Below are 72,089 nucleotides of genomic sequence, written 5' to 3' on the forward strand. Positions count from 1 at the left end.
AAATGATGCTTTTAGCAATTCTCTGATGGTGCTAGAATTTTAGAATATTTTCATTCCATTTACCCCTGGTTCCTTTTGCTTTATTATTATTGTTATTATTCATTTTAATTCTACATATGTTTGAAACTGTACAAGCCATTAATATTATTTTTTTCTACAGGTGATATTCATTTTAATTGAACTATATATTTATACTTTCCAGTTATTTTCATTTATTCATGTGATTCTGTATTTCCACCTAGAACATTTCCTTTCCAATTGATAATGCTTTTTAGTATGGATTGTAGTTAAGGCTTGCTAGCCATTATTTTGCTCATATTTTATTTATCCAAAGACTTTTTAAAAAGTCATCTTCAATTTTACAGGATTCACATCTTTTGCTTACAATGTTTTAAAAATAACACTCTATTATTTTTTATTTCAATCTTTTGAGAAGTCAGCTCTTATTATAGTTTATTTGAAGGTAATTTTTTAAGCCCTGGTTATTTTTAAGATCTCTCCCTCCCACTCTCTCTTTTCTCTTCTTCAGCAGTTTGACTATAATATGCCTACTGGTGTACACTTTTGGGTATTTATCCTGCTTGAGGTTTGCTGATTTCTTAAATCTGTGAGTTGTTATCTTTTATCAGTTTTCAACCGTGATTTCTTTGAAAATTGCTCCTGCCACATATCTTCACGCCTGTCATTCTGCTGCCCCTGTTATACTCATTCTAAACCTGTGGAGTGCGTCCTGCATGTCCTGATCTCTGGACGCATTCTCCATTTATTTTTCTGTGTACTTTCCTTTGATTTCTCTTAAAGTTCACTAACTTTGCATTTGGCTATATTCAATATGACTTTAAATGTACCGATTGAATAACCAATACTTAATTGATTACTACTCAAATATTGCATTTTTCACTTACTGACTGGTTCCAATTATACATGTCAAAATCTCCTTCTGTCATCTATATTGTTGCTCTTTTCTACTATTTATAACATTCTTAATCAGAGGTTTAAGTTTTTGCTGCTAACTCTAATACCAGATCCACTGGTCTGTCTGCTTTTTCTCTTAATGAGTTGGCATTTTGTTTTCTTCTTTGCCTGTCTAGTGATTTTTCATTGTGTACCACATATTATGTATAAAAGAGCTTTACAGATTCTAGGTGATGTTGTATTCCTCTACTTACAGTTCATTTGCCTCTTTTAGGTAGAAGGGGGGAAAGATTATCTCTTCAATAGTGAAATAAGCTGAATTTTGTGTGGATTGTCATTTTAATAAGACTTGGTTCACAAAGGACTAGAGCAGAGAGACCTACATTCAGAGGTGGCAGAAATCTGTGCAGGGATTTTTTTCTGAGCTCATTCCCAAAGGCTGGGACGCTGTGGGCAGGGTGAGTCCACGTGAAGTCTGCCACAGAGCAGTTGCTATGGGTTTGAGGATAGAACGAAGGTACTGGAGTTCAACAGTGCTGAGAGATGCTAGAGTTTAGCCAGAGTAGAGATAACTCATATGCCCAGGAATCTGGCAGAAACACTGGAGGGGCCACAGCTTTGGAGGCAGGACCACTCTCTAGAATCAAGGCTAACAGTAATTAAACATTTAAAAATAATTTTGGATTTGGAGTTCGAGTTCTACCAGTTAGAGGGCTTGCTTTTCTATAGATTCCTATCACAACAACACATGACACCAAGATGGTGTTTAAGGCAGTTCACCTGTAATTGAGTTAGTTATTAGAACAAAAATTTACTCTTCAGAAGAACATAACAGAATCCTGAATTTTATAATGTGTGATCACAGCACTCATGTATAATAAAATATTACTAGAGAAACAAAGAAACAGGAAAACTCTATTCACTGGCAAAAAATAAAGTCCATGAGTAAAAACTTACACTGGGATAGCTCATGTGTTGGGTTTAGTAGACAAAACGTTCAAAGCAGTTATTGTAAGTATGTTAAGGGACTTTTTAAAAATTAATTTTAATGAGTGAACAGATAGGCACTGTCAGCAAATAAGTGGAAATTACAAGCAAGATTCAGAAAGACATTCAGGACTAAAAACATGGTGACTTAAATTTAAAAAAATTCACCAAAAGGGCTAAATAACAGATTGGACATTGAAGAAAAAAGAATTAATCACTGAATTAGAAGACAGTTCAATAAAAATTATTCCATGTGAAGAACAGAGAGGAAAAATAAATGGAAAAAAAAAACAGAGTGCCATTGATTGGAGTCTCTAAAAAGGAGGTAATGATGGCATAGCAGCAAAGATCTTCTGACGAAACAATATGCCAGTTAGAGGGGCTTGCTTTTCTATAGACTCATATCACAGCAACACATAAAACCAAGACTAATATACCGTAAGTTTGAAGAAAAACATAAATGTACAGATCGAAGAAGACCAAAAATTCCTCAGGAGAAATACAAAGAAAACCACACCCTGGCAAATCCTAGTCAACTCCTAAAAAATCAAAGATTACCAAATCTTGAAAACAGTTGGAGCAAATAGACCTGCCACATACAGGGCAACATTTTATAGAATTGAAAGGAGAAACAGAAATATCAACCCAGAATTTTATATCCAAATCCCTCAAATATAGCTGCAAAGATAAAGGGAATTTCTGACGCAAATTGTGAGGATGTGTTGCTAGCAGACTAAACTGAAAGAAATACTAAAGGATACAAACGTCTTGAAGGGGAGATGGGTAGTGATTTTGAGGCAGGCCCTCTTCCTGTGGTGGGCCTTTCTTTCCTGAGTACAGCAAGTCTTCAGGGGACTTCATTCTGGCTTTAGAAGATTTAGGCCATGCTTTGAGTTGCTTCCTTAGTCTCCATCCCTGACTTCAGAAAATGTCCAGTTGTGTGTTTAAGGTATTTCACATACCCAACTTGTGCTTCAGCCTTGCACAGCTAATGAAAACTCTTGTAGTTATTCATTCCTCTAGCAGCGAGGCCAAGCCCTTGCACTGATCCAAGCCCAGAATCCAAAGCCCACTGGGGAAACAACTTGTGACTGTCAGCTCACTTGGCATGGTTCTTTTCTGTCTGGAATATTAATACCTTTAAAAATATGATATTTGTAATTTTTCCTGTTCTTTTTTCTGGTTATCCTACTTATTTCACTTACTGCAGAAGAAGTATTTTCTTGTCTTGATCAGGTGACTGAGAAGGCCAGAGTATGGGGTGCTTTTATCAAATGACCAATTTGGAGTGCACATTATTAAGGGTTGAGGGAGCTGGCTAGGCGTGGGTGAGCACATGGGCTAAGGACCTTCACTACAAGCACAGGGCAAGGTAGACATATATCAGCTCCATGCCACAGAATCCAAACTAAGGCAAGTGTAGGTAGGTAACAAAGATCCTAATTTCTAAAGTTCATGTTCTGTCCACAATGCCATGCTGCCTGCCTCTCAGGAGAGTTCCTGGAAGAGATTTAAGTTTTGGAGAGAAAGGTTTGTGGTTGGTGAGGCACACACCCATGCATGAGTAAGAAGACTCACTGTGCAGCTCTGCCATCTGCTAATGTGTAGTTTGGGAAAAGATATGCAAGTCTTAGCATCCTTGATTTTCCCAACTGTGAAATGGGGAAAACAGAATTATATATCTCTCAGGGATGTCATGAGGATTGAACAAGATAGTTTGGAGAAGGCATTTGCCAAGTGCAGCCCTGGATGAATGGATGTCCTGTTCATGTTTGAAGCACAGTCACTGCTGTTACTTAGGCTAATAACCACAGAAGACCCAGACCAGGAAAATGACAGTACCAGAGATTTCCTCTTAGATCAAAACAGCATTTGGAGGCTGGGTCTTGCAGATTTAAAAATTGTCAAGAAAACAGTTAGGGGCTGATACCCCCAGGATAGACCAGAGACAGTGCTCAGAGAACGTGGGCCATTGGGAGAATTTTGAAGTCAAGTTCATTCCAGGACAGGGTTTAACCTCCTGTGGCATCTGCCACTTGGCCATTTTCCTGCACAGCATTTTCTCAGTCCTACCTGAGGAGAAGAAGAAAAGGCCCAGGAGCCCTACCCCTGGGTGAGCCTCAGCAACCCCAGCCTAGATTGGAGTTGCTGAACTGAGTCCTTTTCCTGGTGATTCATCTGCCCAGTTATTTTGTCCCTGAAATGAAGTGTCCAATTTCTCCTGCAGTTTTTAGGAAGCTGTTTTCAGCTGAGTCTCCAGCTGGATTTATTTCTTAAGAGATTATTCTGTGGGTCATGGCTGGAATGTGCTTTAAGGCATCCTGGGCAATTTTCCCTCTAGCCAATACTTAGCCACTCTACTCTGCCTGAGGAGGCAGGGCTGCATGAGGAGGCAAAGGGGGGCCTCCTGGGGGAGGCTGGGCAGGTCTCATTCAGCCAGGCCAGTGCTGCCTGACGTTTCTGTGTCCAGGCTCAGGCTCAGAGTCTGACCTAGGAAGTTTACAGGGCTGCAGCCAAAGCACCTGCATGCCTTGCTGTCATCACCGAAGTCAGGAAGGCAGAGGCTGGGCGGCCGCACGTGCCTCTCCTGCACCATGTTCCTGTCCATCTCCTCATCTGCCCCTCAGCACGCCTGAGTGAGGCTGCACCTCCCTGCAGTGGCCCCTGCTGCTCGGGCCTCTGGAATCAGGGGTGGCAGCAGAGGATAGATGCCTCTGCTCTGAACTGAACACCAGCTGTTCAATATGTGAATATCACCCTGCCTGGGCTGCCCTTATACTAAGACACGGTGAGTGAGAAGAGGTAGTCAGGGCTGGAGACACTTGCAGTAGAGGATGGAGTACCTGGGCCTCTTTCTAGGCCAGGCTCAGCCAGGTAGGGTCAGACAGTATTTCAGACTCTGCGGGCCATGTGTTCTCTCTCACAACTACGAAATGCAGCTGTTGCGGGAATATCAGCCATCGGTAGTGTATAAGAGCACCTGAGTGCCTGCTGTACAAAAACAGGCAGTGGGCTGAACTTGGTCCAAGGCTGTAGCATCGGGTGCCCTGCCCTGGGCCCAGGCCAGCCCCTTGCTGGAGCATGGTGCAGATTCCCAGGAGATCATCTCTCCGTGCTCTGAGTGGGGACACGGCAGCCCAGGCCTAGGCCACACACCACCCTAGAGAAGGACATGCTGCTCACAGCAGCTGTGCTCACAGCAGATGAGGCCCTGCTTTCCTGCATCCTAGCTTGTGACTCCCAAATCCCTGGAATGGAAGAGTCTTGGAGACCCTGCTCTGGTCACCTCCCCAGAGCGCACGGCCCTGAGGTAGGAGGGCCCGTGGCGAGAAGTTCTCACCAGCTGGCTCTATCTGCTCTCCTCCGCTGAACATCTGCCCTGCTCACAGCCAGAGGTTGGCTTCCTTAATGTTGTTCCTTGCCTAATTGTTCGGATACAACATGCATTGATTACTCACCTGTCTTGTGCTGCACACTGGGCTGAGCCCTTGGGGGTACAGTCATGAGCCAAGAGCAGAGAAAGAGCAGGGAGGTAAGGACATCAGTGAGAGCATCACAGAAGGCAGCGGGGGCCCCACAGGCAGGCCCAGGGTGGACTCTGAAGCCACCTCCTACTGAACCCGAAGCCACCTCCTACTGAACCCCAAGCCACCCTGGCTTCTGCTCCGTCTAGGGAAGAATGAGGTGTCAGCAGGTGGATCAGTGGGCAGCCAGGGCTCCCTTGGGCATGCCACCTGCTTGGTCCTTGACCCTATGGCCATAGCGAGCCTTGTCTCATGGGGCTTTTCCACACCCAATTGTTTCCACATGTGTCCTCTTGAGGCCTGACCCAGCTGCATCACTTACCTGTGACATACGTGTCTGCTTGAGGCCTGACCCAGCTGTGTCACTTACCCGTGACATGACCTTGCAAATTACATTCAACTCTCTGTGCCTCGGCCTCCTCCTCTGTATCCAGCGGTGATAACTCCTCCTTTGTAGGTTGCTCCGAAGATTAAGTGAAATGATGCTGTGGCAGGCTTACTGCTCTTCTAGCTCAGCGCCCGCCTTGTCAGGTAGGCACAGCAGGTTCACCTTCTTGTTGCAGAAGAGTGATTTGAGCCTCAAGAATAGAATGACTTGTTCAAGTGAATGAAGAGCTGAGATCCCACCCAAAGGTGTTCCGCTAGTGGAGATAAATCAAGTATGTTACATCCATGGAAAAGCACACTTTGCAGCTATTAAAAGGAAATAGGTAAACACTCTGTAGGCACCAATACGGAAGGATCTCTGAGTGCTGTGATAGCAGAGCATCTAGGTACCCATGCCAGTGCTCCAACCAAATACCCCGTGTAGTCAGGAACTGGGGGGTCTCAGGCCAGGCCTCCCCCATGGTCTGGATGCTTCAGGAGCTGCTCCTGGCACAGAGGAAAGGAGGGTGTTAGCAGGGGGCAGCCAGCTCTGCTGCGAAGGAGGGGAACAGTCTTAGGGACAGCCAATTAAATCTAATTAAATCAATGAAAATATTTGATTACACCAGTGTAATTTATTATGCAGAGTTGCCCTTTCTGACAAATGGAAGCTGTTTTGATAAGTGGGATTGTAACAGAAGGGGTTCCACAGGCAAACGAACCCAGCTGGGAGCCTGCCCGCAGCACATCAACAGGATGAGGGGCAGTCCCAAGACTTGGGGAGAAGGCCCCGAGGAAGTCGGATCTCTGCCCTTGAGACCAGGCCGCTGACCTTGAGCACGTCCGTCCCCACCTCCGCGCTGGCCCACCCAGCGAACAGCAGCAGCGATGCTTACATTTGCTGAGTATTTGAACATCGCAGGAAAACTCCACTTCCGGAATCTTTTCAGTCCTCATTAAGCACAGTCTGGAAAACCCCTAACAGTAACAAATCTTTACGTTGGACCAGTATTTTTATATTTTTAAATATTTTTCATGTCTATGCTTCTGATGGTTCCTTACAATATACCAGTGAAGTCAGTGAAGACGGGTATTCTTGTCCTTGCTGGACAGGTGAGAGCAGGAAGCATAGAAGGGTTCAGAGTCTGCCAAGTCCCCCAGCCAGTTACCCACTAAGTCACCTGGCCAGTCACCCACTAAGTCAGCCATCCAGGCCACCCAGCCAAGTCACCCTGCCAAGTCACCTACTAAGTCACCCAGCTAAGCCACTCAGCTATGATACCCATTAAGCCACCCAGCTAAACCCCCAGCTAAGTCATCCAGTAAGTCGCCCACTAAGCAACCCAGATAATCCACCCAGCCAGTCACCCAGCTAAGCCACTCAGCTGAGTTACCCATTAAGCCACCCAGCTGAACCCCCCAACCAAGTATTTCACTGTCACCCCCTAAGCCACCCAGCGAAGGCCCCCAGCTGTCACTCAGCTGTCACCCAGCTGTGGAGCTGGCACTTGAGCCCAGCTCTTCCAGCCCAGTGCAGTGCTCCCCCTGCTCAAGTTCATATCACTGTCCTGGTATAAACAAGGACCCCCCCAAGTCCTCTATTGAGTAGTGTCTGAAGGTCAGGAGGAGGTGCTATTTCTTTCCAGAACAAACAAATCGTAGTAGGAGGAATATGGGTCTCAAATCCAGGAAACCCGGGGTCTAGTTATCGGCCTGTTCCTGTTACTATGCGGCCCAACACTTTGAATCCTTGGGTGTTACACATTTTTAAATTTTCCCCCACAAACTACTGTGAAAAGGTGGTGTGAAGCCCAGTTGCAAAGTAGTTTGCTCCAAGCCCCGACCCCGCATGTGTGAAAGCTGACACATGTCACGTCACCTCTCTGTGGCTGTCTTCATCTACACCAAGACCAGTGGTTCTAGGACTTCTGGGAGGACCTCAGGGCTCTAACTGCCAAGCCTCAGAGCATCTTGTTCCCCGGCTGGAAGCTGAGAGAAGTAACCCCCATGGGCAGGCAGCCTCCTGCTGCTGGTTGGAAGGACGCCGGTGAGGGAGTGAGGGGTGCAGGGATGATGACGTGGCGACCAGCTTGGGGGGATCCTCAGGTGACACTTATACCTCACGTGGTTTGTTCAGTCCTTTGAGGAGGAGAAGGGTGGTCTGCCTCCTGGGCACTGTCCGCTTTGGGCCTCATCCGCTGAGCAGACAAGAAACCTTCCTGAGTTGCATGACTCCTGCTGTCAGAAAGATCATCATGTAAAACCCTTGTGTTACTGAGGGGAAACTGAGGCCCAGAAAAGTTAACTAACTTGTTCAAGGCCACACAGTGGGTTAACAGGGAACCAGCAGAACCGACTCCAGATGTAGGTGTTCTGACAAAGATTATTGCCCACCTTCCAGAACCTTCTTTGGCCCTTCCCTTCTGGCAGTTAAATTGCCAGTGGAAGGAGCAAAGCTGTAACAATATTGGGACAACTCCATTCAAGTGGGGGTTTTGGACATGGGGTTTTGGAGGACTTCACGGTAACACTGTCCAAGGCTAACAACCCCAGCATAAGTCTTGGGGCTCTCAGAGCTCCCATGGTACCCCCAAGTGCTGTCTCCTCCTGGCACCCACTAACTGCGCACAGCCTGTGGCAGGCGCCAGCCCCTACTCCCTCCGGGACAAGGAATAGCCTGGGCTGAGGCAGCTGCAAGCACAGGGCAGAGAGAAGCATGAGCAGGTCCCAGATATGGAGCAGCGTTCCGCTGGCCGTAACCAGGAAGGAGGGCTCCTCCTGACAAGTTTGGGAAGCAGTTACAAGCCACTGACTTGATTGTTTTCCTTTATCTCCATGTGTTGATACTTATTACTTGGCGTGTTATCTGATGGTTAATTAATCTATGTTTTGTAATCACTTCCCTTCTATCTTTCCCTCAGATGGTCATGCTTTTTTATTTGCTTTGAAACACAGACCTGCATTTTCACAGGTGCAGGAGTCAGTTATGCTGCCAACTTTCCCGTGGTGTTCAGTGAAATGGCTGTCAGGGTCTGGATGCCTTGTCCCCCAGCCCCACCCTGGTCAGGGAGCCCTCCCAGCCCTGAGCTTTCCCCACTCCTTGTCAGCTTGGACCCCAGGCTCTTCGGACGCACGTCATAGTCGGAGGCACGTCATAGTCGGAGGCAGCCACCAATCCGCGGAGGCCAATGTGTACGTTGGCATGACGACAGGGTGCGGCCGAGCCTAGGCGGTCGAGTGGGCAGCCTTTTGACAGCAGTGCTTCAGAGAGGACTCTAAGCGCGGTGTTGTACCTTGCATGTCTCTTCCGTCTTTTCCTTCCGCGACTCCCTGCTAGACTCTCTCGTGGACAGAAAGCTCCGGGTAGCCGACTCCACATCTCCGGCTACCGACAGAGCGTCCACATCCCCGCCTACCGACAGAGAGCGTAGAAAAGGACTGCGCCCAGCTGATCCACCGGCTCCTGCTTCGTTTCTGCTGAGCTAGACCCAGCGAGCCTAGAGAGTTGGGCTGAATAACTAGGATTTTCATTTGATTGGATTTGAAGAAAGAACAAATATATACGGGGGCAACCACGATCTTATAAAGGTACCATTCATGCAAAAATATTAGTCTTCAAAGGAAAGGTTGTATTTGTATTGTTGGTTAAAAGTTGTATTTTTAAAGAAGCCTAATAGTGGGAGAGGAGGTGTTCCTGCTTCCACTTTTGTCCTAAAGTCAATATAGCAGTGAGACTGATCTTTAAAGGTTATGAATCAGGTGATGTTGCTTCTCTGCATAAAAATCTACTGATTTTAGAATAAAAAAACAAATTCCTTAATGTGACCAGAGGCCCCATGGGCTCTTGTTCCTGACTATCTCTGACTTCACTTCCAATCAATCACTCTCACCTACTAAGCCACAGCTACAGCCAGCTGGGCATTTCTGCTTCACAAACAGGGAAAGATTCCACCGTGCTGTCTTACTCCGCTGCCTGTGTCCCACGATAACAGATCACCATCCTTCAGGTCTCAGCTCAGATGTCACCTCCATGAGATTTTCTCTCGTATCTACATCTTCACCTCCAACACAAAAGTACCGTCGCATCACCCTTTATTATTTTTTCATAGTACTAAACTATCCTGAACTTACTCTGTTCATTGTTTACTGCCATTTTTCTTGTCTGAGAGGAAACATAGCAAAGTCATTAAGAGAAAGAGCTCTACAGCCTGACTCTCATGGTTTGAAATTCCAGCTCTGCCCTCTGCTAGCTCTGTGACCTTAGGCAGGTTATCTTCCTTTTCTGTGCCTCAGTTTCCTCAGGTACAGAATGAACATAATTCTAGTCTCTACCATACAATGCTGTAAGATTTAAATGAATACTTGTAAAGTGCTTAAAACTCAGCAAACAATACTTGCTAAATGTTAGCTGTTATTATTATTAATATTATTTTTTTTATTGTCTATATTCCTGTATTAGAACATAAGTTCCAGGAAAACAGGAACCTTGTGTCTTGTTCACGTGTGTACCCTCCACAGATAGAACAGTGCGTGGCACATAATAGGTGCTGAGTAAGTATTTGTTGAATGAATGACTGATGCACTACAAAGTGGAGAAATGAAGTAATAATGACAAGGTTCTGACACCATTCCAGAAAATACCCTTGGTTTTTGTTCCAGTGGCCTTCATCAGGTCTGAATTAATGACCCTGATTCATTTAACATCTAGCCCACCACCTAATCTTTTGATAACCAACCATGATTAAATAACCACTCCTGTAATTTCATTAATAGCAACATCTAATCAGTCTGTGAAATTTAAAGCTTTGACTTAATGGTCTGAAAGTATTAATAAGAAATAAGAAAATTAAAGTGTTAATAAGTATTAGGTAAAATGTTTATGTAACTGATTTCAAAGTACAAATAAGAAAACTACAAAGCTTTTGGCTTAAATATTTTGAAAGTATTAGAAAAAGAAACTAAAATAAAGTTTACTAAAATCTTAAAATTCATCCTATCAGCTGCCTTTGCTCACAAAAATCTTATATAGCCTCCCAAGAATTCTCATTTTAAACCCATTAATACAAAGATCTATTTGAGCACTTAATTCTCCTGCTAATCCTCTTACACTCTTAATTTTTTATTCCCACTCTGCAATAAATAATATGATTTTCCACATTCCCCGTTGCTCAAATCCACGCACCTCTTCCACCCACTTTTCCCTCCTGACCCTCTTTCCCAGGAGTCAATGATGCTCTGACTTCCCTGGGAAAAGAAGCTCTTAAACAAGGCCTGCTTATCTCCCCCCAGGCAAATCTACCAAGCGGCCTTTGACTTTGCCCATACCCCCAGTTTCTCACGTGTGGTGACCCCAAACCCTCTCCTTTGTTCTCTGGATTCCAAGTTCTCTAGCTTCCTTAGTAACTGGCGCCCTGCTGTATTTCCTATCTTTATCTGTGAATCCATCCCTATCACATCATTCTTACCAGTTTTTGGATATGGTGTAGTATATCTTAGCCTAAAAAAAAGCTCCTTCAAAAAGAAAAAGAAGAAAAAAATATTTAGCCTAAACATACTTACAATGTAAGCTTCACAAAAGAGAATGAATAAATCATTAGGCAACTGTCAAAAAAAAATGCTCTTCATTTTAATATGACAATGTTACTCTTTTAATCAATGTAAAAAGGATGTTTTATATAATAGCTGTGATTACAAAACTAATTATTCTTATGGCAGGATGTAAGAATTCCTGCTTCAGTGCTTATATAAACACTATATGCAGTTGAATTAAACATCCAAAAGAAAAAAAACTATAAACATTTAAAAAGGAAATTTAAGAGACTTTTTGTACAACCTAGGGTTTGTAAAGACCTTTCGATCAAGGCAGGACACCTAAGAGCTATGAGAGAAATAACTTAAAATTTTTATCTATGTAAAAATTTAATTTTATGGCAGAAGATGCCCCAAATTAAGTCAAAAGATAAATACTCAAATAGCAGGTAAATTCTGTTATGCCTATAACATGTAAAACTTTATTACTACTAATAGTAATTACTATTTTACTAATAGTAATACACATACCAAATACAACCCAGTGAAAAAATAGGCAAAGAATATAAAGAAGCCATCCAGAAACAGCAATTCCAAATAGACAACAAATACAAAAGACGCTCAACTTTCCTATTATGAAAATGAAAGTAAACTAACAATGAAATACCACATTACAGCATCAAACGGGCAATAATTCTTTTAATTAATAATATTATTGAATGGGATTGGGAGAAAAGGGGATAGAGTCAGACAGTGGGGAGGCATTGGCTCCCAATCCCCCCTTACAGTAAAAGTCAAAGGACTCATACTAACCTACAAGACTCTCCCCTACCTAGTTGACCTCCTGTGTTGCTTGTGCCTCTCTTGGTGTTGTCTGAACATAGCCCCTGTCTTAGGGCCTTTGCACTAGCCATTTCCTCAGCCAAGAATACTCTTACCTGCCTTACTCAAGTCTTTATTCAAATCAGGTCAATCAACTATGACAGGCCTATTTAAAGTTTCAGCCATCCTCTACCTTGGTCCCCACCCTCCTGCATTCCTTATCTCCCTTAACCTGTTCTACTTTTCTTTTCTGTGTAGCACATATCATCCATGATCCTGTATAGCACGATCCTTATTCAACCCTATATAAATTTGCTTTATTATTTCTTTCTCTGTCCCATACAGAATATAAATTCTACAAATGCAAGAATCTTTGTATTGCCCAGTGATGTAAGCCAAGCATCTGAAACAGAGCCTGGCACCAATAGGTGCCCATAATGATTTTCAAATGAGTGAATGAATGAATGAATGAATGAGTTTTAACAGGAAAAAGTCACATTTTTATGTAAAAAGTTACTGTCTTAATCTCTTTTATATTTTAAAGGGAAAGAATAATTAACATTCTGCTAGTCCGAAATTCAGATTTGCAGTGAAGATATGCTAAGACACAGAAAGATGATTTCTTTTCAGGAAAGAATCTCTAAATGAAAATCATGTGATTATTAGGCTCTATACATACCATCAAAATTCTAATTCAGTCAGCCCCACCCTGAATCCAGCCACAACTCTCATTTAATCCACTTCTCTCTTCTTCTAATTGAATAACTTTCTCCAATTCTAGTAAACCCTTTCATTACAAAGTAACCAGCCCACAGAATGTGACAATTTTGCTTGAGGCTTTTAGTAAGAAAATGGAGGAAAAAAACTCAATGCTCACAAGTTAGAAATTACATTTAAAGTAGTATAAATGATAGCATCTGTTCTATTTTTAACCTAAAAATGATTAATTTTCTAATATAAAAAGCTGGTGCTTTAATCTGTTTTGATAAGTGAAAAGGATAGAAAAATAAAGTAGCTTGCCTTCTACCAACAAATCCTGATTTTAATTGAACATACTTTGGGACCCAGAGAGGTGATTTCCTGGGAACACCCTCAAAATGAAATTTGCTGCTGGTCCAGGCTACATTACTAGATAATATTATAATTTAACTACCTCTTACCCAATCCAAGCACATAGCTACCTATCACTTGCTGGCCACTCCATTATTACTAAGACAATTAAAAGCAAGCATATTAAAAAAAACAGTTAAAATGAAAGAACTAAAATATAGAAAATAAAGGGATAGAAAAAGACGTACCAGGCAAATATTAAAAAACAATAAAAAACTTTGTGTAGCAAATTAATTATCAAAAGTATTCTTTGAGTAGCATTAACAAGGACATTTGTGGAGCATCTTTTGCATTCCAAAGAAAAATCTAGGAAAACATTAAGTCATGAACATGTATGTAACTAATTGCGTGGTCTGGAAATTTTGAGACAATAATAAAGAATTAAAAGGTAAAACTGACAAATCTGTAATGGTGGGAATTTTTTTTAATGGCAATCTCTGCCAGATTAAACAAATTAGCAACATTGATGCATTGTGTGCACAGATACATATGCTTACTGTATTTATATTTGCATATATGTTTATATGTCACATTTATATATGTATATAAAATCCTTCAACTAAAACAAAAGAAATATATATTTTCAAAAAATGTTGGACATTCATAAAATTAACTGTGAAGCCCCCAAATAAATTTCAATTAATGTCTATGTACTCATTTCTAAATGATATGTAGTCTTCCTAATTTTTGAACTTTATATAAATGTTAAAAATGTTTATGTAAATGAATCATGTAAAATGTTCAAAATGTCTATGTAAATGAATCGTATGCTTTTATGTTTTTTGCTTTTATATAGCTGTTGTATACTTTATAGAATTTAATTGGGTAAAAATACACAGTGTACTGGGCTGTTTATACTCTGCACCCTGATTCCCAACCCCAAGCTACCCCCATGAGGACATCTGGGCCCAACAGCTTGGGAGGAAGAATGATTATTTATTAATTTAAAAAATTATTTCCAGTTTATTCCATAGTTACTTTTTTCAATGATGTCAATTAAAATATTTTAAAATTATTTAGCTTCCTTTTAATATCATGTATTTACCTAAAATATTATGTTACTGTACCTTTTTTCTTACTCCTACTTTTTCACTTATTCTTACCACATATGCTCTTTTTCCCTCTTGACTAGCTTTGCTTTTGCAGGGGTCTACCTTTTTGGATCTACTTACCATTAAGCTTTTACAAATACTAACCAATTCATTAGTTTCTAATGTTAATGTCACTTATTCCTTCCACCAGGTTTTCTTAGATTTAAAATATTTGTTCTTTCTAATTCTATAGTAAAGTGCTCAATTAAAAAAATGCACAGGATAATTTATTCTAATAATTATGTTTCCAGTATGGTGATATTACAAATAATGCCACTATATACATTTTTGTAAATGTGTAGAGGTGCATGGGTATACATTTCATTTATATATCCTATCAGCAAGTTGAGTTCTCCTTGTCCTGTAATCTCACCACACTTGATATTGTCCAACTTTTGTATTCTAGGTAATCTGGTGGGTTTATAGTGATATCTTATGGAGGTCTTAATTTGCTTTTCCTTCATTGCTAATCACTTTATTTATGTTTATTGTTCACTTGAGTTTCTTCTTTTGTGGGATATCTGTTTAAGTCTTTCTACTGAATTATCTTCTTTTTAGATTGATTTCTATGAGTTCTTAATACATTGGGCACCAGTTCTCTGTCACTTATTTGTGCTACATATATGTTTTCCACTTCTTGGCTTTTCTTTTTGGTATATTTTGATCTACAAAACCATTGATATTAGGGTAATTCAGTTTATCAGTCTTTTCCTTTTTGCTTAGTGTGCATGGTATTTCTTAAGAAATTATTCCCTACTTTGAGGTTACATTGGTATCGTCATATACTATCTTCTGAAGGGTTTAGAGTCATGCCTTTCACAGACGCATCAGAAATTCGTTCTGTGTGTTGTGTGATAGAGGCTCTTGGAATAATCCTGTGAAACAAGCCTGGCCTTGTCCCTCTCTTCTGAGTGCTGGGCTCTTCTTGGCCCTTTGCGCTTAAATATAAAATCTTAAATGTCATGTTTTACAAAATTACTTTTGGGATAACTGAATCTCAAGATGAGATTGACAGTTCTACAATATTGAGTCTAAATCTATTAACAGGTTATGTCTTTCCATTTATTTAGGTCTTCTTTAATTGCTTCCAAGTAAATTTATATTATTGTTTCCATAGAAATCTTGTAAATTTTTGTTAGCTTTAGCCTTAGGTGCTGCTCAATTTTTAGTACTTTAATAAGTTGTCTCTTTCTTAATTTGTCCAATTGTTTGTTGCTGGTATATGTAAGTAGTATTGTTTTTTATATATTGTACTTTAAATGCAGAGACCTTGCTAAACCCTCTTATTAATTAAAACAGTGAACTCATAACTCTTTGGGATTTTTTATGTAGACAGTCATATCTATGAATAAGGATAGCTTTCTCTCTCCTTCCCAGTCTTTTTCCCACTTCTTTTTTCCCCTTGCTGCCTTATGTCAGGTCGGACATCCAGTGAGATCATAGGCTTCCTTGTCTTCTTCCTGATCTTAATGGGAAAGCTTTCAAATTTTCATTGTTAAGTACAATTTTTACTGAAGGTTTTGGGTCAGTGCATTTTATTCAATTTAAATTTCCCCCCACAATTTTTAGTTTGCTAAATGGATAAGGAATTTTATCAAACACTTGTCGGCATCTAATGAGATTCTCTTTTAGTCTGTGTGTATTATTATATTAATTTATTTAACTGTCAACTAACCTTTCATTCCTGAAATAAACCCATCTTGATCATGTTGAATATATTGCAGCATATATTCTGTTTACTCAGATCCTATTTAGGACTTTTGCACCTATGTTCCTAACTGAGATTGGCCCATTATTTTCCTTTCTCATAGGGTCTTTATTTAAGACTTCTTTAATAAAGTTTATATTACAGAACATGTTGGAAAATACTTTGTATGCTATGGGAAAATTTGTCTAAGCTTGGAAGTACTTCTTCCTTGAATGTTTGGTAAAATTTTCTGGGCTTAGATTTTCTTTGTTTAAAGTTTTGACTAGCACTTCAGTTTCCTTGATGATTATAGTCAGTGTTCTATTTTTCTTTTGTCAATTTTGCTGTTTTTTTCCTAAGAATTTACTTATATCACCTGACTTTTAAAATATATTGGCTTGAACTTGTCACACTATACTTACTAAATATTTGTTCCCATGTGCAGCATCTGTGGTGATGATGCTTTATCTTTTCTGGTATTACTGTGACTTTGGTCTCTGGTCTTTCCCATTTTCACCAGAAGTTTGTCAATTTTGACTTTTCAAAAAGCCAACTTTTAGTTTTGTTCCTCTCTATTTCATCAATCCTGGTATTCTTTTTATTATTTTCTTTCTTCTACTTCTTTGCTGTATTCTTTTTCTAACATCCAGAGAAGTTAGATGCTAAACTCATTTAATTTTCCAGCCTCCTATCTTTTCTTAGATATTTACTTAAGCCTATAAATCTCCCTTTTACTATTGCTTACCAACATCTCACAGGTTTCAGAACATAGAATATTTGCTCTCATTTAAAATATTTCTTAGTTCCCATTTTTACTTCTTTCTAGTTAAAGTTTTAATTAGAATGCATTTTTAATTTTATAAAATTGGGAATTTTTCTAGTTATCTTTTTTAAAGTAATTTATAACTTTATTTTATGGTCAGAGAACCTGCTGTCTCTCATCTTACATTTGTTAAACCTTGTTTTATGGCCACAACTTTATAGTCAATTTTGTGAAATTTAAGAAGTACTTGAAAAAATTTTGATACTACAGTTTAGGACTACAGAAGTTCAATATATGCCCATTAGGTCAATTTTTAGATTGCCTTGCTCAAGTATTCTTTGTTGTTTTTCAACTACTTGATGAGTTAGTAGAGTCCTGACTGATGTCTGATTTCCCTTGGTCCCTGGTAGTCTTAAAAGTGTGTCTTAAGGTGATAAATGATAGGATGTAACTTAATGTTAAAGTTGAGAGCCACACTTGTTAAAGTCTGAAATGAGGGAATAATTTCTACTAAGTCAACATTCAGCATTTTACTGGAGATTGTATCTAATTATGTAAGACTGCTATTCCCACCCAGCTACAAAAAGAAAGAAAGAAAGAAAAAGAACAAGAGCTATGACTATTGGAAAAGAAGAGGTAATAATTTTTGCCTTTTTTCCAGAAAATATCATCTATATGAAAAACTTTAGAATCATGGCCAAGCTTGCAAACTAATAGGAAATAAGTATAAGGTTTGAAAAGAGATATAAGATCAATAAATAATAAAAATTAATAGAAAAAGTGTTCATTTACAAAGCACTCAAAAATTATAAAATTCCAAAGGATATATCTAAAGAAATATACATTATCATTATGGGTAAAATTCTGAAACTTTATAAACACATATAAGTTCTGAATAAATGGAGGAATATACCAATTAATTGATGGGAATGCCCAATATGGGAGCTATGTCCACCACCAAATTTATTTTAACTTCATGCAATTTCAGTTCAGATCAGTAGGATTTTTATGGAACTTGACAAATTTATTCTAAGATAAATACTGATGTTTAGCTCTACTAATTTTAAAGATGAATAAAGACATGGAGACTTGCCTTACCAAGTATCAATACCAAGTGTAAAGCTACTTAATTAAATTAAAACTATAGTTTTGGCACAGAAATGGGCAAATAATGGATTTAAATGAAGAGTCTAGAAAGAGATCCATGCTCATATTTGAACTTGGCATACAAGAGTGGAGTATTCCAACTCGGTGGGGAAAATGGTGGTAGACAATTAGATTTCTACCAAAAATCCTAACAATAACCACACAGATCCCTACCTCCCAACAACAACACAATTCTAAATGGGTGAAACAAAGATGAAAAACAAAGAAAACATTGAAAATGAATATTTGTGACTTCATGGAAGAATGGATTACTTAAACAGGAAGGGAACAAATCACAATGGAAAAGAAGAATAAATGATTATGCTTAATTTTTCAAAATAATTAAGACCCATAAATGCAAGTGAAGATGGTGGCGTGGGATGACATATTTGCCACAATACAATAGATAGAGAATTAGTATCCCAAATACTTAGAAAATTTTATTAATCAGAACAAAACAATTTAACTGAAAAAATGAGGTATATAACCAGTAATTTACAAAACTAAAACCCAGAAAAGGCCATTAAATCTATGAAAATGCACATCACCAGGAAACAGGCAACATATTCATATAAAAGGAGATAAATTATTTTGCCAATCAAATCACCAACAAACAGAAATTTGACATCAAGTACATCTGGTGGTGTGGAGAAACTCCTCCTCTGCTAGTGAGTGTGTTAATTAGGAAATTCAGTAGGTAAAGCAACTTGACATTGCATAACAATATACGAAATGTAATTTGTATTATTTCTACACTACCTAAAAATATGGCGATATAATTTCTATACAACATAAAAATAACACTTAGGAAGATCTACCTTAGGTAAATTATCACATATAATTACAAAGACACATATAAAATGTTTTGAATGCAGAATTGTTTATAGTAAAACACTGGAACTAATCCAAATACTCCCCAATAGAGAAATACATCAATAAAATATATTCTTATGACAGACTACATATGTAGGTATATATAGGTATATATAAATATATCTTGAATCTGTTAGTGTTGAATTTAAAAATTGCAGAAGTGTTAGGATATTTACTATGAAATCATTTATATAAAATAAAAATAGATGCACAAAACAATACTCTGTCTTAGTACATAATGCACATGCACACACAAAAACATCCACAGAAAATGCACTACATCCACGATGCTAGGGAGGAGAAAGAAATTAGGATTTGGGGTTTGAATCTGAAAGGGACTTTCTTCACTTGAAGTATTTATTTCTTCTATTTAAAAGTACTTGCTGCAGGGACAAGACCCTTCAGGATGTCTGTTCTCACTAGTTCAATTAAACATTACGCTGGAGCTTCTAGTCAGGGCTGTTAGGGAACAAAAAGAAATAAAAGGCATCCAAATTAGGAAGGATAAAAATATATTGATACATGAAATGATTTTATGTAGAGAAAATCTTAAGGAACCATGAACAAACTACTAGACCTATTAAACAAGTTCAGTAAGATTGCAGGATACAAGATCATTATTCAAAAATCAATTGCTTTCTATACACAATGAAAATTCTGAAAAGTTAATTCCATGCACAATAGCAACAAAAAAATAAATGTTTAGGAATAAACAAAAAAGTACATCACTTCTACTGCAGAAATTATGAAACACTCTTAAAGAAGAGCTAAATAAATGGAAAAGCATTCCATATTCATGGATCAGAAGATTTAATATTGTTAAGATGGCAATACTCACCAAATTGATCTATGGATTCAGTGTAATCTCTATTTTTCCTCTGACTCCCCACCCCTAACCTCCAGAAATTAAAATCTGATCTTAAATTGATATGTAAACATAAAGGACCCAGAATAACCATAACAGTCTTGAGAAAGAATTTTAAAATGTGGATGACTCACACTTCTCCACTTCAAAACTATAATATACAAAACTATACAAAGCTATAATAAGACACTCGTATAAGTGTAGCTATGTAGTTGAATGGAATAGAATTGAGAGTCTGAAATGAACCCTTATATTTGTGGTCAATTGATTTTAACAAAGGTTTCAAGACAACAGCGAAATAATAGTCTTTTCAATGAATGTTGCTGAATCAATGAATATCTACCTACAGAAGAATGAACATGGATCTCTACCTCATGCCATTCACAAAAATGAAGCCAAAATTGGTTATAGACAAAATGTAAGCTAAAATCAGAAAACTCTTAGAAGAAAACACAGGCATATATCTCCATGACCTTGAGCTAGGCAATAATTTATTACAAAAAACACCAAGAGCACAAGCAATAAAGAAAATTGATAAATTGGACTTCATCAAAATTTAAAACTTGTGCACTTCAAAAGACATAAGAAAGTGAAAAGATTACCCACAGACTGAGAGAAAATATTTGCAAATCATACATTCAACAAAGGACTTGTAACCAGGACATATAAACACTTCCTGCAACTCAAAAAGACAAATAACTCAAAAAGATGAGCAAAGTATTGGAATAGAAATTTCTTCAAAACATATATATGGTCAATAAACATAGGGAAAAATGCTCAGCATCATTAGTCATTAAGGAAATGCAAATCAAAACCATGAGATAAGACTTCATGCTGACTAGAAGTGGAATAAAAAAAAGACAAAAAGACAAGTGTTCGTGAGGACATTGAGAAACTAGAACCCTCATATGTATTTGCTGGTGGAAATTTAAAATGTTGAAGGCACTTTGGGAAAATGCATAACAGTTTCTCAAAACATTAAACATAGGGCTGCTATATAACACAATTCCATTCCTAGGTATCTACACAGGAAAAATTAATGTCCACTTAGAGATTTGTACATGAATTTCATAACAGCACAGTCATAATAACCAAAAGAGTAAAACAACCCAAATGTTATCAGCTGATGAGTGCAGAAATAAAATGTGATCTATTGATAAAAGTGAAAAATTATTCAACCACAAAAAGAAACAAAACGCTGATATATGCTACAATATGGATGAACTCCAAAACATGCTGAGTGAAATAAACAGACACAAGAGACTGTATATCATATGACCCTTTTTATATGAACTGTCCAGAATAGGCAAATCAAGTCAAAGTAGATTAATGGTTGTCCGGAGCTGAGGATGGAAATGGACTGTGACTGCAAATGGCAACAGGCTTCTTTTTGGAATGATGAAAATGTTCTAAAATCAGGTAATGGTGATGGTTGCACAGCTCTGTAAATATACCAAAAATTACTGAATTGTACACTTAGAGTGTGTGATATTTTTGTTATGTAAGTTACATTTCAATAAAGGAAATACAATTTTTTAAAAATTGGAAATGCTATTTTTTAAAAAAAGGAAATGCTATTTTTAAAAACCATTCGAAGCAAACATGGCAATATAAAGATGTTAATTCTGGGCTGGTTGGAATGCAGGTTTTTGCTATATATTCTATTTTTGCTATTTTTAATGTGTCTGAAGAACAAAATATTAAGACAGCATAAATTCCTGGGCCCTAATTTCAAATGAGACAGATGCATACATTTAAAGTCTTTTTATAATACTCTTACCTCTAGATACTGACAGTTGCCCCCAGCCACAAAAGAAATGACTGGCTCCTTGTTAGAGCACTCTCCGTGAAGCCGACCAGGTTTACATAGGAAACCAACTCTATAATGCTTGACTCCTGGCATACACCAAGAATAACTAGACATATGAGGAAAATATTTCACATAAAAGAAACCAAAATATCCTGGAAGGGTGGATTCAGAGGAAATAGACAGATACAACATAGAGCACAAATGAATCTTTAAAAAAAAATCCCTAAAATATACACTTCTAGAGAGAGAAAAGAAAAGCTGCAGCCATGGAAAAATATCAGAAATCTATAATAAAAGGAATATCCAGAGAACAAAACAATTTCTGGAAATGAACTGCTAGAAAGCTTGGAAAATAAAATATAATGAACAAAAAGATGGAAAATAGAGCAAAGACAACAAAATTAGATGATCAGTCCAAGAGGTTTAATATCCAAATGTATTTCCACAGAGCAAGAACTGAAAATAGCGGAAGGGAATATATAAAGAAATTATTTAAGAAAATTTCTCAGCCATGAAGAACACGAGTTTGTACATCAGAAGTTCTAGAACAGTTGTTGACAAATAAGAACAATCATCTTGATTGAATCTGAGAAAATAAAGAGCAAAAGAACATCTTAAAGTTATGCAGAGTAAAAGTGGGTTGCACAAACAGGAGCAGAAAACAAATTGGTTTTGGATTTCTAGATGCTAGAATTCAGTGAAACAATGTCATCAGAATCCTAAAAGAAAAGTATAAAATTAGAACAAAGACACTTCAGACATGCAAACTTTGCTAGACAGTGGTTATATTTGTGACCAGCCAATAATTCTGAATTCCCTTTTTATATTGGGAAATCCCCACATTATGACCCTTGCCTTGACAAGGTTGAAGCCAGAACTCAATTGTCCAGCATCTATTGCAGAAAATATGTAGGCATATGACCTGGGCTCCTCCAGTCAGACACTTCCATGGAGACCTCAATTTGAGGAACTGTGAGGAAATCGAGTTTGTACAGGATCTGTTCCTGGAGAGGGTGGTGAGGGATTGGGCTTTCAGAGGCAATAGTGGCATAAGTTCTGGTTCATAGTGTCCCTTGCTCAAGGTCTTTGGTGCCTTTGAACACAGGAGATATAGGAATACCTTAATATAGATTGTTGGATAATTTGGATATTGTTTCTGGATGCAGACTCCAAACCCTATTCCCCCGTCCTGTCGGAGATTCTGTGAGCTACTTCATAATCTCTAATGAAGCTCCCGAAGATGCTTCTGGTGGATGTGCTCACTGACACAAGGGCATAAACTAGGGAAGAAGAGAGATGGGTGGAATCAAGGGGTTTAACATAATATTGAGGGAAAGGGAATCCCCAGGATTATGGTTAACAAACCCCAGGATGCAGGCTCTGCAACAGTCTAAAGACTAGCCAATCGAGGTTTAAGAAAGTATACGGAAAGCCCCAGGCAGAACATTTCTAAAAGAGAAATCTGATTTAGTACCTGGTGTGGTTTATGTAGTTAGAAGAGGTGTACACTAGTGGAAATGAATTTGGGGATGAATTAATGTGTATTAAGCCAAGCAAATGACATAATAAGAAAATTATTAAATATAGGATAGATACAATTTTGTACATGCAAGGCAGTGTAATCATAGCACACTACATGACTCAGCTGAGACTAATTTTACATGGTAAAAATTCAGACTTGATTTAACCATAAAGTTTTTGTATCTACATGACAGGCTGGGGCAGGGGAAGTCTCTGTGTTAGGATGAAACAGAACTTAACCCATGCCATTTGTGGTATGAGTGCCCACAATCTCTAAAACTGAAAAGTCTGCAAATACTAGGAAAACAAAGAAACAGCTAAAATATGTAGGAGTGATTTAGGAATGGGAATGAGGGAGACAGTGTATTAGTCAGGATTCTTTAGTTGCATACTATAGAATTCACTACTTTAAGGTAAAGAAGTGTTTTTTTTTTAAGCATTAAGGTAATTTACAGAATCTCTTGGAGAATCCAAGAATGAGGCTTATGTGCTACTCAAGCAATGTCTTCAAAATGTATTGACAATTCAGAGAAGCATATATTAGATGTTGCCTCCAAACTCAACAACGTGGCTGTGTCTTGGCGATAAGGAGGTCAAGAAGGCTTCTGGCACCTGCTGCTCTTGGCTCCAGGTACCACTGTGACTGCTAAGTGCCCCTGTAACAGAGGAAAGCAAATAGAGAAGACTACTGAGGTTCATATTACCATGCTCAACTTACTTTATGTCACAATGAAGTCATAATGTGATATTTAAGTCGCTAATGTGAAGGACAAGTCCTCCCGGCAAGTAAAAGTAAAGGTCAAGTTCCAATATTTGTCATGATTTCATCTGTGCTCTTCCAACTATGTCACAATTTACTCTATGGTGTTCATGCCTGACACTTCCTGCCAGGAGTCTTTATATCTACATTCCTGGATGTTCCTAAATAGGAAATCTACACCAAATATTGGACTTTGGAGCACAAAGTATACAGAAAAAGTCACCTTTTTATCTTAACTTTTCCATGTAGCTTATCAAGAAGGGAATGTTGAAGCTTGTGAGGCAGAAACATGAAAATATCTTGGAGAGAGAGAAGCAGGCACATCTCATGGAAGGAATTTATTACTTTAGATAAGTGCCCATTAGAGGTGAAAGGAATATTCTGGAGAGCTCCCACCTCAGCAATTTGTATTAAGCACCAAAAAAATGGCCCAAGAAAATAGTACTCATGGAATGTGGAAGACAGAGTCCTCACTAATATCTAGGATTGGTAGGGAAGGGTCCCTCAAGTAGGACCCAGATCAGGAAGGCAGGGGTTATAACTTAGAACAGAGAAGTGAGGGAGAGAGAACATAAGTCAGAGACAAAGACTAAGAGTACTTGCAGCCAAGGATTTGTGGAAGCAGCTATTGAAAGATACATTTGGGAAAACAAAGAGAAAAAGATGGTGACACAATCTTTTACTTTGCTCCATCCAAACTCCACTGAATTGACAGTACTAGGATTTTTGTTTTAAGAAATGTTACAAAGAGAGCATACGGTAAAGGAAAGAAGATAGTAAAATTTGAAAACAGATGGACACATAGAAACCAATTTATCAAACCCTAGAAAGTTGAATCTTAAACTGGCAGTGAGAAAAGCTAAGAAGGAACACAACTGTCCACAGAATCCAAAAGGCTTAGGATTTCATGGCACTGGCTTCCTCTGGATGTGGAAGGAGGCTAAGGAAGATTTGTTGAAAGTCTATGAAGCAGTTGGAGCCTCGGACTCCCTCGCATTCTCTGGTAGCAGGATAAACTCCTCTCTCTTCTTGATGGAAAACCAACTTTCATTTTCTCGAGCAAGTCAAAAAGGTAGTCTCCGAACTGAGAACTTCCAGGAACCATCGGCAGTGTAGTTGTCATCGGGAAAACAAATTGATTTGGTGACCTTCACAAGTTGGATATTGGAAATTTCAGGATCTTCTTCCATGTAGTGGGGAAGCCAGGCCTGTCCCTTCCAGGAGGAAGATTGGAAGATCCTTCACTGTTGCATATGACCAGCTCTTAGAGATGCCAGTGTCGGAGTTTCACCCAGCCCCGCCAGATCACCATTCAGGGAAGCATAATCACCAAGCCTATCCTTACACCCAGTTTTGAATCAGCTTTTTTTTGCACTATACTAAAATATGAACCAACTACTAAGGATTATCAGACATTTGAGGAAAGCCTTACACCTGAAAGATAGAAAACAAAATGAAAAAAAAGATGTAAAAAGTAATTTCAAAGAAACAGACCATGCAGGGGGAAAAAAACACTTCAAAGCCATTGACATTTTAGTATTTTCAGAGAGATTGAAGAAGTGCTCCTGTGAAACAAGAACAGGACAGTAAGACTGGGAGGGGGACGGGTGGGGAAGGTACATATACACAAAAACACTAAGGGATCAGAATGACCTGTTGGAAATTAAAATTTTGAAAGGGGAAATGAAAAAAACAGAACTGAAGGAGTTTGGAGAGGTAAAGATGAGGGGATTTTTCAAAAGAGAGAGTGTAGTGGTAAAGGGATAGAAAAGTGGGAGAAGAAAAGATACAAAAATTAAGGTCCAATCCATGAGGTCCAATATCCAAATAACAGGAATTAGAGTTAATGTGCATAGGAAAAATGTAGAGGAAGTCATCAAAGAAGTAACTTAAAAAAATGTCTCAAAACCAAAGCACCTGAATTTTGAGACTGAAAAAATTTAAGAACACTGGGACAGCAAAAAGCTTCTATAAAGAGAGAAAACACACAGCGAACAGGTCACACATAGAGGCCTGAGGACCAGTTCCATCTTCCTTATTCCTCACGCCATACACACAAGACAATAAAACAAATTGATAAAATAAACCAGTTAGAATGAAAGGTATAATTAAAATCAGAATTAAAGATAAAATTAATGTACAAAAAGGGAAAAACCATGAAGGAATACTTACCTGCCTCTGGACAGGGAAGCAACTTACCGAATATAAAGGACATGAAAGACATTACAAAGGAAAAGGTGAACAGCACCATAAGGCATTGGAATGTATGTCAAACACACTGTAAGTGAAATAGAATTCAAGTTATAAACTAAATGGCAAACTGGGAAAATCCTATGAGCCCATATTCATATGAGCAATATTTAAATTGTGAGGTCAGAGACCTTTTAGGAGCAAGAAGGTGTCTGTGAGCCAAGGATGAACAGAGATAAAGTGTAACCCCTGGAGCGGCATTTGGGAGGAAACAGCTTGGTTTGTAGCCGTCAGTTTCAGCAGAGAAGTGGGGGCAGAACCAGAAGGTGAGAGGGGGAGGAAATGCGTTTGTGGACGCAAACTATTTTCATGTATGTTTTCAACATGTTTGGAATTGAAATGAAGGTGAGAGGGAAGACGGTAGCTTAGGTCAGGAAAGAGAGTGATAACTGATGATTTAAGAGAGACAAAGATGACTGTGATATTTAATTGACTGTGTCCTGGAATAAGGGGGAGGTGCTGATTTAAGGAATTTAACAGAAGAGATAGCCATGGAGAGAACAGAGAAAGTTCTAGAGATGGAGACACAAGCTGTTGAATTAAATATACATTTTTCTACATTTCATTTTCTACTCCACTGATTAGGGGTAATAATAGTGCCGACTTCATAAACTAGCTGTGAGCTCTCAATGAGATATTATATAGAAAGTGCTTAATAAAGGGCCTGGCAAATTGAAGTGCTAAGTATAGGTGTCTCTTGCAGTTCGTATTATATAAGGTATAAATTATAAGTGCTAAACAAGAACTACAAGAGGAGGAGGAAGAGATGGTGCTTTTTGGGTCAGTAAGGGAAGATATGGGACCAAGTTGATGTACTTGAGAAAGGGTGGAATTTAAGGACAAAGATGGAAGGGAAATATGGGAGAAATAATGGTGGAAGAGGAGGGCAGTTTAAAGTTGAATAGCATGAAGTGAAAGGGAAAATTTGAAGACATCAATAAGATAGTTAAATAATGTCCTGAGTTCAAAAATCTGTTTCAAGCATCCCATTCTCTTTCTACCTTACACTTCCCAGGGTCCTAACAGAATTATTTGACCTAATGGAGAAATTCAGCCCACAAATCAAATACTCTTTCATTCTCCATCTCTACCCTCATGTTCTCATCTCCTTTTTACGCAGGACAAATTTAATTATGCATGCTTATAATCACCATTTTGTCCCTCCTTCCAGTCATCAGTACCCTTGTTTCTCTCTCCCTGAAATATACCTGCCTGGAAAAGCCCTAACCTTGCTGGAAGCTTATTCTTTAAATGTTCCTCCTCTATGGGGAATAATTCTGTCATTGGCCTGTGTGGAGTTGCCAATAGTAGTGCAAAGTATGGGGGAAAATACCACAAAGTTATATAGTATGAGTTAAGGGCTGATACCCTTGTAAGAGTGTTTCAAAACAAGGCACACAGCCTTCCCATTTCTTCAGAATTCCACAGAGAGAAATCCCTTTTTTGGGAGGAATCCTGGGCATGTCTTGGGTTTTGTTCTAAGGGAGGGGCCCCTTCCCCCAATGCTCTTCCTTCGTATAGAGCTTGGTGAAAGCAACTTTATCAGGAAAGGGACACACAGACTTGGGGAATCAAGTGTCCTAGAAGTCATGCCAACCATATACAGGAGCTGTCTGGGAAGGCCAGCAGCCCTCTGCTTTAGGAGGCAGCTGGGGACCTCACGTTCCTTTGGACGTCCCCCAGCCATGGGAAGGATGCCACTGTTCCCACAGGAATCTGAACTTGAGCATTTTCCATCCAACTGGGGGAATATCTAGGGTCATTTTTGGACAAGCTGCTCCTTTATAACAACCTATCCCCAAACTCTGAGTGTTCATTAGGTATATCTGGAATAGGAAGAGGGAGATGTTGTTCTTTAGAGTTTAAATAAATTGCATTTTCATACTCCCTAAGAATGAGCCAGATTGTCATCAACTCCCCCCACCCCCATTTATTACAATATGTCCTACAAAGACCTGGAGAAAGTTTCACCAGCTGTGACCCTCCATCTGTCCTCTGATGTTCAAGTTGAAAAAGGAGAAGAGTGTATTGATCCTCCTTATCCCACTTTTTGCAGATTCTTTGGTGCATGAGGGTCCAGCTAAGGCAGAGGTCACTTACTGCTCACTTCACGGGTCCCTGCCATTGGTATTCATGTCTGCAGCAAACACTGGTTTGACGCACTCTTACAAAAGCCACCAGCAGGGGTCACAGAGAGCAAGTCCTTCCTTTGCTATTTTTGCCCCAAACCCTAGACCCAAAGGAAGAAGGGATTATATTTAGTCAAAGAAGCCAAACTGGCAACCCCCCTGGGGGCAGTAGTAGCAGCGGAATGGGCCCCAGCCCCAGCTGCCCTTTATCTGAATGGACCTCCAATAAGGAAAGACAGGTGCTTGGGGACCACAGGAGGCATAGGGCAGGCAAGCTGATCTTTTGAAGTCTTATTGGGGAGACAACAGGGGGAGGAAAATTAAATGCCTGGACCTCTAAAGGGAATGGGATTACCTCGTCCTGGGAGCTCCCCCTCACCCCATTTCCTTGGCTTGACTTTCACCTCCACATGGCTCTGTGCAGACCCCAGCACCAATGGTGTTTTGTGCCCAGACCACCGTGCTCTTTCCTCTGACACTTTCCTCCCATGCCGGCAGCTTTCCCAGGGAAATCTTTCCATTCCTAAGAAGGCCCTGACATTTGTATTATCTTCAAACCCCACAAAACCTGGATCTGCTCTAGGTTTCTCACAAATTTCCAGAGAATTTGTCCAGAACCAGTAATTCACAAATTCCCAATTATTCTGTAAGGTGACTCCAAGTGGATTCAGAATCTCTAGGAAGTCTCTGATTTCATACACCAGCTTATGATAGGAGTAGGCATGTTTCGCCTCTTAACAAGTGAGTCTTTTATTCCTAGGTCTCTCATTCCTTTGGGGCTGCTTTCTGGGGCAAAGGACAGGCTTGCTTTCTCTGGCCCTTGCTAGTGGCTTTTGTAAGACTGTATCAAACCAATGCTTGCTGCAGACCTGAGCTCTAGTCTCTGTAACTCTGGCTGTGGAAGGAAGCCTTTTGTTTGAGCTTACAAGTTTTTTTATTTTTAAAATATGATTTCAGATATGTTGAGGGTTGGCGGTCCTCTTTTCCTTTTCTATTTTCTTATAAGAAATCTCAGAGAAAAAAATTCAGGCAAAACACCAATGTTTTGTGAGCGGATAACACTGAAAAGGATGCCACTTACTAGAACAAGGAAGGGTAGTTCAATTGAAAGAGCTGGTTGGATAGCTGATTGGATTCAGTTGTGATTAGACTGGGGATGATGGAATTGGGGTACAGCTGATTTGATTAGAATTTTGAAGAGACATAAATCCTGATCAGCAGTTTGTTTCATTTGGCGAGGTTCTCTTGAGAAGAGAGAGTATATGTTTTCTTGAGAGAAAATAATCGCTAATTTTATCCTAAACAACCACCAGAGGAGATCTCACTGAAAAGATCATATTTAAGCTCAGCCTTGAAGGGGTAGGGGAGCTGCCTATGTGTAAAGAGCGTCAGGTAGGAGGAGGAGTGCAGGCTTTTCTGAGACCCAGCCAGGAATAGGAGAAAGCCCGGGCGGCCCAGATCATGCAGGGACGTTCAGAACATTTGGAGGATTCTAAGTAGGACAGAGTCAGTATGTCCAAAGTTTAAGGTGAAAGCACATTATTTGTAGAGGGGAAAAACTAGGAAATTATAAGAAAGGACCACTTGATATGCTAATGAGAGAGTTTGCTGATGTATCTGTTTTTCTACCTTAAACAAGAGAATGTTTCTCTTGTTTCACTGCTAAGGACACTTGCTATTTGTTTTTACATTGAAACACTTTATCTTACTGTAGAAATTTTTCTGAATGGTTTTCAAGTAAAGAGTTTTCAAATCATGAATGAATGTTCAATTTTATGAAATCATTTTTTGGTACCTATGAGATGATGTTATTTTTCATTTCCTTCATTAATATTCTGATTATATCATTAGATCTTGTGATGCTGAATCATCCTTGCATTCCTGAGATACAGTCTATTAGATCATGATGTATTATTCTTTTAGCATTTTGCTTTATTGGTTAGGTAATATTCTATTTAGCTCTAGAAAATTGTCGTCTTATCTGTTTAAAATGTTGATGTCAGATGCTCATAAGATTCTCTTGAGATTTAGAAAAATTCTCTACTATATTACTAGATCTGTGCGCTGTTTAATTCCTAGTATTGTTTATTTCTACTTTCTAGCCTTTCTTATCAGTTATGTCATGATTTGTTGCATTTCTTAGTCTCTTCAAATGACATTTTTGGCCATCGTCCTTCTATTTTGTATGTATTATTTTTCATTAATTTCATCTTTATTCTTTCTTATTTCTTTACTCCTCCTCCTTCCATTTCCTAGCTTCTTCAATCAAATGTTTAGTTCATTTGTTTTCATTCTTCCATTTTCTTTTAATACAGTGAAATATGTCTCTTAGTCTTCAGTGCTTCTCACTCGAAACTATGCTTTTAAATAAACATATGGAAATTTTTGAAAATCATAACCGCCAGATGAATGATCACAATTAGCTATTCTGATGGCTGTGTAACCAGCACCCAGATTCCAAACAAAATATTAACGTTTCTTCAGAGAACCCCTGATGTTCCCACTCACAACCTCCCTTTCTCAAAGGTAATCACTGCTCTGACTTCTAACTTAGATTACTTTACCTCCTTCTTTATATATACTTATATAAAAAGATGAAATTTCATGTAAAATTGGAATAACGGATTTGATATTCTTTTAGGTCTGGATAATATTGCCCAGTATTATGTTTGCAAAATTATCCCTATACGTTCATGCAATTTGCAGTGCTCTATTGTATTCCATTGTAGGGACTGTACCACAATGTATGTCCATTCTACTGTTGATGGACATTTGGGTTGTCTCCAGTATTTGCTACTAGAAATAATATTGTTGTGAGCATTAATGGAGGTGACTTTCCATGCACAGCTATACAGATTACCTAGACATGTGGTAACAGTTGAATCATAGCACACGTGTATGTCCAGTCTTACACATGCAATAGTTCAATTTTAGTAGATACTGTCCAAATAGTTCCCCAAAGAATGATTTCCATTCTCTTTATGAGGGTATGAGAATTCCCATTGTCCTACATCAACACTACATCCTATATTGTCAATCTTATAAAATTTTAGCCTTTCTTTGAGTGTGAGATAATATCCCATGGTGGGATCCCATGGTATTTTACTTGTACCCCTGAGTAACATTCTCCAAACATTAATGTTCAAGCTTTTGTATTCTTTCTTCTAGGACTTGTTTTAAACACTGTCCTGGAGACACTGCATTTGGAAGACCGAACACCCAGGACTGGGTGAGTCAGGAGGCCTCAGAGAACAAACCCCAGTGCCAGCTGAGGAACACCACAGAGTTGCACGTTCAGCCTCCTGTATCAGCTTCTGCCCAGAGGGCAGTCTCCTGGGGAAGCAGCAGGCCCAAAAACATCATCTCATTTACACCACAGTCCACGGGTGGTTCCTGCTGACTCAAAGACACTCACACCAATTTTGGAACAATAGCATTTTCCACCATGCTCAACCATCCAGACCATACCTGAAGACTTGAGAGTTTGTTTGTTCTTCATAATGGAAGCCATGATGTCTCAGGCTAACTGTACCCAGAACCCAAGTTGTAGAATCATGACCTTCTACCCAACTGAAGAAGAGTTTAATGATTTTGAGAAATACATTATTTATATGGAATCTCAAGGTGCACACCGAGCAGGTGTGGCCAAGATAATCCCCCCCAAGGGCTGGGAAGCCAGGAAGACATACAATGACATCGGTGACATCCTAATCCCCAGTCCCCTCCAGCAGGACGTCTTGGGCAGGGCTGGTGTGTTCACTCAGTACTCCAAGAAGAAGAAGGCCATGACGGTTGGGGAGTATCGTGACCTGGCGAACAGTGCTAAATATCAGGCACCCCCACACTCAGATGTTGACGATTTGGAGCGAAAATTCTGGAAAACCCGGCTCTACAGTTCACCGATCTATGGCGCTGATGTCAACGGCTCCTTATTTGATGCAAACACCAAGCAGTGGAACCTCAGACACCTGGGAACCATTCAGGATCTGCTGGAGCAGGAGTGTGGGGTGGTCATCGAAGGCGTCAACACACCCTACCTGTACTTTGGTATGTGGAAGACCACGTTTGCGTGGCACACTGAGGACATGGACTTGTACAGTATCAACTATGTGCACTTCGGGGAGCCCAAAACGTGGTATGCAGTGCCCCCGGAGCATGGCTGGCGCCTGGAACACCTGGCCAAGGAGCTCTTCCCGGCCAGTGCCCACAGCTGCGGGGCCTTCATGCGGCACAAGGTGGCCCTCATGTCTCCCACTGTCCTCAGGGACAACAGGATCCCCTTCAGTCGCGTCACACAGCAGGCTGGTGAGTTCATAGTGACATTTCCGTACGGGTACCATGCTGGCTTCAACCACGGCTTCAACTGCGCGGAGGCCATCAACTTCGCCATGCCGCGCTGGATCGACTATGGCAAAGCGGCCTCTCAGTGCAGCTGCGGGGAGGCCAGGGTCAGCTTTCCCATTGATGTCTTCGTGCGCACCCTGCAGCCTGAGCGCTATGAGCTCTGGAAGCGCGGGCAGGACCGGGAGGCAGTGAACCATGTGGCTCCTGCGGCCGCGGGCAGCCAAGAGCTGGGCACCTGGAAGGAGTTGTGGGCGACCAGGAGAGCCGCACTGGGCCTCCGGGACCTGCCACCCCGCCGCTCACTGAGCCCTGCCAGGCAGGTGGCCGTGGGGCGAAGGGGCCACCGCCGTGCCCCTAGGCTGCCCGCATCTCGGCGCTGCGTGCGGGCGTCTGATCCTACCTCTGTGGCTCAGGGCGGGGATGCCGCTTGTCGGTCTCTGGAGCACGGCTCAGCCCTGCTGACAACCCAGGGCCCATCTGACCTGGGTCTCCACCCAACTGGCAGGCGTGGTCCTGGCCGTCGTCCTCGGGAGCAGGGGACTCATGACCTGACTGACCAGGCCCCGGCCAAGAGGCGCCTCTTGCTCAGCACAGCATTAGCAGCTCAGGATCCCGACGCTCAGGCCCTTTCTCCAGATGGACCCTCACTGGACAACCCTGCACCACCGAGCCCTGCGTCCCCGCATTCTGCTCAGGCTTCCGGGTGCTGCAGTGTCCCTGCACCCTAAGCCCGGGGGGATGTTTTGGTAGCCCGCTTCTCTTACACGTGGAGGCTCCCTAAGTGTGGGCACGTGTACACCTCAGAGCCTTCACAACGTGCGGTGCTGCCATGGGACCTGCTGAGTCCATATTACTGATGAAAACAGCTTATTCTTCCTCCCAGACACCACTATCTCTTTGGACACTGGATGCTTGTCTCTGCAAGTGGTGGTAGAGCAGCTTCTTCAAGCAACTCTATTCAAGCTCTATTTTACTTCATGTCAACACCCTCAATTTGGACCACTCTTCTCAATAAAAAATCCCCATATCCAGCTGTTACTTCATGTCTGATGAGTTTTTGCCATACTCAATCTTGGAAAAGCAAAGGACATTCATAATGAAAATTATATAAAGATAGAATGACCTTTGTTCTTGCTGCCATGATCTTCCAGGCCTCATTTGTTCTTCTTTTCCCAATTTCAATAATTGTGACATTAGACTATTCATTTGGGATTGTTCTTCCTTCTTTAATTATGCCTGGGTTGCTATATACTTTCCTCTTAAGACTGCTTTTGCTGCATCTCACAGAAGTTGGGGCTTTGTGTTGTTGTTGTCATTTGTTTCCATATATTGCTTGATCTCTATTTTAATTTGGTCATTGATCCATTGATTATTTAGGAGCATGTTGTTAAGCCTCCATGTGTTTGCGAGCCTTTTTCCTTTCTTTGTACAATTTATTTCTAGTTTTATACCTTTGTGTTCTGAAAAGTTGGTTGGTAGGATTTCAGTCTTTTGAATTTACTGAGGCTCTTTTTGTGGCCTGGCATGTGGTCTATTCTGGAGAATGTTCCATGTGCACTTGAGAAGAATGAGTATCCTGTTGCTTTTGGATGTAGAGTTCTGTAGATATCTATTAGGTCCAGCTGTTCTAATGTGCTGTTCAGTGCCTCTGTGTCCTTACATATTTTCTGTTTTGTGGATCTGTTTTGTGGATCCTTTGGAGTGAGTGGTATGTTGAAGTCTCCTAAAATTGCCTCCTTTAATTCTGTTAGTATGTGTTTCATATATGCTGGTGCTCCTGTGTTGGGTGCATATATATTTATAATGGTTATATCCTCTTGTTGGACTGATTCCTTTATCGTTATGTAATGTCCTTCTTTATCTCTTGTAACTTTCTTTGTTTTGAAGTCTATTTTGTCTGATACTAGTACTGTAACACCTGTTTTTTTCTCCCCATTGTTTGCATGAAATATCTTTTTCCATCTCTTGAGTTTTAGTCTGTGCATGTCTTTGGGTTTGAGGTGAGTCTCTTGTAAGGAGCATATAGATGGGTCTTGCTTTTTTTATCCATTCTCTTACTCTGTGTCTTTTGATTGTGCATTCAGTCCATTTACATTTAGGGTGATCATTGAAAGATATGTAGTTATTGCCATTGTAGGCTTTAGTTTCGTGGTTAGCAAAGGTTCAAGGTTAGCTTCTTTAGTATCTTACTGTCTAACTTGACTTGCTTATTGAGCTATTATAAACACTGTCTGCTGATTCTTTATTTCTCCCTTCTTATTTCTCCTCCTCCATTCTTCATATGTTGGGTGTTTTGTTCTGTGCTCTTTTGTGTTTCCTTTGACTGCTTTTGTGGGTAGTTGATTTTATTTTTCGTGTTTAGTTAGTATTTGGTTGGTCTGCTTTCTTTTCTGTGATTTTATATTCTCTGGTGACATTTCTCTGGGAGCCTTAGGAGTGCTCCCATCTAGAGCAGTCCCTCTAAAATACCATGTAGAGGTGGTTTGTGGGAGGCAAACTCCCTCAATTTTGCTTGTCTGGGAATTGTTTAATCCCTCCTTCATATTTAAATGATAATCCTGCTGGATACAGTATTCTTGGTTCAAGACCCTTCGGTTTCATTGCATTAAATATATCATGCCATTCTCTTCTGGCCTGTAAGGTTTCTGTTGAGAAGTCTGATGATAGCCTGATGGGTTTCCTTTGTAGGTGACCTTTTCCCTCTGTCTAGCTGCCTTTAATACTCTGTCCTTGTCCATGATCTTTGCCATTTTAATTATTATGTGTTTTGGTGTTGTCCTCTTTGGGTCCCTTCTTTTGGGACTTCTGTGTGCTTCTGAGGTCTGAGCACCTATTTCCTCCCCCAGTTTGGGGAAGTTTTCAGCAATTATTTCTTCAAAGTCACTTTCTAGCCCTTTTTCTCTCTCTTCTTCTTCTTCTTGTACCCCTATAATGTGAATATTGTTCCATTTGTATTGGTCACACAGTTCTCTTAATATTCTTTCATTCCTGGAGATCCTTTTATCTCTCTCTGCATCAGTTTCTCTGTGTTCCTGTTCTCTGGTTTCTATTCCATTGATGGCCTCTTGCACCTCGCCCATTCTGCTTTTAAGTTCTTCCAGATATTGTTTTATTTCTGTGTTCTCCCTCCCAACTTTATCCATCCGCTCTTGCATTTTTCTCTGCAGCTCCATAAACATGGTTATGACCTTTATTTTGAATTCTTTTTCAGGAAGATTGGTTAAATCTATCTCCCCATGTTCCCTCTCAGGTGATGTCTGTGTGATCCTGGTCTGGATCAAATTCTTCTGCCTTTTCATGGGGATATAAGTAGTCATGAGCAGTTGACGCACATATTAGCTGGGAGAAGAAAGTCCTTTCCCGCTTGCTCTTCGCCTTCCTCTACTGCGAGAACAGCAACCCCTAGCGGCTTGTGCTGGGCAGCTGCGTGTCAATGGGTCTCTGAGTCGGCCTGGGCAGCTGTTGGGGGGAGGCTGTGCACAGCTGCTGTGGGCCTGGCTGGTCTCAGGCTGCTGTCCCGCTATGGCGGGGCTGCACCAGAGGGGGAACAGGCGGGAGGCTGTTTGTCACTATGAGGGGCCTCAGAGCTGCCCTTCGGCCCAGGGTGTTAGGGCACCTGGAGTTCCTTGGGATTCCCAGCTGCTGGGCTGAGTGTGCTGGGATGCTTCCATCCATCTTTGAGGCTCCTGTCCCTTTAAGACTTTCAAAAAGCACCCACTTTTCTTTTGTCCCAAGAGTGCCAGCTGTGGGAACCCGCTCCCAGGTTTTACGGTTCCATTTCCCTAGTATCCAGCACACCACACACTGTGCGCCTGCACATCCCAGTGCAGATGACCAGGATCAATAAGGGTATTTAGCAGTCCTGGGCTCCCACGCCTCCCCTGCTCCAACTCCTCTCCTCCTGCCGGGGAGCTGGTGTGGGGGGTGCGCTCAAGTCCCACCAGGCCGCGGCTGTCTTACCCTCTTCATGAGGCACTCGGTTTTCGCAGGTGTAGATGTAGCCTGGCTGTTGTATTATAGCTTCTGGTCTCTCTTTAAGAATAGTTGTATTTGTTGTATTTTCAAAAATGTATATAGTTTTGGGAGGAGATTTCTGCTGCCCTATTCATGCTGCCATCTTGGCTCGTCCCTCTTCTCAGCTAGTACTTTTATATTTTTAAATATTTTTCATGTCTATGCTCCTGATGGTTCCTTACAACATACCAGTGAAGTCAATGAAGATGTGTATTCTTGTCCTTGCTGGACAGGTGAGAGCAGGAAGCATAGAAGGGTTGAGTGTCTGCCAAGTCCTCCAGCCAGTTACCCACTAAGTCACCTGGTCAGTCACCCACTAAGTCAGCCATCCAGGCCACCCAGCCAAGTCACCCTGCCAAGTCACCTACTAAGTCACCCACTTAAGCCAATCAGCTAAGATACCCATTAAGCCACCCAGCTAAACCCTCAGCTAAGTCATCCACTAAGTCGCCCACTAAGCAACCCAGATAATCCACCCAGCCAGTCACCCAGCTAAGCCACTCAGCTGAGTTACCCATTAAGCCACCCAGCTGAACCCCCCAACCAAGTATTTCACTGTCACCCCCTAAGCCACCCAGCGAAGGCCCCCAGCTGTCACTCAGCTGTCACCCAGCTGTGGAGCTGGCACTTGAGCCCAGCTCTTCCAGCCCAGTGCAGTGCTCCCCATGCTCAAGTTCATATCACTGTCCTGGTATAAACAAGGACCCCCCCCAAGTCCTCTATTGAGTAGTGTCTGAAGGTCAGGAGGAGGTGCTATTTCTTTCCAGAACAAACAAATCGTAGTAGGAGGAATATGGGTCTCAAATCCAGGAAACCCGGGGTCTAGTTACCGGCCTGTTCCTGTTACTATGCGGCCCAACCCTTTGAATCCTTGGGTGTTACACATTTTTAAATTTTCCCCCACAAACTACTGTGAAAAGGTGGTGTGAAGCCCAGTTGCAAAGTAGTTTGCTCCAAGCCCCGACCCCGCATGTGTGAAAGCTGACACATGTCACGTCACCTCTCTGTGGCTGTCTTCATCTACACCAAGACCAGTGGTTCTAGGACTTCTGGGAGGACCTCAGGGCTCTAACTGCCAAGCCTCAGAGCATCTTGTTCCCCGGCTGGAAGCTGAGAGAAGTAACCCCCATGGGCAGGCAGCCTCCTGCTGCTGGTTGGAAGGACGCCGGTGAGGGAGTGAGGGGTGCAGGGATGATGACGTGGCGACCAGCTTGGGGGGATCCTCAGGTGACACTTATACCTCACGTGGTTTGTTCAGTCCTTTGAGGAGGAGAAGGGTGGTCTGCCTCCTGGGCACTGTCCGCTTTGGGCCTCATCCGCTGAGCAGACAAGAAACCTTCCTGAGTTGCATGACTCCTGCTGTCAGAAAGATCATCATGTAAAACCCTTGTGTTACTGAGGGGAAACTGAGGCCCAGAAAAGTTAACTAACTTGTTCAAGGCCACACAGTGGGTTAACAGGGAACCAGCAGAACCGACTCCAGATGTAGGTGTTCTGACAAAGATTATTGCCCACCTTCCAGAACCTTCTCTGGCCCTTCCCTTCTGGCAGTTAAATTGCCAGTGGAAGGAGCAAAGCTGTAACAATATTGGGACAACTCCATTCAAGTGGGGGTTTTGGACATGGGGTTTTGGAGGACTTCACGGTAACACTGTCCAAGGCTAACAACCCCAGCATAAGTCTTGGGGCTCTCAGAGCTCCCACGGCACCCCCAAGTGCTGTCTCCTCCTGGCACCCACAAACTGTGCCTAAGCCTGCACAGCCTGTGGCAGGGGCCAGCCCCTACTCCCTCCGGGACAAGGAATAGCCTGGGCTGAGGCAGCTGCAAGCACAGGGCAGAGAGAAGCGTGAGCAGGTCCCAGAGATGGAGCAGTGTTCCGCTGGTCATAACCAGGAAGGAGGGGGACCTCCTGACAAGTTTGGGAAGCAGTTACAAGCCACTGACTTGATTGTTTTCCTTTATCTCCATGTGTTGATACTTATTACTTGGCTTGTTATCTAAGGGTTATTTAATCTATGTTTTGTAATTACTTCCCTTCTATCTTTCCCTCAGATGGTCATGCTTTTTTATTTGCTTTGAAACACGGACCTACATTTTCACATGTGCAGGAGTCAATTATGCTGCCAGCTTTCCCATGGTGTACAGTGAAATGGCTCAGTCAGGGTCTGGATGCCTTGTCCCCCATCCTCACCCTGGTCTGGGAGCCCTCCCAGCCCTGAGCTTTCCCCACTCCTGCTCAGCTTGGACCCCAGAAGGCTGGGAGGCCAGGGAAAGAGGAAAGGCTTCCCCAGGAGGCCCCTGGTTCCCTAGGGGAAAAGGGTCTGTTGTGGGCATGGGTGGTAGGGATAAGACAGGCAGCATGGCGGCAAGTGTGGATGGTAGTGGTTTCAGGAATGAGACTTCATGGAGCTCAGTGTCTGAAGTACTTGATACACCACACGCATGTCTGCCTGGGCTGGGCCTTGGACAGGTGGAAACCACGTTCTCCAAGGGGGAACTGCATCAGGGCCTGATGAGTTCGAGGGCACTTGCAAGTTTAATAGGGAAACTATTTAAAATCAGGCTTTACCAGAAAATCCAGGCCCTTCTGCTGCTATTCTTAGACAATCTCTCAGGTTTCTGTAGAGGGCACAGAGGGAGCAAGCATCCTGGCTGAGATCCAGATCTGGTTTTACCATTCATATGCTGGGCGAGGTTCGGCAGAGCACTCAACATTTCTGAACCCAGAGTGCCATTTAACACAGGGATGTTAATACCTCACAGGAATACTGCAGAGGTGAAATGCACTGAAGTGCAGATGACACTTGCTCTCTGATTTAGTAACTAGAAGATTAACAAAAGAGATCATTGATCTAGTTTAACACCTGCATTCTCAGTACTTGGTATCAACACAAGAAGCAGCAGACTCAGGTCATGCTGCCCTTGTTACCACTGTTCTCACTGTCTGAACCTAGGAATTAAAGAGATCTGGATGGCGGGGGACATTTGTCTGTGAAAGTGATTTTCAGGCTAATGTGCTAATAAATTTTGGTTTCTCCATTTGGTCATGTAGCACATGTTTATTAAGCTTCTGCTGTTGGAGGAGCCCCACAGCAGAGTTGGGAGCCCAGCCATGCCATGGGAGGCTCTGCGACTTGCAGGGCATGAGATGCAATGCCAAGACTCCCTGACCTGAGAGACAGGTCCACCTTTGTACATGGCCAGGAAGAGGCACCCAATCCAGACTGGGTCAGGGAGAGCCTCCCAGAGAGGGTGACGTCTGTGCTGGAGAAGCAGGGGAGGCAGAGGGAGGGCATGTGAAAGTCCCAAGGGCACAGTCCTTCATTCACTCAGTCATTCATTCACTCACTGATTCATTCTGCAAGTACTTATGAGAGCCTGCTGTGTGTTGGGTGCTGGGGATGTAGGGTGGTATAGAGCAAACCCTTGCCTCTGCCCCCACGCAGCTGGCTTCCTGGTTGGAAGAATGTACTGAGCATTTGGAATTCAGACACTGTTAGGTGCTCTGCAAATAAACTCCAATATATCAGTGACTTAATGACTGAAAAATTCTTTTCTAATTTCTAATTTGTAATGAAAATTTCCAAATGTGTCCATTGAGTTCATTGGCAGAAGGCTGGCAGAAAGGGTGCCGGATCATGGAGGATGGCATTTTTGGGGCACGACATCCATCACAAGGCACATGGGTTGAGCACATCGACTTACCAGGGGGCTGGGAGGTCAGTCTAACCAGGTCCAGGAGGAGGACAAAAGAGGTTTGGTAAACATCTCTGCCTTAGGAAGAGGGACAAAAATCAAGACAACTAACATAATTTCAGTTTAGTGACAATTGCTGGGAAGAAAAGACTGACGTAACAGTAAATGAATAGCTGTGTGCATCATGTGACTCTCCGTGTGAGTGTATGCAGATGACCGTGTGGCCGCGAGCCTATGTTCTTGCTCCTGAGTGTGTTTCTGTGTGTGACAGCACGACTGTGCATTAGGATGACTGTCACCTGCTTCTGTGTGAGTCAGGAGGCAAACCTCTGCTCTGGCAGGCCTGTCACACAGCTGGAGGGGACTGGATCCTGAAGGGTGACTGCCCAGAGTTGCAGGATGGGGCTGAGGGTTTGGGAATGTGTAGACTCTTTATTGAGTCCAATTGGTATTTGTCTCAAACAGGAATCTGGTCTCCACAACCCATGTCCCAAACTTGTGCCGTGGGGAAGCTGTCTACTTCCTTCTCCTGGGAAATCCCTATTGCAGCCAGAGGGCACTGTGAGGTTCAGGGAGCTGGTCTGGGTGTGCCTGGTGAGGGCCCAGGGGCCAGTGGGGTTGGCTCCCCTGACCTTCCCCACAAGCAGGCATAATCTGGGTGCCAAAACCCCAAAGTGCGCTTGTTAGTACTGTGATTTAATTGTGAGGGCCTCACTAAAACCACTCTGAACATAAGTGAGAAGTAACCCTTGACAGAGTAGGGGTGGCAGTCACCCCACATTGAATCCAGTCTGTTTGAACATTCAGAGAGCTGGAGGTGATTTCAGCTGAAGCTAAATGAAATGAGAGAAGCATATTCCTGAGGCTGACTCACACAGCACTGTATATGAAGCCTTAATGATGACAAACCAGTGATGGAGAAAATACAGTCCTTTCCTGTTAACCAGACAAGGATATACACATTCTCCCCGGACTGTGGAAGGTAATCTCCAAAGCTGTAGTTCACATCCCACCACTTTATGAATACTTGGACTGGAGCACAGTGCACAGACACACACACGAGCCCCTGCCCCAGAGCCGACCTTGCAGAGGCCCAGCCTGGGCCGCCTCCCAGCAGGTGGAATCTCTCCTGAGGCAGAGACCATGGGTGGCTGGTGAGCTCTGTGGGGTGCAGCCAAGCTGAAAGCCAGCGCCAAATGGAAAGCTCGCCTTTGTGCAGGGCCCAGAGTGGCAGATGCCCAACACTCCCCAGTCATTGCTTGGGCCTGTGGGGACCCTGTGGGAGGTGGTTTGAGTCACATCAGAGATAAGCCCCCAGGGAAGGCTGTGTCTCTCCTCCTGAGATGCCATTTGCTATCCAGCCTCTGGGGGAGGGATGCACAGTCACTGTCATTTTCTGTGGTGACACCTGCTGGCAGGAAGGGTGTCAGGAGCACCTGACTTGGTGCCTGAAGACCTGAGCACCAGCCCTCGCTCCACGATGCCAGGCACGATGCCCTCCTCTCAGCCAAAGCTCCAGGCTCCCAAATGCACACGGGTGTCTGTAACGCCAGGGGCAAAACACCTTTGAAACTGAAATCAGTCAAAGGGAGAAATTAAGTGGGAGAAACCCATTTATATAATTATAAGCAGTTGTCCATCTCTGCTTGCCCATGTCTCTGGTGACCCAGCTGCCAAAAGGGACCCCACCCAACCTCTCAGGTCCAGATATGCCCCCCTCCCCAGTGTAATCACCTATTGATACGGAGATGGACTACTTCTTCCCACCGGAAACACCTATTTTAATGGAGAGGCACTAAGGCCAGGCAAGAGATTCTGGAAATATTGCAATTTTACCCACAGTACACCCCTCCAGAAATCTCTCCTCACAATCTACTCACTCCCCTTCTTCTGCAATGGTCCTTGGGTGAGAAAACTGAAGCCCTGTAACCAGACTAATAATATACATTAACAACAGCAGTAACATCATAATAATCCTCAAGCTGAAGGATTCAGCTAGGTCCAAAGTCCTATGCTGGTTAAGTCCACAGCTCATCCATTCCACAGGTGGTCGGTGGGAACAGGTAGGGAGTTCAGAGCAATCACCAGGCAGCAGCTGTATCCGGGAGCCACGTCCAGGCCACAGGGCCTGTGGAAGAAAAAATAATCTTAAGGGCAATAAGATACAAGTTTTAATGACACCAGCATAGGCAAATCTTGTCTATCAGGTAGGATGCATGCAAGAGAGTGTTCCTGTGATAGGACAGTGGGAGGAATGGGTTCTCATCCTAGTCTAGTATATTAGACTTTCACTCCCCGACCTGTGGGCATTACAAGTGGGTAGATATATAGGGCTACGGGAGGTACATGCGCTGGCCATAAAGATAAAGCAAAACTTTCCCATAAATGCTCTTATCTCCCAGATGTTTTTGGTACACTACTGTGATCTTTGGGGGCCACTCTGCTGTTACTACACGAATACACAGGAGGCCAGCTTCCAGGCCTTTTCCCCAAGATGCCAGAAGGCCCAGCCATCGCTGGTCCATGTGTCGAAATGTCCTGGGCCACATCCACTCAACAGAGTCTCCAAGGTTTAATGCAGTAGGGGCTGGCAGCAGGATGTTGCTCTGCTGGCCATATCCTGGCTTAAATAACTCCTCTTTGGTTTGTATGTATGTTTAGGAGAGGCAGCAAGGTGCGTGAGCATATCCACAGGGCTCAAAGCTCCTTTATGTGGCTTCTCATTCAAATGCCACAGCACTGTCCATAGGCGAGCTGACCAGCCCTGTAGATTATTGTTGTCTGACTTCAGGCCAGATTTCAACAAACCATTGCACCTCTCTATCATGCCTGCCCCAGTAGGGTTATATGGTACGTGAAACTTCCACTTTATCCTTAATTGCTGCACCCATTCTTGTAATGCATATCCAGTAAAATGGGTGCCTTGATCACTGTGAATCACCTGTGGCCTGTCATGGGCTGCAAAGAGATGCTCTATATCTCTTCTGGTGGTTTGCTGAGTGACATGACATACAGGAAAAGCAACCAACAGGCCAGTATCTGTGTCCACACGAGTCATGGCATACCGATATCCTTCTGATATGGGCAGAGGCCTAATATGGTCTATCTGCCACCTGAGAAGGGGTATCAGCTCCTTCACTATTGTCCCGTGTTGCTGTGGGACTCAGTGTAAATCCCTCTTAGAGCACACAAGGCACTCCTTCCAGGCTCTGCTGCCTTCTTCAAAAGTCAACGACAAGCCCCACTGAAGGGCTACAGCCGACATTGTCTTTTGCCCCGCATGCAATAAACACTGATGTAACCATTGGGCTACATCAGAGGCAGGCTTTCCTTCTAGCCAGCGCACCTGGGACAATGTGTCTGCATCATCACTTGCTGGGGATGCCAAAAGCAACTGGCCAGTCACATGATAGACAGTAACAGTCTTAGTCTGACCAGAGGCCCATAGGTCTTGCCACAGCTCTTGCCCCCAAAGGGGCCAGTGACCCTGGTCCAGGTGACTCTGGTCAGTAGCCACAGAGTCAAGCCCCGATAGACTGTCAGTGCAGACAGCTATAGGGGAGAGCTCCTGGGTGATCACAAGCCATACTGCCCACAACTCAGCCCATTAGCTGCTATTTCCTTCTCCATCCTCCATCCATATTGTCTCAGTTTTAGGATGGAAAGCCACAGCCCTCCACTTCGGGGGTGGCCCATGACTGGAGCCATCTATACAGTCATGGGCATCTTCAGGTATATGGCTTTCTCCTCCTGATAAGAACTCTTGGCTACCAGTGGTTCAAAAGTAAATTCTTTCCTGCTTTCCACTGGTATAAGTCACTGGCCCCAATAAGCGTTGGAGTTCTCCACTTAGAGGACTATTGGAGAGGGCTCTATGCTGCTGTAAGTATGTACCCCATATGACCAGTGTAGATGTCCCTCTGTGGCATTTGGGTCCAGTCTCTCACGCACCCCATGATGGGATAGGTGGTTATTATCTTGATTGGAGCTGTTCTGGTGAAGGGCTCCATAGCCAGTAAGGCATGGTACACAGCAGCCAGTTGCTTCTCTATCAAGGTGTACCAGACCTCTGTGCCTTTCTATAGTTGTGACCAGAATCCAATAGGTTGGCATGTCCATTCAAACTGCTGCCAAAGGTCCCACCCATGATCATCTTTGGTTACATGAACATCTCGCTCACAGGGCCTTGGTGACTCCCACAGCCTCCCGTCTCCAGAGGGAGCGGGTGTGAAGGCCTCCGGGGTGTGCTGACTCTCCCCAGGCATCAGTCACCATAGCTGTTTGCCTTTTCCTCACCTGGAGAGCCCAGAACTTAGAACAAGGAGCACATGTGCCTTGGCCCCTTTGGGTGACTCAGCAAGTACCGCAGCCCGGGTGCCCAATAAGCAACAGAAATCTTTTCCTCCTACCGCTGGAGTCTGGAAGTCCGGGATTAGGGTGCCAGCCTGGCTGGGCCCTGGCACGGGCTGCCTTCCAGGTGGCAGTCTGCAAACTTCGGGCTGTGTCCTCATGTGGAAGGAAGGTCAGGGGAACCATGGGGGAGCCTCTTAAACAGCACTAATCCCATCCACGAGGGCTCCACCGTCATGACCTGATCGCCTCCCAAAGCCCCACCTGCTAATGTCATCAAATTGGGACCTATGATTTCATAGATGGACTTTGGGGGACACAATGTCAGATCCCAGCTACATGCTTCAGACAACTCCGTAGTGGGGTGTTTTTCACACTCAGCTCATCAGAGCTGTAGTGATTCTAGAGTGGCCCCAAACTAGTCAGAGAGCGTGAGGTGCCTGGGTGCGTGTGTGGGTGTGTGCGTGTGTATGTGTGGGCTTCTAACTGAGCAGCTCTGTGTCCTCAGCCTTACCCGAGGGGGCAGAGGCCTTGTTTGAGTGACATCAAAAGCTCCTATTGCCCCTGGAGAGTCAGATACCAAGGAAAGGGTTGTGAATATTAACCACAGTCCTTGTCCTTCAGAAAGTCTGGACCTGATGGGGAAACAGTTCCACGTGGCTGAAAGAGGATGAGGCTGGCATGCTGACATTCTAAGTGGGGGGACAGGTGAGAACTGGGAAGCAGCTGAATGGGGCAATTGTAGGCTGTGGATGGGCTGCAAGGAAAATACAAAGCATGACTCACAGAGTGGCTGGGCAAGGGGGTGTCCAGAGACTCCTGTGAAGGGGCATTTGAGCTGAGACTTGAAGGAGGAGGGGCAGTGCAAAGGCCCAAAGGCAGAAACAGGTTTGGTCTATTTGAGGCCCAGGATGGAGACTGATGTGAATGGGCCCTGAGTAGAGGACAGAGGGTGGAAAGCAAGGGGGAGGTCCTATAGGGCCAGAGGATTTGGGACAGAGCAGGCTAGTGGGAGAAGGTGGCCTTGACCCCAGCAGAATCATCTCAACGCAGCATAAGCCGTGCCACGGCACCGGGCCAGGCAGGGCACAGAGAAGGAAACTGCATTCTGGGGTCTCTTCAGATAAGCTTTGATGTTTGAGTTGGATTTTGAGGACCCCGGAGGAGCTTGCTGGGGGGGAAAAGGTGTAAAGAAGGCCCTTGCAGCCTGTGACGGCAGGAGGTGCTTCTGGAGGCAGTTCACAGTGGAGGCTGTGGGGGCTGCGGCCCAAGCTCAGGGCCGCTCATGTCTGACCCTGCACACAGTTCAAAGGGGTTTAGACTTTATACTGGCAGGATGGAGAACACTGGAAGGCTTTTCCTGGGCCAGGGCTCCCCTGAAACCAGAGGTGCACTGTGCAGGCCCTTATCCCGCCAGGCTGCTGGGGAGGGCAGGCTGCCAAGACTCAGGGCAGAATACTTTGCAGTGTGGAGGCATGCTGCCCTCTGGGTGGTAGGGGCACAGCCCATGACGGGGTGGGTGCAGGCCTTGTGGAGTCCTGCCCACATGCACCTCAGAGGGTCTAAGGACAGGCAAGGGGAAGTCAAGCATTCAAATAGGTCTGTGAGGTTGTGGGGGGCCATCGTGCTGACCCTGGCCTGGAAGTGACACACCTGTGTGTGGCTGTGTGCATCTGAGTTCACACACTTGGGCCAGGAAGGTCCATATACCTCTGTATGTCCAGATGGGTCAAAGACTCTTCCCACACTGTGCACGTGTGTGAGCACACACGCGGTGATGTTGAGAACCCGGTGTGCCTTTGCATGGCCTGTGTATTCTTGTGCGCTTGTGTATATGCAGTCATAATGCAGGTTAGCAATTATTTAGCATGTGCCAGGCTGTATTCTATTTCAAGTGACATAAGCCGCCAGAGCTTGTCCCAGTGCCTTGTCTTTGACGAGCATGCTGTGTGTGTGCATCTTCATGCACACACATCAGTGGACACAGTTGGGTATGTGCTCATTCAATAAGGGAAGAGAGATGAAGGAAGAGCTATATTTAATTTTGTAAAGCACTTCTCAAACAGCTTTGTCTGAATTGAACCCAGAACCCTTGAATTTGCAGCAGACTGTAGTCTGCATGGAAACAAAACTGGCCTTGACGGTGCCTCATTTCAACTCCAGACAGAGAATCCTCATTAAACGAATACCCCCTTTGCCTGGAGTGGTGCAGAGCCCTATAAACATGCCCTCCTTTGAAAATGGAGCAACCTGTCCTAGGTGCCTCTGACCCTCCAGAGCTGGTTACTTCATCAAGAGGAGTTATTCCCTGGTTGAGAGACTTTTTAAAACAACTTATCTCAGCACTTGTGATAATTCTGCCTGACCCGACCAGAGGAAAATCTGGCTTGGGAATTGAATTGTGGGTCTGTTAATGGAGAGCTGAAGCTGGAGGCTTTAAAATGTACCCTTGAGGTGAGGAAGCACTTTCCACTTCTCTTTACACCTTTTAAATGTGTCCTCATCCCTTCATTTCATATTTCTCTCGATAAATAACAGGATTTCTTGTCATCCAGTGATGGTCCTCCGTATGTTTTTTTTTTTATTTTTATTTTTATTTATTTATTTATTTATTTTTTCCTCCGTATGTTTTAATGGTAGGGAAGGTCCTCACTGGCTGTAATGAGCCAGAAAGTGGTGTTTACGAGGAAGATAACATACACTTTGCAAAAGAAGCGAGAATAAATGGGTTGTTTCATTTTCTCCAGAAAACAAAAACAAAACAAGTCCAACATAATACTCAGATGTGTACACATGTTGCCAGAATTTGGGTTTCAAAATCTATAATGATAAGTTGGTGTCTTTGAAGTCAAGCAGGTAGATCTGAGAACAGTGAAGACAGCACTTGGAAGCCAGAGGGGGACTTAAGGCTTTTACCTGGCATGTGGATTAATGTAATTAAACAAAAATTCAGTATCTCCTAAATCCGTACTGAGTTACCTCATGTCTGGAAAGAGAATCCTGATTTTAAATAAATGAGAGTCTAATGTCTACATCTGGTGGTCAGACTCACCTGACACCCGCCTCAGGGACGTGACTGCCAGCCCCAGCCCCACCCTGCTTGCCTGTGCTCTCCGCCTGGCACCCAGCACACTCTCCCTTGGGGTGCTGCCTCCAGACACCCCCACCCACTGGCCAAGGCTGGTGCTCTAACGCAAAGGGCTTTACACCGAGCTCTACCCGTATTTGCCCAGGCAGGAGGAAGTCTGTTTCAGGGAGCCCTGCTCAGGAAAGACCGCTCTACATCGCCCCCTTCGGCTTCAAAAAGGATGGCTGTGTGTTCTGTGACTACACCCGCTTTTCCTCACTGGGATCTCTGTGAATAAAGGGCTGGCTATTTTGCTCTGCTCCAGTACATGGCAGGCTTCCCTCAGAACAACCTGCTTGCACTTTACTTCTGTATTCAATTGCTGTCATTGCTGTTTAATCAGTTTTATTAACATATAATTTACATTCAATAAGAGTTATCAACTTTAAGTATACAATTTGATGCATTTTGACAAGTTTGCATTGTAGAATATCTATCACCACAATGAGTTATAGAAGATTTTCCTTATGTCCATTTTAGTCTAGCCCCCATGACCCCTGGGAATTGGCACCCATATTTCCTTTTCTGTCGCTGTGTCTTTTTGTTTCCAGAATTCATGAAGTCTTTCGCATCCATTTTCTTTCACTTAGCATATGGCTTTTGGTATTCATTCACGATGTTGCATGCATTGGCAGGTCATTCATTTTCATTGTTGAGCAGTGTACTGATATGTTGAGCGTTGTACTGATATGTGACAGTTAATTCTGTTTTTCACAGTTTGAGACTATTATAAATAAAGCTGCACGCACCCTCCCCCGGGTCCCGCAGGCCTGGGGGCTTCCCTTGTGGGCCCTGCCTTGTGCTCCCTCTGCTGGACTGGCCCCACCAGTAGGCAGAACACCACTGGCATGGCGGAGAGGGAGAGAGGCTGGGGTCGGTGTCCCTCTGTCATGTGGGGTCACCGAGGGCTGGCTGCTTAGGGGGCTCGCTCCCCACGGCTTCTCCTTCCAGACTCCAGTCCTGTCTGCCCAACACCCTTTCAAGAATCTGGCAGGAGGTGGGGGTGCTGCTGTTGCTGCTCTTGGGAACTTGATCATTTTTAGTGTTTTCTCTGCATTCTGTCCTTCCCTGAATCAGTAGTTGCTCAATGACCAATCTGAGTGTGCCTCGATGTACTTCTGCCTGATGCGATCTGTACCCCACAGAAGCCTGGCCTTTCTTGAGAGCTGGTGGGTGGATGGTGCAGCAGAAGGCCACTGTGACTGGGGGCTTCAGGGGTACAGCTGGGATAGGGAAAGGAGGGGACGTGCAGTATGTGGCCCCAAATAGGGGAAGCTTGGGTGTAGCCCCTTTCCTTTCCCTCCTCCCAGCTACCCCAATGAAATCTGGAGGAATTATAATTAGGGGTGGCCTTAATTATAATTAGAAAGAAAAGTGGCCCTCCAAGTCCTGCCTGGAGCATGGGGGCTGGAGGGAGGGGCGCCATGCTTCTCAGGTCCAGGTGGAGGCGTGCGGCCCTGGGGCGGTCCTTCCTGAGTCGAGGCTCATCTGGAGGAGCTGTGGCCTTGAGAGTGCGGCTCTAGAGTCAGGCCCCAGGCTCACAGGCCAGCCCCACCACCTGTGCCCTGAGGCCCTGGCTCTAGAGTCAGGCCCCAGGCTCACAGGCCAGCCCCACCACCTGTGCCCAGAGGCCCTGGCTCTAGAGTCAGGCCCCAGGCTCACAGGCCAGCGCCTCCACTTGTGCTCTGAGGCCTTGGCACAGACTGGCTGACTCCTCTGTGTCTCAGTCCCGTCATCTTTAAGAAAGCTGTGATTCTGGTACCAACCTCTAGGACTGAGGGTTAAATGAGTCAACGACGGAGGGTGCCTAGAACAATCCTAGCACAGTCAGGGCTCAATAAGTGCTCGGACCCCTGCTCCTGCTCCCTCTCCTACCCGCCTACCCCTCCCCTCCATCTTCCTCCCCCTCCCCCCTCTCCTCTTCTTCCTCCCTCCTTCATTTACCCTACCAGGGGTCCCCAGGACTCCCCGGTGCAGCTGAGGCCCCAGGCTATGGTGGGGTTCCCTGATGAGCAGATCCCAATCCAGAATTCCTCCTGGGATTTTACGTCCCCTCCAGGACAGGAGCTGCATTTTCCCTGCTACCACTTCACAGCTCGCCGTCTCCTTGAAAGGACAAAGTGTGAGGCAGCGAGGAAAGCAGGTAGGACTCCCCTAAATATCTGGACACGTAGGAAGGTGTCTCGGCATCTGAGAACACTTCTGCTTTGCCCTGTGTTCCTCGCTGCTCTTACAGGTTCAGAGGAAACCCTGCTTCCAGGTGGTGATATTTACTGGTAAGTCCTTGTACTTTATTCAGTAGCTAAACAGAAAAACAAGTCCCCTTTGATCCCGACGTACCTTAAGCATCACAAGCACGCGCCCGCCCCTGGGCACTTGCTCTCTCTGCCCCAGAATTGGCCTCCCAGTCAAGCCTATGCTCCCAAGGCGTTTCTCAGAGCCTCTACTAGATGACCTCTTGGGGGCATCAGCACCCCACTTCCACCTCTTCCCCTCCCCTCCCCTGGATTTTCCTCCTACTGAACTTTAAACTGTATGCTTGCTTTTTGTCTCCCTTCTCCACTAGAAAATCAACTCCTTGGGGTCGTGGACCACTGCTGTGTGCTCCCCTGTGTCAGGGCAGATGGAGATCACCCACTGTGCCCTGCATCCTCCCGCCGCTCTGCAGCAGCCATGGCACCTGACCCTGGCCTGCAGTCCACTCCAGGGGCTCTGGAAGGGTGGGGCGTCCTAGTTCCCTGGGCCCTGGAAGAGCCACCTGGCCTCACGGCTTTATGCCCGCCCCACACTGCTAGATGGCACTCTCCCTGGGAGATTTCCCTACCCCCGCCCTCACCTCGGTGAAGGTCGCCTTCAGTAACGTCTCCTCATATCACTGCTCAGACTGCCCATTGCTCCAGGCCTCAAGCCTGACTGACCATGACTACTGCTCTGGCATCTATCAAGGGCTCAAGAACACTGGTGACATGTTTTCAAACAGCAGATATACTTGTTCCAAAAGGAATAATTTCTTAAAGGGAGAGAGATTACCATAGTGTCTGCTCCCCAGTGGGTGGAACCTGTGTCCCCAAAGTATTTCAGAATTTAGAAAAAAGTGGTTTTTAACTAATTTAACTAATTATATTTCTAATTAGTCAGAACAGAGAACATATTTATAGATGAGGCTTATTCAAATCTCTGAGTTCTGAGTTCTTTTGGGGTTTTGCTGCTACTTTTTCTCATTCTTATTTCACCTTCTCTAACCCTAGAAGCCCCAAACATAGGACCTTATCGAAGTCCTCAGGGACCTGAATCCACACCTGTTTTTCAGCACTAACTTGGCCCTCTGGCGCCTGGGAGCCCACATCCTCGTCCTAAGTCTCTCTGCCGTCGACTTGCTCCTGACCGACAGCTCACCGTGGTGGGCAGCATGTCAGTTCTCGCTCTGGAACGAGTCCTGGTTGACAAGGCATAATCCCCAGGCTCTCCCGCAGCGCCTCTCCAAGCCGGCTTCCCCAGGCCCGGTGCCATTTGAATGGAGAAGGGAGACAGCAGCCATAAAGCCAAGCTCTTCCTCTCCACCCCACTTGGGATGTGCCAAATCCTAAAACGCTGGGGACATGAAAACAGACCCTACTGAAAGATTGCTGTGAAAATTCTTCAGCAGCTACAGCTTAGATATTTAATCCTTCTGAAACCATTCATAATATCAAGGAGGATAGGAAAACCAGAAAAATAACACAGTAGATACAACAAAGTCTCCCCTTAGAACCCCAAGTGTGAACAAGTAGGGAATGCCTCAGCTGTTCTATGTGCTGTATGTTGTCAGAGGGAAACAAGAGGCTGTGTGATGATCCAAGAGCAGAATCCATCAGCATCCCGGTGAGGACGCTGGTAAGCACAGCTGGGGGCCAGTCTGAGAGGAGCAGCTGAAACTGGCACGGGCTCTTCCTGCTCTAGTTCCCCAGGGAATGCAAGGTCATCTGTCATGTTTTAAGGGCTGAGCAAGCTGAGCCTTGTGAGCTGTGAAAAACAGCCAACTGAAGATCCCTTACAAGACAGAGCTGTATGCAGGGAGGAAATCTGCTGGGAAGAGAAGCCGAGCCAAACAGGACAGGGCCAGTGGGCCAGTGGAATGGGAGGCCCAGATAAAGTGGGGAGGGGACAGAGCCGGGTGGTCATGAAAGCATCCAGCCATGCTGTTGCCCATCTTACTAATGAGGCAGAAAGAGCGACAGAGGTGAGCTAGCAAAGCTCTCCTGATCTCTCCTTTCTAAAGTCTAGGAAAACCAATTTCATATAAAAATGAGCAACTGGAAAGGATTCTAGCTGAATCCCACATGATGCTTGCAGACCAATGAGTGTAAGGAACAGAATAGAATCCTTACAGCAAAGAAAGAATGTCAGAAAGACATGCTCACAAAACAGATGAAACTACAACCTAACCAGCTCCAGAGACTTAAGAAAATAATGTAAGACATGAATAATCAGCATAAGAAGAGAATTAAGAGAGCTCAGAAAGGAGGCAATGTAACTGAAGAAAGAAGCGGATTTAAAAATGAAGCAGAAGCTGGAAGGACCCAAGAGCACACAAGCCACAGATCACGCCTTCAGAGCAACAAAGGGCAAACAGAAGGGGAGGTGACCCTAACCTTCAATTCACCCAATAAACAAAAAATGATTTCCATGATTATAGACTGAAATGTGAGAAGTAAAGCTTCGGGTGTGTAACATGGGGGAATATCTTCCTGAGCTCAGGAGGGAAGGCATGAAACATGGAGAAAAGGGCTGATAACTTGTGCTACATTTGAATGAAGACTTTCTTTCCATTGATAGAGACCATTATGGGAGAGAACAGGCTGGCCCAGGGATAGGAGGTGCCTACGTTACTTATACTGAACAAAGAAAGGGCCTCTATCCAGAATGTAAAGAACTTCCAAAGCAATAGGATTTTCAAAAATGGCAAAGTAGTTGAAAGGGCATCTCACAAAACAGGATGTCCAAACTGAAAAGTCACTCAAACTAGTTGGTCATCAGGGAAATGCAAATTCAAATCACAAGTAAGTAACACTACATACCCTCCAGGGTGGTTGAAATAGGAAATGCAAACAGAAATGCTGGGGTGGAGAGCAAAGGAACTACTGGAATTTTCATTCTGAGGGCTGGAATATTGACTGGTAAAGCCATTCGAAAAGCTGGCTATTAATATTGACTAAAGTGTAACATGCATGCACAAAGGTGAGCCAGAAATTTCACCTCTGGATATATGCCCATCAGAAACACAGTGCATCAAAACTCAGCCATTTACCGGATTGAATGTGGCAGCTGTCATTAATAGTGCCAAGTGAGAAATGACACGGATATGTGTCAACAGTGGGGAAAAACTGTAGTATATTCATATAATGCAATAGTATAGAACAATGAGGAGAAACTGTTGCTAGACCCTACAACAGGTTGCACATTATGAATAAAATGCTGAGCAAAAGAATTGAAACAGAAGTATATATACTTCTCTTCTTCCAGATCAAAAGCAGCAAAAGTGAATTTATGGTATTAGCAGTTAGGACCGAATTCCCTTTGGAGAGGATGTGAATAGTGGTTGAATCAGGATGGGGGTTCTATTTATTCCCTTGGTGGTGGTGGTTACATGGCTGTGTTCACTTTGCAATACTCAGATACTCAGAGTATACACGTATTTGTGTACTTTTATGTAGACATATTGTTTATCAACTTAAAAGTTCATGTAAAAATCATGAGTATTAAAATATACCTGTATCTCTGTGAAAATTCTATAATCATATACTATATTATGGGTAAAGTACATAGCAGAATATACTAACCAGAACGATATCATGAAAAATGTTTTTACTGATGATTTGTTTTTTTTCCCATGCACAGTTACACTTATTTATTTAAAATTAGTTTCTTCCTCATACTCTGATTATCTACGGCCCAGTGTAGACTAGCAAATCGGCTAAAAAAAAAAGAAAACCCAAAGAACCCTGCTAGGATTCTATTATCAGCCTAGAATTTAAGCATGTGTTAGTCAGGTATCCATTAAGAAAGATTTTAGAAGAAAATTTCAAGGTGTTAATTGATCCCTCATGGGCACTTGAAGTTTCTTTTCTTCTGTAGTTTCTTTGAAGCTTTGATTGGCTTCAATAAAGATGCACCCACTGATGTGAGTCCCTGATCTAATTGTCTGAATGCATAAAAGATCTTAGTCCATAGGCTCAAGATGAGATTGACCTGCATTTCATGCACTTTACAAAGTTTGCTTCTTTATAAGATTTATAAATCCCCCTTACTCTAAGGAATATTTCATCAAGTCTGTGCAGTACATTCTGTTTCAGAGATGACCACTGGATCATACACTGTTAGAGGCCTTAAGTGCCCTTGGAAGCTGGCACACCACCATAGACTTAGTAAATGCCGATAATGTACAGTATGTAACGTCAGGCTGGAGGTAGGAGAATTCACTGCTGTGCTGAGACCACAGCGCTGGCTAAGTGTCATAGGTAGTTTCCCAAGGCCTGTCAGTATAATGCGTAAAAGGAAGCTAACTCTATATTCCCACCTCAGAAGTAAGATAAGTAAGCTACACAAATTTGAGAGTGGCAAACACTTCCAATGCCCTTTTATAAGCCACTTCTTTGCCAGGTGCTGGGGATACCAAAGTGATCAGATCATATCCACAAAATTTATTCCTAATCCTGCAGGCAGGACAGACAAGCAAACTTTCAATTAGAGTTCACAGGGTGCGGTTAGGGCTGGTACAGGGTAATTGCTGGCCGCTCAACATCCTTCAACAGATCAGCAACACATTTCCCACCTTTTTCTGGGTAGGGATGGGGGAATGGTGGGCTGCACGACTGGAAGCCCTCTCATCTGTCCCTGGCCACTTGGAAATTTGCCAGCCTGAATCCTGGACCAGATACTGAGCTCTCAGAACTGACCCAGTGGCCCTTTATGGAAAATAATCCAACAAACCTGTATTGAGTGTTAATGATGCCAGATCTAAGTTAGATAAGGGCACGGGCAATGTGTGTGTACATGTGAATTTTTACAACAAAACTTATTGATTCCAAAAATTGTTACATGAATTCTTCTGGTTCTATGTTCACAATTATGCTGTCTATAGGTAAAGTTTATTTCCTTCTCTCCATTATTCATGTGTATCATTTCTTTTTTTCAGGCACTGACTAGGACCTCCAGTACAATACTGAATAGCAGCAATTACAGTAGGCATTCTCTTCTTCCTCTTTCAGTAATTCACTGTAAATATGGTATTTGTTTTGGGGGTCTGATCTACAAGAATGGCAATTTCATATGATTTAACTTAATAGATACCATTTGTAAGGTTAATAGTGTTAAGATATTTTTCATCATGAATAAAATACATCAAATGCTATTTAAAAAATTATCAAAAAATCATTGAATTTTTCTCCCTTTTTAGTTAATGCCCTGAATTATATTGACACTATCCTACCTAGAAATGATGTCTGGCTACAGAGGTCTTAAAATTTTGTTTTATCATGTTTTTTCAGTAATAGACTTGAATTTTTAGAGCAGTTTTAGGTTTACAGAAAACCTGAGCAGAAAGTACAGAGTTCCCATACAACCTAAGCATCCCTCAGCATCCCTCATTATTAACATCTTGCATCGTGATTAGCATCCTATGGTACATAGGTTACAATTAATACATCAACATTGATACATTATTAACCAAAGTCCATAGTTTACATTACGGTTCACTCTTCTGTTGTCCATTCTATGGGTTTTCACAAACACATAATGTCGTGGGTTCTCCATTCTATTATTATCATACAGAGTAGTTCCCCTGCCCTATAATTTCTATATGCTCTGCTGTTTCTCCCCTCTTCCAGCCTCCTGAACCCCAGCAATCGTTCAAGCAACCACCAATCATTTCACTGTCTCTATAGTTTTGCCTTTTCCAAAATGTCATATAATTGAAATCATACAGTAGGTGGCATTTCAAGTTGGTATCTTTCACTTAGCAATACACATTTAAATCTCCTCCATTATTGCATGGCTTGATAGTTCATCTCACTGAATGTAGTATCCCCTTCTATTGATGTGCAATTGTTTCCTTATGCATTCGTTTATTGAATGACATAGCGTTTGTTCCCAAGTTTTGGCAATTTTGACTAAAACTGCTCTACACACCCATGTGCAGGCTTTTGGGTGGGCCTAAGTTTTCAACTCATGTGGGTAAATACAAAGGAGCACTGTTGCTCGTATGATAAGAGTATGTTTAACTTTGTAATAAAGTGCCGAGCTGTCTTCCAGAGTAGCTGCACCATTCTGCATCCGTACAGCAACGAATGAGTTCCTGTCACCGTATCCTCATCGGCATTTGGTGTTGCTAGTGTTTTGGATTCTGGCCATTCTCATAGGTCTGTGGTGGTACCGCATTGTTTCAATTTGCAATTCTCTGATGACATATGATGTGAAGCATCACTTCATATGTTTATTTGCCACCTGAATTTTTTCTTTAGTGAAATGTCTGTTGAGATCTTTTGTTCATTTTTTAGTTGGGATGTTTGTTTTCTTACTGTTCAATTTTAAGAGTTCTTTGCATATTTTGGGTACCACTGCTTTATCAGATGTGTGTTTTGCAAATATTTTCTCACAGTCTGTGGCTTGTCTTCTTTCTTTTACAGAGCAGTGTTTCATTTTAATAGTATTCAACTTACCAATTTTTCTTTTCATGGAATGTGCCTTTGATATTTTATCTAATAGGTAATCACCAAAACCAAGGTCACCAAGATGTTTTACAGTTTACGTTTGCATTTTACATTTAAGTCGTTGATCTGTTTTGAGTTAGTTTTTGTGAGTTGTTAAGTTCTTTGCCTAAATTCCTTTTCTCTTGCATGTGGATATCCAATCGTTCCATCACCATTTGTTGAAAAGACCCCCCTGTCTTCATTAAACTGCCTCTGCTACTGGTGAAAGATCAGCTGGCTGTGTCTCAGGCTAGTCCACATCAAGCCTCCAGCAATCCATCAACTGCACTTAAGTGTCCCTACTGGGCTCCAGCACCAGATTCTGCTCCTGCAAAGCAGTGATTCTCTGCATCTATCTCCTCTCCAGTTATTAGATCAGCCTTTTGCCTATGACCCCAATACTCTGATATATGTAAGAAGAATTTTTTGGTTTATTTAACTTTTTTTCTTGTTAGAAGTCCATGAGTGATAGCTTCCAAGTTCTTCACATGTTGGCCTGGCAATGGAAATTTGCATCTGTCTTCTCTTTTTTTCAATATATTCCTGTTCCAAATTTCTCTTAGCTTGGAGAAAGTGATGATTTTTTCACTTAGAGGAGAGAGAAATTGTCATTAAGCAGGAGCACAGCTATGATTCAACTTCATCTTTTGTTGCTCAGCAATGGCCCTTCCCACATTGTGCGTGCAGGTGGTTCTAAGGAGGGTGTGTGGGGCTGCAGGCAGGTTTTGTTCTTCTCTGAGGGCTTCCTCACATTTGTGTGGAGTATTTCTTTCTCACTTTCTAAGCAAACCCACCTTGTTGTCTTGCAATTAGCAAGAATGAAAGATTTTTCTGCTGAATCTCTCCTTGTTCTGTCCTCTCACCCACATGCACTCTCAATTCTTCTATTTAAGGAAATCTCAGAAGCCTGCCCCTCACCCCTCAGCTGCTCTGGCAGTTTGGGGATTTGGGTTCCCATGCTGAGAATGCTAGGCTCAGCTCAAACTAAAAGCAGGCCCTGCAAACCTTGGCTACCAGCAAAGCAACATTCAGCACGCCTGGAGGGAAGAACTGAAGGAGCAAAAGGCACACCTGTTTGCCATGACCTTGAAGGTGTCCTTCCCTCAGCCCCTGTGATCCAGTGCCGCCTCCTCATGACTCGGCCTCCGCCCTGGCCCTGGTCACTATTCCTGGCTGATCCTCCTGGGGCTGACCCTTCCTGCTGGCCAGCTGGTATCAGTCAGACTGTCTGTTGTGTGGTCATCACTGAGACCCTGGTTGTCACTGGCTTATCCATCTCTCAGATATGAAAACTGATGCATCTCCTGCTTAAGCGAAGAGGATTGTTACTCACAGGCTGGTTATTCAGTTTGATGCTCCCAAATCTCAGCTGGTTGTGCATCACCAATAATAACATAGCTGAATTTCTTAACTCTCGCTGTGTCCCAGGCTGTTCTGAGCAACTGATACCTCATCTACTTAAATCATCACAATGACCTTATGGAGGAGGGACTACCTGTATGTTATGTACTAAAACAATAACACAATAGCAAAACCAACAATAAACTGAAGTGGAACCCAAGAATGGACTAACAGTTACCAAAGGGAAAGGGACTGGGAGGATGGGTGGGAAGGGAAGGATAAGGTCAGGGAAAAAGAAAGGGGGCCTTACAATTAGCATGTATAATGTGGTGGGGGGGCACGGGGAGGGCTGTGCAACACAGAGAAGACAAGTAGTGACTCTACAGCATTTTACTACACTGATGGACAGTGACTGTAAAGGGGTTTGTGTGGGGGGACTTGGTGAAGGGGGGAGCCTAGTAAACATACTGTTCTTCATGTAATTGTAGATTAACGATATCAAAAAAAAAAACCTGAGGCGTAGAGACATTGACTGGAGTCTGGCTTTTCATCAACTACCCTGACTCTGAGGAGTGCTGGGCCACTCCCGTCTCAGGCGCGTCTCCTTCCCTCCAGGGTCCCAAGCAGGGTGACAGCTACTCAGGACCTCACCTCTCCACCAGCAACGCCTCCTTGGCGCACCTACTAGTCCTGCTTCATCCTGGCTTAACTCCTTTGATGGCTTCCTGGTGCACTTAAAATAAATCCCAAATGCAACGCCACAATCCCCAGCTCTGTGGCCTGGGCACCCCTTATCCACTGGCCATCCCCACATCCCCCGTCCCCCTGGCCCAGCTGCACAGGCGTTCCCTCCGGACTGTGATTGCCCAACAGTCTCTTTCGTTGCAATGCCTGTTCTCCCGTGCAGAATTTCTCTCCTGACAGCCACGTGCCGACTGATCATCCTCAGGCTCAGGCCCCTCTTCAGAAGGAGAGCGGCGACCCCCAGGCTCCTCTCACTCTGTACCTTGGCTGGATTTTGTTCTTCCTTGTAGCAATCATCACTATCTGAAATGATCCTAGCCCATATTGCAGTTTGCTTGCTTATTTTCCTCTCTCTGTATGGAAGGTGACTCCCACAGGGTAGGGACCTCGACTGCCCAGCTGGCTGGTGTTTGACCCACGATCAGGACAGGGCCCAGCGTGGCGTGCAGCACAGAGGGCCGCAGGACACCCCGACATGATGATGCATGACTAGAAGCCCGTGGATTCTCCTTCAGAGCAACGGAAATAACCATCTACACTGTGGCCTCTGACTGGGATGGCAGGGCCCCGTTGTGGTCCAGAGATTCAAACTGGGGCCAGTGGAGCAGTGAGCCAAGTGCAGGGCCCTTTAAGCTCAGGGCCCCATGGCTGCACACGACGCACACCGAGGGGCCAGCCGCTGGGTCATTTCTTCCCTGGCGGTGTTCCTGGGACCCTCCTCTCACACAGAGTGGCCCTCACATGTGGTTTCCGACTTTCTGTGACCCTGCACACTGCTCATGGACGGGATCCATCTGCCAGCCCCTCCTGCCATCGGGTGCTCAGAACGAGAGGCTCCACTCCAGCGTGTTTGTCCTCGAACTGAGTTGGGTGGTAACCTGCCCACCAGCCTTGGATGTAACAACCGAGCTTCCCATCAACACAGACTCAGGTGCGTTTCTAGAAATCACACCACAGCTTAGCTGTTGTCAACCTGCCCCTAAGCACAACCCCTCATTCACACTTGAAGTCAGGTTAATCAGGACATCCTATAGTTGCAAGGTGCTAGAGCTTAGTGCAGAACATTGCCACAAGGAAAGCAAGTCATTTCTATTAATTTTTATACGTCAAGGCCTTTCTGAATTCCATGGCTTTGCTGGCAGGCCATCTGGATGACTCCATCAAGTTAGTAAAATTTACTTTGATACTTCACCCAAATCATAAATATAAACATGGAATATCAAAAGACAGATTCCTTGGAGTATAAAAGTTTTGCTTTTTAACCTTTAAGAGATCTTTGGGAAGCAGAAGCCAGTGTCTATCCTTAAACGCCTACTAAGTTCCGGGAAGCAGGAAGGTGAGACCCCTGCTCATGAGAGACCTGTGAGTCAACCAGAGACACACCTGGGGGAGGGCACAGCAGGCCTCCGGTAGGCGTGGTGGGCGTGTGCTGTCAGGGGGTCAGACCTCTCTGGTCTGCTGGTGGGGAAGCCTGGCCGGAGCGGGTGAGTGCTGAGGGGAGCTCTGAAGGGCTCAGAGGAGGGGAGCAGAGGGCTTTCAAGGAAAAAGCGGTGAGTGAGAAGACAGGGAGGTACCGTGTGTGTCTGGGAGAGACTGAGGCCGACGTGGCAGAGACTGGAGCGACACAGATGGCTGCTGAATTTAACACTGGGCAGCCCTGGGGGTCACCAGGAGGCTGTGTACATGGGAATGACTTTCTGTCGGTGCCACAGAATCTCTGTGATACCTCAGGGATGTGGAGGGGCAGGAGGGTAGACTCAGGGGCCAGAGGGGTCCTCCTGTGTGTCAAAGACAGACGTCCCCCTTCTACACACTGCCAACAGCCCACTTATGACAAGACTTTTGTCCCTGGGGCATGCTGCTCTGTCCTTCCTGCCCCATTTTCTGTGCCTCTGCAGCCTTCTCCAGATTCAGCAGCTCTCTAAGAAGCAAGTGGAAGGAGTGTGTCCCCGAGAGGTGGTGGCAGGACCCGTGGCCCCAGCACCACCTGTGGCCCACCCATGGGTGGTGCTGGTGAAGAACACCAGGCTGGCTTGGGGAACACAGTGTGAAGTCGCACTGCACCTTTTCTTGCATGTATGCATCCCGACTGCACTCCCACAGCTGCTCCCAGCCGCTCCCAGCATGCAGCCTGGGTGCCACAGAGGCCAACTGCAGTTCCGAAGAATGCAACTCAGCTCCCGGGGACTGTGGCTTCACCCATGGCCGGACGGGCTGGTTGGCAGGTTCCCGGGATCTCCTTTCAGAGCATTTTCTCTTACTGCAGACTTACCTCAGCCTGCCTGTGCCTGACCAGGGAGCTTGCACTGGCCCTCTCCTCCTTCCTGGGAAGCCTGTGTCCCTCAGGGATGCATGGCTTCCTCACACGGCCATGCGCACTCCCGTGTCCTTGTGTCTCACAGCTGTGAGATAAAAGCAGAGGGCTAGGGCCACTCTGGGTCCTGGGGGCCTGGAGCAGCAGCTCTGATGTGCTTCCTGCAAATGCAAATTTGTGAGCTAAGTAGCCCCAGAGTGCTGCAGTCTCATGCGTGTCTTTCGGAGATTTGGTGTTGGAGGGAGGAAGACCTGTAACCCTTGTGTTCTCACTAGCTGCCTGGAGGTGTGTTCCACATAGAGCCGCATTTAAACCCCCAGACATGTTCCTACAGGCACGTCAGTCCAGCATTTATTTGAGTCATGTGACCCAGGGTTTCCATTTATGGAGAAGCTGATGGTCCCAGATCCTTGCAGGTATTTTTCTCAGCATTCCTTTGTAAACACTTCCACAGGCCTGTCCCTGTGCCTTCCCATCACCTACCTCTATCCCCCCACTGTACTGAAACCACCCCCAGGCTGTGCCTGACCCAGAATAGGTCATTAATAAACCATTGCATATACTGAGTCTTTACAACACTGAGTCATAAGTGATGCCGAAGTTCTTGTTCTCAAACACTCAAGGTAGGAGAGCAAGGCAGAGGCTTTTATTTAGAGATAAAGCAAGAGGACAGAGCTCCTGCTCATGCCAAGAGGGCACAAGAGCCCTGGGGTGGTGCCCTGTCTAGGGGTTTTATAGGCAGTTAAGAAACAAAGGGCTAGGGATGTACACCTGCTAAGTGGCCCCAAAATATTTATCTTTGAAGGGACACTAAGTTTCTTATTAGTCTTCCTGGTTATTTACAAGAAATGTACTGCTCTGATTTCCTCCCAGGATAGCAGCTTTCTGGTCTGGGAGCCTATCACTCAAGGCTGCCTGTTTTGCTCCCAAGGTGGGCTGAGTTATTGTCTGTTGTTAAAGAGGATGTTAAGAAAGTTACTTTTTAACAAATTGGGTTTTAAAATGCAATCTTATTTTTAAGATGGAATCCTTCCTGTTTGTTTTGGGCTTGCTTATTAAATCGCCCAGGTGGCAAATCACTTGACTAGGGCTGGAGGAAGAGAAGCAGCACCTGGGTAAAGTCAGAAAACCAAGCCGGGGGGGCCCCCCAGCAGGCCAAGGCAAATCCCAGAATATCTTGCTTTGTTGTTTCCTGAGGCCCTCACCCTACTCTGTCTAAACACATGGTCCCTGCCTCATAAATATGATTAGCCCTTTTCTGAGGGTTTTTTTTCTTTGTTTTGGAAGATTCAGGGTGGAGACTTATGTGTGTTTGACTCGGAAGTGCAGGCATTTTCATTGGCTCCGTGGTGCCCTGTCATGAGAAGAGGGCAGAGAGCATCTGGTCATTGTACTTCCAGGAGGGGATGCCATGCTGTGCTGCCTGGTTCCTGACTGACACACTCAAACCCCTGCTTTCAGAAGCACTGCCTGTTGACATTTTGAAACAACCCTCCCTGAAGGGTGGCGGCCCTCCCAACGCCATCCCTCTTCCTACTGGCAGCAGCATTCAATGACTGGTGAGTTCAGCATTACAAATGCCAATGTTGTGGCTCCAGTGGGAATGACTCTGAAGGGCCATCCAGCTCCTGAGCAGCTGGTAGGATGGGCTGGCATCTCTCCTGCAGTTACATCGCAGTTTAACTTCCGCTTCTGCCCAACACAGCTCCCCTCAGCCCTGGGGTGCCGTTCCAAGAGCACTTCTCAAGAAACGCCCTGCGTGCAAATCTCAGAATCTTGTGGACTCTGATTCCCTGGGAACGCAGCCTACATCAGTTGGTACGGGATGTGGTCTTCGGATGCAGACTCTAAAATGGGATTTTGGAAATGTGTCGTCCATTGGAAGCCGGCCATGAGAGCCCAGCACTGGTGGTAAATGAAGCATGTGGCTTCGGTGAAATTAAGACATTTTCCCAGGGGATGAGCTGGGCTGGAACACTGGTGAAGGAGAATGCCTTAGTGGGGGTACCTGTACCTCCTAGAAATAGCCATTTCAGCAGCTGGAGGAATTTGCAGGACATGTTAATTATTTTTGATTATAGAATTGGATGGCACTTGTTGGAAGTATTCAGTGCATAATGTAAAGACACTAAAAGACCATGGTGATGAATCAGCAGTAGGGTGCAAACATTTCCTCCAGGACCAGGTGAGCAGGGCCAGAGAGTCAAAGGAAGTACCCAGGCAGGGGAACCTCCCCATCACCGTCCATGGTACACCAGGTCTCACTTCAGATTGCAGCTGTGGCTCTGTGGGCAGCCCCTGCTAGCAGCTGGTAGAGTCTCAGAAAGACAGTCTCGGTTCACAGAAGCTTGACGGGTGCAAGACAATACCAAAGGGCTGTGACCCGCTGTAAGCCCATGGGGTGACCTTGAACACAGCGGCGGTAGGAGGGCCTCCCGCTGGGAAGAACTGTACGTGGTGCACCTGGTCATCCACCTGTGCAGAAAGGAGAGTGGCTGGAGAATTTGTACATGCTCAGCCTTGAGTAGCATGGCTGGTTGCTCAGGGCCAGAAAGAGGAAGATGCCCTAGTACCTGCTGAGGCCTCTGCTGGCTCTGAGTTACTGCTCAATATTCCCTGCTCCCCTTGCCCCCACAGACGCCACTACATCTTGCAAATCAGGGAGTCTTATTTTAGAGTTCTGCAGACCCCAACCTCTGCCCCTTTGGGCAGAGGAAGATGGCAGGTAGCTCTATGTGCCAGGCATGGGTTGGGCAGAGTGGACAGTATCTTGAGGGTCTCATGGGGAAGTGTCTTCACCTCATATGAAGGAAGGGGGAGTTTATGTTCAGTCTAATAAGGTCAATAATGGTCACCAGCTAAGCAGGTTCTGGGAGGAAATGCCTCATTCTCTGTCGTGGCTACTAGCAGAGGTAGGGAGACAGGAGGCATGGAAGACGAATCTTAGAACCCTAGAGCAGCCGCCACCCCACCCCCCACGCCACCGCAACCAGAGTAACTTATGAAGCTGTGTGCCTCCCAGACCCACATAAAAACATACGACTTCACAGTGCTATGCACCCAGGACATCCCCACCCAATCCTTTTCAACAGTGTGGGCCCTACAACCCAAGCTCAGGGTCCCAAGGACTCTCCACCCAGGCTGGTACCTATGTAGGTAGAGCTGCGCCACCAAAACAGGGCTAGCAATTATCAGCAAGGGCTGCTTTCAGAGTCCTGTAAACTAGACATCTCCGAGTCCCTCAGCTCCAGCTTCTGCAAGAATCCATCCAAGTAGTGCACGACTGAGAGTAGGCCTGGAAGGGTGGAGGAAGGATAAGGGGGCGCTAATCAAGGCCTTGTTCATTTATCTGTTAGTGTGTGTTGGGGAGGGGGGTGTCTCTTGACCTTAGCAGCTTGGTGTCAGGCTGTCACCTCCTTTCACTGGCACCGTGAGACCCTGTGGCCTCCTCCTTCCTTCTTTCTTCTGGCTCCTCTCAGCTGCTTTTGGGAAGGTACATGTTCTGACTTTGGAGGGATCAGGACGTCAGGCCTATGCCCAGGGGCAGAAGGGTGGGTTGGCCATGACTCCTTGCTCTTGGCTACAATGAAGGTCCCAAGTTCCCTTTGCCACCTTTGCTACCTCTCAGCACCTCAGCCTCCCCCGCAGAGGTGCAGAGCTGGGGTCCCCTGAAGAGCATTAACTTGTCAGTGCCTGGAGGCTCCGAGTGGGTGGGGATGACTGCTGGGATGCTGGGTGCGGCCAGGGTACTGGCCCCCTGAGCCCTCTGGGCCACCAGGAACCACCTGCTGAGGTGGAAAGGGACTCTGGAGCCCAGAGCCTGGGCCAGTTGTTAGAGGCTGCTGAGAACCAGCTCTCCCCTTTACTGCCAGCGGAGGAGAGCAGGCCTCCCCCAGGTTTTGTCTCACAGCCCCTCAGAGGCAGCGCCTCCCAGCCCGGCCCTGTTCCCGATCCCCTTTCCAGCTGCCCCCACTGCACGCATAACCAAGACCGTGCGCGCGCGCACACACACACACACACACACAAGCTCTCACCAGGAGGACATGGCGTGGGCACTGATGGGGACGCCTAAAGGGGCTCTGTGCGCGGCGGCAGCGCCTGCGGGGGGCGCGGGGCTCGGAGCTCGGGGGCACTGACCTGCGGCGGCGAGTCCGGATCGTTCCTGGCATCCATCGCGGGCGGCGGCCCCTACGCCCCGGCCCCGGTGCCCCCAGGTTGCTGTCCCGGGCCGCGTGTGCTCCCTCCCTCGGGGCAATCGGGCTCCGGGCCCCTGGGGGCCACTTCATGGCCGCGGGTCCGCGCGCCCGTCTCGCCCGGCCCGGCTCCTCCCGGCTCAGCGGAACTGCGGCCGCAGGTGGAGGGCGAGAGGGAGGCGGCAGGGAGGGGCGGGCGCGCGGCCGGAGCTGAGCAGACCCGGCCGGCACGGAGTCCCCTCGGCGGCGGCGGTGCGCCGGTGCCGCCGCGGCTGACAGCGCCTCCGCCCCGCCCCCGCCCCCACGCGGCCCCGCCCCGGAGCGGAGCTGCCGGCGGGAACGTGCAGCTACTGGTCGGTACCAACCTCGGCAGCTGCGGCGGGGGCGCGAGGAGGAGGCCGCCAACCCCCGGGATTGGAATCACCCCCTCGCACACTTGCGCACCGTCTCTTTCCGGGGGGGCGGCCCGGATCCGGGCGCCGCGGAGGGGGCTGCTGGCCGGGCTCGCACCCCCGGTCTCGGCTCTCGACGGTTAAAGCTCTGCCGGCCAGCAGCCTGCACCCCCATCCTACCCCGCCTCCGTCCTGGCTGTTCCTGACGCCCAGCTTGGCAGCCTTTCTCAAAGGGTGATTGTTTCCGGGCGGGCTGTTGGGGGGCGGTTCTCCCGGACCGCTAGGCAGAGCTGGGGAGCGGGAAGGGTGCGGCTCCCTCCTTGGCTTCAGGCACCCAGAGTGGGGGACGGCTGTTGGGGGCAGATGGTACCTGCCTCGGTGGGATGGAGATGGGGGTCCTCAGGCACGGGCCAATAGAGCAGTCTCACCTGCGGGCCTACTGCCTCCTGGAAGTGTACATCGAGCTGCTGAGTGTCAGCACCGCTCACAGTGCCCCTGACGGTCTAAAGGAAAGGCCAGAGGCGATTCTTGGGGTGGTGTGGGAGTTAGAATAGGACAAGGGTTGGAGCACAGGAGCCGCCAGCAGGCTATCCAGGAGTTTCCCAGGGCTGCCTGGGCGAAGAAGCCACTTCTCCGTCCTGGGCTGGGTGTGTGGGGTGGGCTGGGGGATGTGTGACCAGTGAGTCCGTGCATATGCACGTGTGTGTGCACGCATGTATGGGGTGCAGACCTAGCCATGACAGGTAGCCATCTATAGAGATACTTCCAAATGTTTTTGCGTCAACTTCCCAGACTTAGAAGCTGTCCTTTTATACGCTTTAAAGGTTTGTATCCCAGGCTATTCCTCTTCCTGGACACCTGTAGTCAGGGCCATCTGTGCCTTGTCCGTAGCGCCAGATGAAGACCAGCGCCTGTAGCTGGGGTTCTTGCCAGAGTATGTCAGAGATTTTAAGTAGCAGAATCTTCCACAAGGTCTGACACCTTCTTCCCTTTCCTGGTAACCAGCTCTAGACCCACTGTCGGCACTGCTGACTCAGAATTGTACCTGCCTGGTACGCTTCCACACACTGTGGACTGATGCTGAGCAGCACAGCCTGCCACCTTCTCTGTCCTGGTCAGTACTGAGCCAGGACCTGCTTCTCCCCTGAGTATGTACAGGGGCTGGAGGGTGGGGTAGCAGTAGGGCAGGGGCTTCAGAATCAGCCACACTGGTCAAGACCTTAAGGTGAGGAAGGGACTCTACCGTCCACATCATCTCACAGACATTTGAAAAAATAAATAATTGCTGCCTCTAGGGGCAGCTGTCCCTCCCTCTCACTCCCTCTTCTGTTCCTGTGTTTAACAGCCCTCATTGCCAGCAAGGAAATTCTTTCAGATCTAACCTGAGTACCTCCTGCTGCTCTGCAGGATCATTTCCTTAGTCTCTTAATAAGGCATTAATTATAGTGAACTCTAGTCTGCATTTTCCTTCCCTATTGGAATAACCTTTCTCCTTCAGACTATCAGCTAAGAGAACCTGTTCTGAGACCATGTTCTCCTTGCCTGCACATGACCATGTTCTTCTTCCCCCTTTGCACCATCTAGAGGGAGGGAAGGGCAGGTGCAGGAGCAGGAAAGGGCAGCACACGAGAGTACAAGAAGGGGCCTGGCCATCAGTTTGCATGGCGTATAAACTGCCTCTTTCCCCAGCTGAGCCAGCCAGTCCCAGTCAGAAGATCACCAAATGGCAAGGCAGAAATGACCTTAGAGAGTTTCAAGCTCTAACCCCTCATTTTACAAACAGGGAAACTGAGACCACAGAGGGATCAGCAGCAGCATGTAGGGAATGTGCGTGAGACCTTGGTGGGATCACGACTATTTCTCCCTTAATTCCTCTGGGACAGGCACAGCCTCTGTGGTGGGACTCAGACGGTAAGGAGGCCTGGGTTCAGACTAATTTGGGAGATTGCCTTCCCTCATAGCCAGTCTCCGCAGTAATGAAACCAGGGGTTGGACTAACTGGTCTGAGTCCAGCTGGTCTCGACAGGCTGTGGTCAGTTGGACCCCCTCTGCAGGTGTCCTGGGGGCTCTCCCTTTTGCTAATGGGAGCTAATCAGTGGGAACAGGGAGGTGACAAGCTTTACCTTCACCATTCTTATAAGAACAATAGTGATATTAAAACCCTTCCTAGGGACCTGTCTTGCAATTTGGCTCCAGGCTCTGTTTACAGAATTTTTTAATATTAATTTTTAGAGCAAACTTAAAACAATAATGTGGGATTAAAATTAGCACGACAAGGCTCAGTGAAGAGAGAACAACCTGCCATTAGTTTCTCTGGGAAGTTTGGCAACACCCCAAATTCATGAACACACACAAATATACAAACAGTTATGTAGACACACAGCAGGCACACAGAGACAGACACACACGCAGCACACTAAACTCTCTTATACCTCAAGTGCACCCATGTGTGCATACACATGTGCATACCTGCATCCACCACTACATAAAGACATGCATGTGCATACACACACAAGCGCATTCATTTACACTAGTCCCACAGGGTGTTGGGGTCATAACTACCACCATCCTACCCTTTTTCATTCTTCCTGTTTGGCCTCTACAGGTAAGTGGAGATCCTTCCTTCCACATCTAGCTTTAGTGCATCTCCATCACTTAGCCCTTGCTGGAAACAACTGCGCGGTCCCTGGATCTCCCTGAATGACTTCATCTTCTCCTCCTCCTCCTTACCCTACCAGGAGGAAGCCCCTCTTCTCAGAGGCCCCCCAAACCTAGCACCAAAATATTTAGTATGCAAAGCCTGAGTGTGTCCTGTGGGACAAGCTGTTATCTGTTTATTGTGTAGTTAAGCAGGACAGGAGCCCTGCCTCCGCTGCGGTCCTGGCCCAGCTCCTGCAGTCTGACTCCCAGAAGTGTCCCATAAAACCATCATCTGCAATGCAAAACCGGCAGAACATCTGGGAGGGTCCGTAGGTCTTCTCCAAATCACCTGTGCCCTAATTTAATATGAATAACAATTAGCTTACTCTTATCAGTTAATTGTTCCTCTTGCCGGTCCCCTCTGCCTCTGCTGGCCTCTCTTTCAGCAGGAGCTTTGGTCAGCTCCTAATTTGTAATAATGCTTCCTTTTCTGACCAGCCCTTCCTTCTCGGCTACCATCCCAGAGAGGGGCTGGGGAAGCAGCTGGGCTGCTCCCTGCCCACCTGGGACCCAGTGCTGGGCGAGCTGTCTACGTTTCTAGGCAGCCATCCCCCTGGAGCCTGCCACAGGGGTTTGGGCTGATGTGAGTGTCAGGGTGCAAGAATCCCTCACTGTCCCCTGTGTGTGCCCGCCCATCACTGCAGCCCTTTCCTCCCCAGGGAGTGACAGAGCCAGAGGCAGCGGCCCCACTCCGCCTGGGGCCATGGTGAATCCCCCAGGGCCCAGGAAGGCCTGCAGTAACTGGCAGACACGCACAAAATGCCCCCACAGTGCCTGGTTCTGGATGAGCCTGAGGGTTGTGTGTGCCTGTGTTGTTTTGGGCAGTTGAGCTCATGACTCAGAGCGAGAAAGCGGGGTGGCCTTTTAAGTCTCCTTAGGCAGGAGGTTGCTGAATCTGGACTGTTCTTGCTCCCATGACAAATTGGAAATGACCCTTTGGTTACCAGGACTTTCAGCTGCCCTGTCTTCTCCTTTTCTTTCCGCAGGGTGAGCGTTCTTCCTAAGCTGCAGCAGCAAGGCCGCCCCTGCCCATCTCAGATCTCTGCATCTGTATGAAGGGAGCAGTGGCATGGCCTCAGGCTGTCAAAATGGCTTAATTTTTGTTTTGCTTTGTTTTTCCTGTGGCTGAATAAGGCATGAGAGGGCATGAACAGAGCCCTGTGACTCAGGGAAGCATGTCTCTGAGGCACACTTGGGCCCATTCCCTGCTCTCTGGGGGAAGTGAAAACAGCCGCCATTGCCGCTTGATCTCCCCAATTACTCCCAGAAACCACTCCCTCCAAGTCCCTTGCAACCTGGTTCAGCCACAGAGCAAGTGCAAGGGCTCTTTCAGTTCCTCCCAGACTCTACTCTGGCCCACTGCCCTCTTCCTGCCATCCCTCTGATTCAGGTGCGTCAGGAGGTACCAGCCTTCCTGTCAATCCCATGGAACTTTCTCTGCACTTCTCTGGAGGGTCTTGTTCATGCATGCATACTTTCACTTGTTCAGCTAACATTATATGCCTGTTATATGTGCCAGGCACTGTACTGGGCACCAGGTTGATAAGAATCACAGTAAAAACAGATACAGCAATAAACAACAGCAATTTAAAAAGTTATCTTTGATTAGGCACTTTATATAGACCAGATCATGTTCTAAGTCTGCATGTATGTTAACTAATTTCATGATGTTTATTTATGAGATAGTGTTTATGATAAGGTTCTATAATATATTCTGTTGCACAGGTCAGGAATTTGGGCACAGTATTTAGGAATTTAATCAAGGTCACATGTTTAGTAAGTGACAAAGTTAGCATTTGATGCTGGCAGTCTAGTTCTAGAACTCATGCTGTTCATCATCTGAGTACACCTTAGGAGTTTATATGCTAGTGAATGTAATAGGCAAGCAAATAAACAGAATAAACAAAGATATTGAATGAGACACAGGAAAGAAATCAACCTCAGGAAGAGCTGGGAGAATCACTGGAGGAGCTAACTACAGGTGAGGACCGAGGAAAGCCTCTGTCAGGAGGTCACAGTTGAGCTGTGCCCTGCAGGATGAGAAGGTCCAGCTGCATGCAGAGCTAGAGAACAGATGCCCAGGCCAAGGGACAACCATAGTCCAAGCCTGGAGGTAGGAAAAGGTGTGTGTTTGTGAAACAAAACCAGGCAGGGAGCCTGGAGCATGGAGGCAAGGACAGAGCAGTATGAAGTGAGAACATTCCCCTTCAGAGTTTGGGGATTTGAGTGCATGACTGACCTCCTGTACAAGTGTCTTCTAGAAGGAGCTGTTCAATAAATATGATGGATGTAGTCACTTATTTCTTTCTTCGACTGGCCACTACAGCCAGGGTGGAGGGCAGACTTCTCAGGCCTTTGGGTGTTAACAGAGCTTCTGCAGAAGTGACTCCCTCCCCCTGAGCTACTCTCACCTTCTCTTTGTGGTATTTGGAAGACAAAGAAGGAACTAGGAGTCTTCCCTTGTGGGTGCTCTGATTTCATCCATTCATTCAATCCAGTTTCTGGGAGCGTACTATCTGCCATGAGCTGAAAATAGATACATAGAAGATCCAGTTTATATTCCCAGTCTGGTGGTCGTCTCAACCTGAGGAGTCTGCATTTCACTTTCTGCATGGCACCTACCCCTGGATTATTCTGAAGGAAGGAAGCAGTGGCAGGTGCTGGGCTGTCTAGGGCAGACTGAGCCCTGGGCAAGGGCTGCTGCAGATGGCAAACCCCGGAGGGGTGGGGCCGCAGTGGGCAATGGCCCCCAGATTCTCTGTGTTATCACCTGAGATGCTGGATATAGTGGCATTTTTGGGTGGAAGAGAAGAGGATACTGGGGGAAGTGCAGGTAAACTCCAGACTTAGAGTCGTGAGTTCTGATCAGGCACATTCTGGAAGAAATGTTTTGTGTTAAAAGGTTGGAGAAATATCGTGCTCAGTGTGTCAGGAGCAGACCTCTCTCTTCCCTTTCAAGACTCCTCAGGCCTGTGAATATATTTATTTATTTTTTCTCCTGGAGCCAAGAGAATTGCAGAAGTTGGGGTGGGAGATACCCGTAATTAGCAGATTGTGCTGCTCTTTTCCCATCCCACAGGTGGCCTCATCCATGTGCTATGGCAGACAGGAAAAGAGAGAATTCACACTAAGTGCTCCCTGACAGCCTCATGGGGAGCTGAAGGCGCTGAGGAATGTTTTCTGGCTGGCTTTAAAAAACAAGCAAGAATCTGTCAGAATTTCTGGGTAGCAAGGAGGAGTATGGACATATGAATGAAAGGGGTGCTGAATGCTGAGGATCAAGCTTTTCCTCAGGCTTTGGAAAGAATTCACAATGGCAAGGGTAGAAAGTCTGGATGCTGCTCAGCAGCAGGCCCTTTGGTGAGATCCCAAAGGTGGCAGTTCTGAGTGTTCTGCCCTTCTCCAGGTCAGTGTTGCTGCTCACCAGATGCCACACCCTAGAGATGAACTGCACCCAGGCCTGAAACTGGGAAAACTGCCCTTCATCTGATGGCTACTTGCTGGGCACATGTACTCAGGGTTTCTAGGGGAGCTGGTGATCTGTCCTCGTATAGCCTAGTGATGGATAAAGGTTTCAAGGATTTAGGGAGAGCTCTTGCAGGGCCCTGTGGGTTAGAGCACTCATCTGATAATTCTAATTCTCTAGCTCTGTCCTCTGCAAATGGATGGTCATTTTGGGCTTTCTGGTCTCTAATTCCTCATTCAGCAAAGCAACATCCTAAGTCCTCAATAATGTAGGTTTTACAGTCTCATATACACATATCTATGTTTCAGCAGTGAGGACAGCGCCACTCATGAGAGGCATATGTTTTCGCATCTGGACATAAGCAATATCAGGACTCTGAAAATTTGGGCTTGGCAGGAAGGCATCACATTGTAGAAGCCAGGCTGACATCCACACAGAGCCCTGTTTCCAGGCCTCGTAGCTGTGTTTCTTTGAAAAAGGCAGGAGCTTCTTTAAAGTGACAGCCAGATAAGACATACGAGTAGAAACAAGAT

General features: G+C 45.1%; 1 protein-coding gene across 1 annotated transcript; it reads left to right on the forward strand.

The window, feature by feature from the left end:
- Nucleotides 1-31,570: 31,570 nt before the first annotated feature.
- On the forward strand, nt 31,571-33,220 carry LOC130680469 (lysine-specific demethylase 4D-like). The gene has a single exon (XM_057491095.1). The coding sequence runs from the start codon at nt 31,649-31,651 to the stop codon at nt 33,218-33,220; it is 1,572 nt and encodes a 523-aa protein (XP_057347078.1). The 5' UTR covers nt 31,571-31,648.
- Nucleotides 33,221-72,089: the final 38,869 nt, after the last annotated feature.

This window comes from Manis pentadactyla, chromosome 13 (genome assembly GCF_030020395.1).
Source record: "Manis pentadactyla isolate mManPen7 chromosome 13, mManPen7.hap1, whole genome shotgun sequence".
Classification (NCBI taxonomy): domain Eukaryota; kingdom Metazoa; phylum Chordata; class Mammalia; order Pholidota; family Manidae; genus Manis; species Manis pentadactyla.

Bases quoted from the DNA above. Each gene is read 5' to 3' on its own strand.
- LOC130680469 (XM_057491095.1), top strand. From the start codon at position 31,649: ATGGAAGCCATGATGTCTCAGGCTAACTGTACCCAGAACCCAAGTTGT.